Genomic DNA, 72089 nt, shown 5'->3' with positions numbered 1-72089 from the left:
GAACAAAAAATAACCATGGATAGTTACAAATTCAGTGCATTACCCATATGGACATTTAGGCATGAAATAAAAATATGAGAACATTTTAATTTATATAACCATGAAAAAATATATGCTCCCCCTAAGTTATGCGCTCAACTCATTTTATGTCGTTTTTTGATTATTCAAGTTCTTTAGCCAAAATGATTATATCTTGGCTTTAAATGCTTTCAACTTAGAGGACCAAAAAGTCATAATAGAGTATATCTTTGAGAGTTCTAAGCCTATATTTGCCTCTTTTCTTATGATTTACAATACGTGAGAGGCCTAAGTTCAAATGGCTTGTCTATCTTATTGTTCATGCATAGGTTTCTATGAATTTTGTTCTATCGTCTAAATTGAAACCTATAGAATCATTTTAGCCTTTAAACTTAATTTGCGAAGATGAAGCTCTAAATTATTTGATTTAAAGTTTGAGAGCTTATGAAGCGAATTAAAATAAATACTCTTAAAGTTTTAATATCTATTATGTTTGGAAGAGTATTTTGGTAGTAGCAAGACATTGTACAAGATAAGCATTTTAAAGAATATGTCTTTACTTTTTCTGGCAAAGAGCATTGTGGAGGATATGAATAACTAGTAATCGACGCTCTTTGGTGATTGGAATGTATCCTTTAGATATAATTACACAAAGGAGCAAGGATACGAACCAAGGAATGGGTGAAACCTTACCGAATATGATCGTGGTTTGGTAAGGATTTCCTGTGGAGGATACAGTGAACTAAAATTAGAAGATTTTTATATTTTAAGCACAAAATAAATATTTGATTTAACTAGATGATTTGATTTCCTTAGTGGATGCCCCTAATTTGGTTATAACTATGAGAAGCACTCAATATATATTCGTCATTTATGATCAATAGTGCTTTAAGCCTAGAGTAATGATTGCTACTTGTTCAAGGCTTTAAAGTTCAAGGATAGGTTTAGGATTAAATGATATATATGGACCCCCTCAACCACAAGCTTGAGCTATAGACAATGTATAATTAACCTTAAGATTTTCATATTTATGTGTGAGTTAAGCATTTTGAATTATATACCAGGCATAAAAGCCTTGTCCATTTGGAAGTGGATGTCTATACAAAGTTTCTACATTTTAGACCTAAGCCACTTCCCAAGCCTATTGACATTACTAACCCCTAAACTTAGGTACTAAGGATGGATTAGATGATTATAAAATATTAATTTAGATCCATTTTTCCAAAGTCCTACGGGGTTCAGTTTCATGATTACCCACTTCATCTTCCTATCTAAGCCTCGGGCACTTCTAGATGGACAAGTAGATTGAACGTGTCATTTCCTTTTTTCGAAATAAGCAGGCTTTGGATTTTCGTGAAGGGATATGCTTATTTATTCTGTTTTTACCTAATGAGACTTGACTATGGGTTTGACAAACAGAACATGAACCCTTTATGAAAATATTTTTCTTTTTAACTTCCAAGGGTTCATAATTGTTATTCTTTTCACAAGAAGGTTTGATAATCATTTCAGAATTGTCTTCAATTTTTATTTCTAAGCAAATGATTTTCAACACTTTCACAAACTTTTTCTTTTCTAAGATGGCATGATAATTTTTCAAATCTCTTAGTTGTTTTTCCAATCTTTTATTTTCCTTCTTCATCACGATTTCTTGCTTAGATAATCTAACTAGAAACTTATGAAATTTAAATGAAGCCTTTTCTAGTTCTCCATACGAGGGCATGCTTTTAACATTTAGTTAATCATATGATTCATCATAAGATATATCACACAAATTATATGAATCATTGCATGCTTGTTCAACAGGACTGTCACAAAGATTATCAGATGATTCATCATATGATATGCTGCAATACTTTTCATAAGAATCATCACATACATCATTAACAGTATTATCAAAAGAATCAATAAATGACTCATCATACAATATATCACAGGATTTGACACAAGAATCATCACAACATGCATCACATGAATCATTAAACAAGCTAGAGTGAGAATCATATACCTCCTCATTGATTTCTAGCTCATTATTTACCTCCTCCTGATCATTTGAGCTTGGAGCATTCGGACGAGTTACTATCTCCTTCTCCTGGGATTCTCCATATTTATTTTCTAGTTCATCCCAGATTTCCTGTGCACTATGACATGCCACAGACTCAAGTAGAATATTAGAATCTAAAGCACATTATAATAAGTCCATGGCATATGAATTCGCATGCATTAACCTAATATCGTTTTCATTCAAGGGCATGTGAATCCCATTAACAATCACTCGCCAGGCCATCCAATCCATTGATTTTATAAATATGTTCATCCTAATTTTCCAAAGTGGTGTAATCAACACCATAAAACAATGGAGGACTAGAAGGTGATCATCCCTCTCCAAATGGGGATACACCAATGTGAGCCATCCCGATCTTTAGCAGAAACGTTTAAGTCAATGCTACGAGACTTTGATACCAATTGTTAGCTTTGGTGCAATCCCAAGAGTGGGGGTGAATTGGGTATTTAAAAATTATCGCCTAGGTCAATCGATTTAACAGCAGTATTACACAATCTAAGGTCAGTCAATGCAATTAACAAATACACATACACATGCAGTAAAAGTAAAGTGCTGAAAAGTAAACAATACACGCAATATGTTATCGAGGTTTGGCCAAATTGTCTACGTCCCCCCCTTGGCCACACTAGCACAAGGATTCCACTATGGCTCACTTAACGGGTGGAACGGCACCGATTACAATCATGTCAATTCAAGGGGCTGACCTCAACCAACACGCCTTACCAGGATGGCGCACCTAGCTTTCCTAACCGAGTCTAAGTCAGTCTGGGACTATTCAACAGGACTAGACTCCCTCTTCGGGCCCACACCTGGAATACAAAAAATGGTATAAAATTTTTGTACACTGAAATGCACTTCTTCACAAGAAGATATGTATACCAAAATAGCTCAAGCAATAATGCAAGCACGTATGATATGTAAATATGTTCAGTGCTCTAATGTGTGCTAAACACTTAATCAAGTATGATAATCAATCAAGATCTACACTGTGTTTCTAAGCAAGATTTAAAACACTATATTTGAATGTCACAAGATCAGATCAAAGTTTTAAATATGCTAACTAGTTGATTCAAACAAACTCAACAAGATATTCTCAATGAACTAAGCACAAGGAGTGTTTGAATACAAGTTTTTGAAAATGATTTTGCACACAAAAAAATATAGTTTTAGGTGTCTTGCAATGACAATGCAAGAACCATAACCTTCCAAGTCTTCCCACACAAGATTTATCAAGTTAAATCAGTGGAAGAACTTGATGCTTCTACTCTCAATAAAATCAAACAATCAATATAATCTAATGAGAGTATGAGCAGGCTAGATTAGACACAAGCACTTTAGAAAGACTCACAACACTTGAAGGATCAATAAGAATGGAGTGTATCAATGTTTGGGAGTAGTATAGGCTAAAAGGAGATTTTTGAAATTGAGAGAATTTTGCCCTTAATCAAAATGCTAATCCCTTGCTAATTATGACAAATAAACAGGTATTTATAGGTAAGAGAAATTTTTTACCATTGGGGACTCAATAGGGATAATTAAATTTGTTTTAAAAGTCATTAAGAAAATTAACCCAGTTCACCCTATTTAAAAATCACTAAAAAATATTTTAACCCGAGAGGTTTGAGTGCCCGAACGTACTCACTCAAAAAATCGATTTTTAATGGTTCGGGTGCCTGAAGTAAGATACGGTCAGCTGAACAAAAGTCAATAGCATTTGTTCATAGGTTCGGGTGCCCAGTTCCAAGTTCAATTAACCAAACCAGCCAATTCGGTCGCTCGTGGCATATTTGAACATAATGTTCGGGCGCCCAGGTTGGTGAAAAGGTGTCAGGTCAGGGATTTGGTCGCCCGTGGACAATGCGGTCAAATATGTTTGGTCGCCCGAATCGAAGTCAACATGTTGACTTGTCCATGGTTAGGGCGCTCGAGGCGTTTTGAACACCACAGGTTCGGTCACCCGAGCTCTCTCAAGATTTCCAATTAAGTCCAAATTTTGCTTCAATTAATTCCCTTGATTATGTAAGTGATATAGGGACTGTTTGTGCATTTTTTTAGGGACCTAAGGTCTTTCTATCTTACCGAAAAAATCCAACGTCGGTCGACCTTCCCTAAGGTCTCTCTAAGGTCTTGAGCTTATAAGTTCCTTAATGCATGCAATGCAGATTATTACAGACTTTTTTCCTATTTACTATTACATACCAGAATTGAATGATAATATAAATTACAACATCAACTAATCTTCACGGTCTTCAAATTTCAAACTTTCACGTGCCATCAAATATGAACTTGCCAATAAGAACCTGCACACAAACTTGAAAGCCATCAAATATCAAAGCATTTGTCATTATCAAAATTGGGAATGATCCATAGGGTCAACACATCCCAATTGAAGTTTGAAAATGCTTAGGTGATAACAAAATTATATGGTTGACTAATTTATTTAATACAATTATAAAAACTAAGAAAAATGTTAAATGAATGGAGGAAAATCACTTTAATACCTATATACAAAAATAAAGGAGATATTTAAAATTGTAATAACTATCATGGAATTAAACTTATGAGTCATACGATTAAATTATGGAAAAGGGTAGTTGAACACAGACCAAGGTTAGAAATGAAGGTCTCTAAAAATCAATTTGGTTTTATACTTAGGGGATCTACCACAAAAGTTATATATCTTTTAAGAAGATTAATGAAAAAGTTTAGGGAAAAGAAGAGGGACTTTCATATGGTATTTATTAACCTAGAGAAAGCATATGATATGATACCTAGGTAAGTTCTCTGGTGCCTTTAGAAGAAAAAAGTGTATGTAGTAAGTTTACTGATGTCCTTAAGGATATGTACGATTGAGCAATGACTAGTGTAACGACTATAGATGGAGAAACTAAATAATTTCTAATTACCATAGGTGTGCATCAAGGATTTGCTTTGAGCCCTTATCTTTTTGCTTTAATGATGGACCAACTAATTAAGAGTATTCAAAATGAGGTGTTGTGCAAAGTGTTGAATGCCAATGCATAGAGAAAACCATAAATTGAAATGGAACAAACAATGCAGCAACCAACAATGAACAATATGAAAACAAGCAATAACAAAGAGAATAAAGGAAGTGTGTCTAACCACAAGGGAGAAGACTTCATCATAATCAACTTCTTTCCTTAGTGAGTATCCATTTGCTATGAACCAAGCCTTGCACTTCTCTTTTTATTTTTCTGAAACTGCTTCTTTCTTCCTATACACCCATTTGCATCTTATCGCCCTCTTCCCCGCTGGAAGCTCCACCAAATCTCATGTATGGTTCTTATGCAGTGATTTCATCTACTCCACCATAGCGCCCATCTAACTACTTTTCTCCTAGTCGTATGGGCATTACTTCCTCCTGGATCCATCCTGAAAACAATAAACGCAACTTAGAAATTCTATCCTTATAACTTACCTGCTTAACCTAGCCTCTTATCTCAATACTCTCAACTTATTTCTAATTCTCGGTCCTACATTCTAGGAACACAACCCGACAATAGCTTACTACGGTTTTCCTAAAATCATCACCCTAGGAAAAACCATAGAAACTACCACAGAAGTCCTGCCTCTAGACTATAGAACAACCTCAAATCATTTCCTATACTCTGGTATTGTTTCCGCGACATTCTAAAATCTACAGAACCTAGCAATCTAGGCTCTCATACCAAACTGTGACGACCTGCTTAATTTTCACATATTTTTTTTAATATAATAAAATCAATATCACAAAACTCAGTAGATCATAATCCACTTGGACCCGTGGGTACTAGGAATACATTAGAACATATAACGAAAGCATAAGCAGCAGAAAACATACAATCATATACATCTCATTATACCATACATCACAATACCAGAGTTACTACAACCACTGTATTTATATACACATAGTACACAACCCAAAAGATATCTTAGGGCTATCCCACAAAATACATCCGACCCCATCAAAACACTTATCCTTCTGGAATGGCAAATCAATCATACTAGATCAGCGGGGCTTTACCCGCTCTCCTATCAAGGGCTCTTGAAATGTTTATAAAATTTTGGGGTGAGACACCTCTCAATAAGAGAAATAAACTAACACTAGTGTGTGAAAACATGAGCATTTCTGTGATATACATATAATCATAAATATAACCAGTAAAACTGTATATACATCATTTCTAGGAAAACATGTATAATCAACATGGCAGAACATAATGGTTTCCATAGCATAATTCATCTCATATAAATAATAATACGAAAACAATCCTGATAGGTTAGCTGGCTGTTGTCATATATTACCCCCACATGACTGGGTTGTGTAGCCCGAAGGTGGGACCCGACAATGGTTGGCCGACCACTGCCAAGTCAAAAGTACAGTCTGTACGTCTGATGGGTCTGCCAGACCTGGTCCGTACACCAAGGGCACTCACACACTTCTTAAAAACCAGATCAACCATCTAATCTCACACCACTCCGTACAGCGGAGTTAACACAAATATCATGATCATGATGACCGTGGACACATAGCAACGGTACCGTGCAAGTGCTAGCCTAGACCAAGCCAACCAGGTTCTGATATCATATAACATATACTGAAATTGTGATACATGGATATTTCATATCATTAATTATCAAATCAATCATATCATTTTCTTATTTACGTATATCATGAAAATCATCGGCCTGTACGCCGGTATTTCACATTTTATCATAACTCGGCCTGTACGCCGGCAAATCATATCCAAAGCTCAGCTCGTACGCTGGCAAATCACATCCATAGCTCGGCCCATAAGCCGACAAATCATACATATAGCTCAGCCCATACGCCGGTAAATCATATTAAAATCTTGGCCCGTACGCCAGTTTTTCGTTATAAAAATCCTTATCATTAATACATTCCCAGAAAACAGTATTTCATAAAAATTTCTACTCATGCCACACTAAACAGGTTTTTCAAATATTTAACATATCATTAATTTCAACATTATTTTCCAAATATAAAATATATATATAAATATATTTATTTCCTTAAAATCAAATGCTATAATATTATACATACTTTTCATAAAATACTAGCTTAACTTATCCCCTTACCTGATTCATGAAAAGCCCCTAAGAGAAATAGCCCCGCACCCGTAGGGTTCCCCATAACTAAATAACATTCCCCATAACTAAAGTTCAGTATTTCTACGCGTATTACGCTTTTTACAACTGTCAATAAACCAAATACTGAATAGAAAGTCTTACCCTGGATTTGGGATGGTTTCCACCTCAGCCCCACCAATGATCTGCTCCGACAGACTTGCAGAGAACTTTCCCAGGAGCGTTGTGGTGGCTTCAGATCGTCGAACCGGCGAAAATTCAGCCCAAAAACTTAGAGAGAAGGAGGAGAAATCGAAGGATGAGAGAGAGAGGTTTTGCGCAATAAAATGAACTAAAAAATCACATTTAACCCTATTTATACTGCGGGATTCGTTGACGAGCCACGTCACCTCGTTGATAAGTCATGTAGAAAGTTCGTCGACGAACCTCAACCATCGTCGATGAATTTCAGGCTTCCAAAAATCCTCTCTCGGTATCTTCTCGTTGACGAGACGGAACTTTCGTCGATGAGATCCTAAAGAACCCTCATTGACGAAACCCCTGTGTTCGTCGATGAGACTTAGAAATTTCCTTTTCTTTTATTATTTAAATACCATTATTCTTCGGGTCATTACAATAGCTATACTGTGATGCTACTGGTCTCCCGAGCTGGAGTGTCCTGCATTTTGAACATCATTATCTTTGCCCTGAGTCTCCAACTCTACCTGCACCACCTGCTGATCTCTCGAACTATAACTCCCTGCATTTTTGCACTGAGTCTCCAACTCCACCTGCACCATATGCTTGTTGTTGCTGTAGTTTTCTGACACCTGTTTCCCTTTTTTTTCCTGAGTACACCGCAACAGGGCTTTCTCATCGAAAACCACGTCTCTACTGATCACTACTTTGTTTGTCGCCGGATCCCACAACTTGAACCCTTTCACACCTTTTTGATATCCTAGAAAGATGCACCATCTAGACTACGCCTCAAACTTTGATCTCTCCTCGCCAAGAATGTGCACATAGGTTGGACACTCAAATACTCTCAAGTTGAAATATTCTTCCTCATTACTTGTCCACACTTCCTCAGCAAATTTCCCATCTTGTGATGCCCTTGGTGGTCTATTAACCAAGAAACAAACCATAATCACTGCCTCGGCCTATAAATTCTTAGTGAGCCCAAAATTCAACCTGAGACACCCAACCCTTTCAACTAGGGTTCGGTTTATCCTTTTTGCCACACCATTTTTCTGTGGTGTCTTGCATACTGTAAAATGTCTCCTTATGCCATGCTGCTCGCATAACTCTCCAAAGCTTGAATTTTTGTACTCAATGCCATTTTTCTAACCTAAGGCACTTAATCTTTCTCTTGATCTGGTTTTCCACCTTAACTTTCTACAATTTAAGCTTGGCAAACGTCTCTGACTTGTCTCCCTCATGATGCTACTCTCATTGGCCCCCAAACATCTGAATGAATGTAGTCAAGTATTCCCTCCATCTTGTGCATGGTTGCCATGAACTAAACCCTATTCTGCTTCCCAAGCACATAGTACTTACAGAAATTTAGCTTGCATGATTTGACCCCCTTCAAAAGATTTCTCTTGTGAAGCTCCTTCATTCCATGCTCACTCATATGCTCTAACTACATATGCCACAAAATGGTACTGTCCGACTCAAACTCAGCAGCTACAACTCCACCTACAACTATAGCAGTGTATAGATATTCTCCAAGACTTTTAGCCCCTTCATCATGGTCAGAACACCTTTGCTCACCTTCATTACCCCACTTTCAAACTTGTATAACTAAACTCGTTACAGTCTAAAGTGCCTAACGGAATCAAATTCTCCCTTAACTCTAGTATGTGCCTAACATCACATAACGTTCTTACCATACCATCATACATATTGATTCTGATGTTTCCTATTCCAACAATTTTGCAAGCAGCATCGTTTCCCATAAAAACAGAAAACTCCCCAATCTGTAAGTGGTGAACTAGTATTTGTTGGGTGTCATATGATAAAAGCATGTCAAGTCTAAGATCCAAGAATTCGAGAGCCCATCTGAGCCGGATGAAATCGAGAGCATATCACCATCACTACTCCTAGAGTCTCCTTCTTCCATTATATTCACCATGTTTGATGAACCTCCTTTGTTTTCAACATTCCCCTTCCTCTCTAGACAATCCAGTTTTATGTGCCTCTTTTTCCCACACTTAAAACATCATACGTCTTTCTTTTTTTACAATTGGATCGAGCCTTATTGTTACTCGATCCACCCCAGAACTTGCTTCTCCCACCATCCTGATTATGTTTTACCACAAGCTCTTCACCTTGAGTATTCTCATCGCTGACTTTTTTCCTCTGATAGAAACTCAACAGGGCACTAGTGATATCCTCTAACTCTAGAGACTCTTTCCCTTATGTTAGAGTCGTAACCAGATTCTCATACGTATCAGTGCTTTGTCTTCATCCTCAAACTTCATATCAACTCACTTTAGATCACTGATGATCTAATTGAAAATGTTGATGTGCTAATTTAGGTCTAAACCCTCTGCCATCTTAATCCCATATAGTTTTTACTTAAGATATAACTTGTTCATTAATGACTTGGACATGTATCGGCTCTCCAGTTGAGAAAGTTTTATGAAATGAATTTGCTGGAGAAACATAGATGAAAACCATTAAATTAAGCATAAATTCATGAAAATTATTTGATTGTAGCGTATGGATATTTTCTCTTTCGTACTGAATTGTTAAATGAATTCTATGAAAATTATCACTTTGAAATAGTCTAGTATTATAGTCAAATTTATTTAATGCCCTTGAGATATAAAAGAGATGATGCCAAATTTTTATAATTTATACCTAAATAACTTCACTGTTAAGCTTTATATATATATATATATATATATATATATATATATATATATATATATTTAAAGTTCATAATATTTTTTAAAATTATGTAATTAATACCAATTAGGAATTAATAAATTATAAAGTCAATTACTATTAATTAGTGGCTACAAAAATCAAATTATAAACTTATGAGATTTTCAAAAAAAAAAAAAAACTAATTCTTTCATTTACGGGGAATTTCTAAGATATTGATCATTTTATTATTGTCTTATAAATTAATTCATTTATTAACAATATTTTATAAAAATTATTGATTCTATCATTATTAAATATTAAATAATTATTAATAGCATTAAAATATCAACCCAATTAGTAGCAAAGATTATGAAAATTATTTACTTAATTATTATCAATTTAAGAAACAAATTTCAAAATTATAAAGAGTTTTTATGAGACAGTTTTCCAAGAGAAATATAGAGGGTGATTGTGTAGTAAACCTAATCTATACAAATTATTTGACAGTAATGTAGGGATATTTTAACTTTAGTGTTAAACAACTAAATAAACTCCATAAAAAATTTGCTTTTTTGATATCCCTATATCACAATCAAATTCATTGATTTTAATTTAAAATAGTATAAGATAAATAACTTAATCCAGAAAAAATATTTCGATATATTAAAATTTCTGACAATAGGTTTCCAAAATACCTTAAAATCATAAAATCTGGTTTTCAATTTTTTTTGCAAATAATTGAAAATCAACAATAGAAACAGAAAAAAAAAAATAACAGAAACAAATGCGTTTTTATAAATTATTTCTTTGCTATGGAAAAACAAAAACAAAAAAACATAAAACAATAATGATATCAAACAGATCCTACAATTTCTCCACACTTTTTCTTATATTCCAACAAATTTTCTTTTTGAGGCACTTGAACATGGATTACCAAATTAACCAATTATTTATTGGGCTTTTGTTCCAAGAATCATTTCTCAATGTTGAAGGATGTAATATGCTAGTCATTTACTTATTAGTTTTGACACTAAAAATTGATATGTCGATAATTTCACATTTATTGAAAATAAAAGATTCCAACAAAATATAGGAGCTTTATTTTCATCATCCGTCTTATAAAAAATGTATTTTCATATGAAGGTTAACGGGCCGAGTTTGACGAATCATAAACGAGGCGAGGTTTAACAGGTTCGAGTTCAGGTTCGAGTTCAAGTTGACTCGTTTATTAACGGGTGATTATTATGTAAACTCAAACTCGGTCATTTAATAAATGGGTCACCCGTTTAAAAAATATAATTTATTTATTTTAAATTATTTTAAATATTTCATATAAAATTACATATATATATTTTTTTTAAAATATTCCTTCATTTTTTTAAAACGGTTCACCCGTCCGCCGAACCTATTTAACAAACAGGTTAGATTCGAATTAACCGTTTATAAAATGGTTAACTTATATCAAACTCAAACTCAGTTTGAAAGGGAGTAACCAATCCACCTGTTAAATTTGAACCCGTTTGGCCACAATTAGAACTTTTTTTCATAGTAAATATCAAAATTAAGTATGGGCAATTTGGGAAGAGTAAAACAGAGGAGACGTCGGACAAGACAAGACTGAAAAGAGAAGGAGAGGGATTGGCGGGGGTGGCAACGGTCAAACAACCGTACTTGGGAGAATCAAATACTCAAATGAATCCCACTCCCCCACGTGTGCCCCCCATAAACCCGCACGTGCTACTCCCCCTCCTACCCTAATAATAACCGTCTTTTTATGCAATTAACTAATTATGTCCTTAAACTTTTCATCATTTCAATAAAAACATTCATGAATATCAAAAAGCCAGACAACATTTTTTTTGCTTTTGGAAAAACTTCCCTCTAGAAAATAATTTTAAAACCTTTTTAAAAGCAAACAATTATAAAAGTTTTCATCAGTGTATCCTAAGAAACTAATTAAGAATTTTATAAAAATTTTCAACAAAAAGTTATTATACTTCCTAGACTTCTTGAAACATTTTAAAATATTTTTTAAGATTGTGTTTGCAATATGAATTTTAAGTATGGAAATAATTTTTTGTAGATTTGAATGTAGGTAAATATAATTTTGTCTAGTATTTACCAAAATTTAAAATAAAGGTTCCACCACCGGGTTAATTTCCAGATATAAGAATTTTTTTCTAAATAAAAAATTTCAATAGATTTTTCATTCATGTATATGTTGTATTGAGAAGAATGAATTTCAAGATTTAAATTTAAATTTATTTGAATTTGGGTAAAATTTAAGATAATAATATTGTATTATAGGGCTCCCTAGCACTAGGCTAAGCGTGAAAAATAATTTTATTTTTTATTTTTAATTTTTGCAAAAGATTACAACAAAATATCATATTATTTCAGTTTTTCAACATTTGCATATAAAAGAGAGAGAATAAATTTTTTTTTCTTATTTTCCAACCTTCTTGATGTAATAAAACTAAAAAACATGATGATATTTTTATAATATTTTAAAAATAAAAAATATAATTTGAAAATTATTTTTCATAAGTGGATAGGTCCTATGTACTTGTCGAATGAACCTTAAAGTAATGTATGGGAGCATGAGTCGTACATTTTATTCAATCCCACATAGATTCCAATCTATTTTGAAAAGAATAAATTTGTTTTATCTACTAATATGCTTTTGCATTGTATGACTTTAAAATGTCATTATAACATTGGAAAATTGATATATTTGTTAGGATAGGGGGGAGCCCTCATGGATTAACTTGACATATATACAAGTAAATACTAACTTCACCTTAAAGGTTAGACATTTAGGTTTTGGAGTCTAACATAGGTGTAAGCACTAATTACCTATTCATTTTTTTCATGGGAGACAAACTCACAAATTAAATTCTTAACAATCTTCTCATAGGGTTATAAGATATGGATACAAGTAAGCCGATAGAGATCCAAGTCCAAGAATACATGAATATTTTACTATCTTATACCTTAAAATATATATAAAAACTAAAAGGCTTCAATAAAATATAAAGCATGAATGAGCCTTCGAGGGTTGGCTCAAGTAGGCATGTAGTGATTCTAAAATAATAATAATAATATTAATATATATATATATATATATATATATATATATCACAATCTTTCTTGATTCATTGAATTATTATCAGACAGAGACCCCCCTTTTCCATCTCTCTGCGCACGCCCCCTAAACGTCTCTCTCTCCTCCACTCACTTCCTCTCTCCTCAAATTTTCAGTGATACGTGCGCTAATTGAAGAACATAAAATATCCCTGAATTTCATTTTCAGTTACCAATGTTTTAACCAGGGTGATTTCATCGTTAAGGCGTTGTAGGCACCACTCTAAGGATAAGGTAAGTGGAGTAGATTATTACAGTTTATTTTGAAAATATTCCCGATTAATTTGTAGCATTTGGTTTCAAGAATAATATACATGATTTTCTGAGTATTTAGGCTTATGGGAATGGTAATTTTGAATTATTATACGTATGTTTTGCGGAATAATTTTAATTAAATTAAACAGTAAGGTTTTGATCAAATTGAGATTTTTGGGAATATATTCTAATTAAGTTAAACTCTAGGGATTTAATCAAATCAGATTTTTTCGGAATATTTTGGAGTTAAATTAAATTGCGAGGATTTGATCATATTTGGGTTTTAAAAATATATTGGGGATAAAATTTTAAATTGGGGAATTGAACATACCGGCGTTATAATTAAATTTACCAATTATATATTTTAAAAATTCTAAAGGCAATTGGTGAAATTATAATTATTGAATAAATTGTATGACATGAGATTTAATTGTATTTTACTGTATAATTGAATCTGAATATTTTTGTGGTATTATCGTGGAAAAAATGTGATTTATACTCACTGATGAAAATACTGGAAATGTGAGAAATGGTGAAACTTTGAAATGACGGTTGAATGTCAAGATTGATTTGATGGCTAAGTGCCGAATTTTGATATGACGGCTGTATGTCGAGGGTTTGATATGACGACTGAATTTTGGGATTTTATATGACAGATTTTATACTGAATGACAAAATGAGTTTAAATAATAGTTTTAATTACTTAAATTGCATTATACGGTTTAAGAACCCTGATGATCAGATGTAATGAGAGCACGATACCGTAACTAGTAATTGAGATAGTGCAACCACACTGTTCTGGATAGAAGTGTTGGTATTGACAAGTCGATTTGGCCATGGAAGGGTTGTGTACCCCCCCTAGAGTTTAGACCAGGTTGGGTAGGCAAATCGGACTTTTAGACATGAGGTTTGACTTAGCTTGGTGGTAGGCCAGCCAAGGCTAGGTCCAGTCTTAGGACCACACACCTGATAATAGGGGTTTATACATGATGATGTTGTATGTCCAAAAGAGGGTTTCTTCTATGCATATATGTGAATTTATGTAAATGGGGTTATTTAACAAACTGTTTTATATTCTGAAAGAAATGTGTATTTTCAACTATATAGGTGTGAGTTATGTTGTACAAATGTCATATCTGTCAAATAAATTAAATTAAAGAATGTGTTTAAATTCATGAGAACTCATATTAGCCACATACTGATAATAATCTATTCCATCTTACTGAGAAGTGTCTCACCCCATTAAATATACAAATTTTTCAAGACCTACAGGAAACCGAGTCGAGGAGCTCCGAGGCAGGACCTAGATGTTCTAGCCGAGAGTGGGCTTGGTAGGATTCTATTTTGTATGTTAGCTGTTTTGAACATTCTGGGTTGTATAATGTTTTGAGAAATTTTTGTAAGATTGGTTGAGAGTAGTACTCTGGTATGCACGGTTGTAAAAGTATATTTTGCTTCTTTTGGCTGTATGTTTATATTAAATATGATGTTGATATGGTGGTATCAGAGTATTATAGAGTATTTATGGAATATTAGCACTCCGAGCCCCACTGGGTTTGGGGCACTATAGTTGTGGTATTAGAGCCTAGGTTGCTAGGTTTTGTAGACTATAGTAAAGTATGTTACTAAAGTATAGGAATGAGTTAAGGGTATTGGGTTTTGTCTTATAGACTAGAGGATGGAATTTCGTGATAGTTTTCTGTGATTTTCCTAAGAAGACGGTTTCAGGAAAATTGAAACCTGAGATTGGGAGTTTGGAGGTCAAAGGGTTTATTTGTGTGAGAAAAGTACAATAGGGAAGTCTAAGTATTTCAGTATGAGAATGTAGGGAATTCTACAGTTTTACCTAATTTATTGTACTAGTCGGGTCCCAGCAATAGGATTCTAAGAAATTATTCTTTACTTTGTTTATAGGATGGATCCCAGTGATAAGGGCGTGTAGACGTCGGAGGTAATAATAATGTGGATACTTCTAGCGAGGAGGATGTAGATACCTCGGCGGTGCTATAAGGTTTAGTCCGACAAGTTAGGAAGGAAATTCGGCAGGACCCCAGAGGAGAAAATCACCCACAGGTAGATCGAGGTTGCACTATCGAGCAGTTCACCCGTATGAGTCCGCTGACATTTGCAGGAGGAGCGGACCCAATCGCGGTTGAGGATTGGGTTCAGGAGATTGAGGAGCTTCTGGTTGTTCTACATTGCACAGATGAGCAAAGGGTGCATAGGCAGGGACCGTAGTAATGTGTAGGAGGATACTTGAAAATTTTTTGATCAGTATTCAGAGAAAGACGTTGCCTGCTAGTCTTGTAGTTCTCGACATGCACAGATTTGAGGTGATTTTGGGGATGGGCTGACTAGCTTCCGATTATTCCAATATCAACTGCTACAAGAAAGAGGTGGTGTTTAGACCTCCAGGGGAGCAGAATTTTAGATTTGGGGGGTCACGTGTGCGCGCCACGCCATCGATTTTGTTAGCTACGAGGGCTAAAAGGTTACTCTTGAATGGATGTCATGCGTACCTAACTTTAGTAAAGAAAACATCGGAGGGGAAAATTAAGCTTGAGGACATCCCGATAGTAAGGGATTTTCCTGACGTGTTTCTAGAGGATTTGCCGGGGTTACCTCCCGAGCATGAGGTGGAGTTTGCTATTGACCTATCTCTGGGAACGATGTCGATCTCTAAGGCTCCGTATATGATGGCTCTAGTAGAGTTGAAAGAGTTAAAGGAACAGTTGCAAGAGCTGTTAGATAAGGGGTTCGTTAGGCCCAATGTATCTCTATGGGGCGCACTAGTGTTATTTGTTAAAAAAAAAAAAAAAATGGGACAATGAGGATGTGCATCGATTTTTGGGAGATAAATAAAGTGACGATAAAGAATAAGTACCCGTTATTGCGTATTGACTACCTGTTCAACCAGCTTTAGGGAACGCAGGTTTTCTTGATAATCGATCTTTGGTCCGGGTAACATTAAGTGAAAGTTAAATCAGAGGATGAACCGAAGACTGCTTTCTGAACTTGATATGGCCATTATGGATTTTTGGTTATGTCGTTTGAACTGACGAATACGCCCACTGCATTTATGGACCTAATGAACAAGGTGTTCCATCAGTACTTGGATTAGTTCGTGGTAGTGTTCATTGATGACATATTGATGTATTCAAAGAGTCCTGAGGAGCACGAGGATCATTTGAGGACAATATTTCAGGTGTTGAGGGAAATGAGACTATATGCTAAATTTAAGAAATGTGAGTTCTCGCTGGAACAGGTGGCATTCCTGGGGTACATGATATCCAGAGATGGTATTTCTGTGGATCCAAGTAAGATAGAGGCTGTAGTGGACTGGGCAAGACCGAAAAATGTCCACGAGGTTAGGAATTTCTTTGGATTAGCAAGATACTATTGTGCGGTTCGTGGAAAGGTTTTCGCTGGAATAGGTGGCATTCCTGGGGCATGTGATATCCAGAGATGGTATTTTTGTGGATCCAAATAAGATAGAGGCTGCAGTGGACTGGGCAAGACCGAAAAATGTCCAAGAGGTTAGGAGTTTCTTTGGATTAGCAGGATACTATCGCGCAGTTTGTGGAAAGGTTTTCTAAGTTATCGGGTCCTCTAACGAAGTTGACCAGAAAGGGTATAAGGTATGAATGGACCAAAGAATGTGAATAGAGCTTTCAAGAGCTAAAGAAGCGACTGATCACCGTGCCAGTGCTGACAATCCCTTCAGAGGAAGGGAGTTTTGTAATTTATAGTGATGTATCCTAGAAAGGGTTTGGATGTGTCTTGATGTAGTAAGGAAAGGTTATTGCCTATGCTTCTTGGTAGCTTAAGGAGTACGAGAAGAATTATCCTACGCATGACTTGGAGTTGGCAGCAGTGGTCTTTACATTAAATATCTAGAGGCACTACCTATATGGTGAAAGGTGTGAAATTTTCACAGATCATAAAAACCTTAAGTATATTTTCACACAAAAAGAATTGAATATGATACAGAGAAGATGGCTTGAACTCATAAAAAACTATGACTACATCATCCGTTATCACCAAGGAAAAGCTAATGTGGTAGCTGATGCTTTGATTCGGAAGTCAGTGGATGCGTCAGTTTCGGCAATAGTGGCCCAACATCATATCAGGATGGACCTGGAGAGGTTTGGCATGGAAATGTGGAAAGGAATCACTCAATGTTTATTGCAAGTCTGATAATCTAGCTGACCTTTCGGGAAAGGATTAAAGCTACTTAGATGAAAGATGCATAATTGGCGAAAATTGTGGAAAAAGTGTGAAGTGGGCAACAAACAGTTTTCAATATCTCGGATGATGGGATTCTTAGATTTCACACCAGACTATGTGTACCTAACGACGCAGATATAAAAAGGGCGATTCTGGAGGAGGCTCATCGCTCTCTTTATGTCGTACATCCAGGGAGTACAAAGATGTATAGAGATCTGCTAGAATCCTTTTGGTGGAGCAATATGAAGAGAGAGATTGCCCGATTTTTGGAACAATGTCTGATATGCCAGCGAGTGAAAGCGGAAAGCGGAACATCAGAGACTAGCGAGACCACTGCAACCACTTCACATTCCTGAGTGGAAGTGGGAGCACATCCTCATGGACTTTGTCACGGGGTTACCGTCAACATTGTATGGACAGAACGCCATTTGGGTAATTATGGATCGGCTAACAAATACTGTGCATATTGTTCCGATCAGAGTCAATTACTTTATAAATAGGTTGGCAAAACTTTATGTGCAAGAGATAGTTAGATTCCATGGTGTGCCCGTGTCCATTATATCAGATCGAGATTCATGATTCACCTCTCGGTTCTGAAAGAGTTTATAGGAAGTTTTGGGATCTTAACTTACTTTCAGTACTGCATTTCACCCACAGACTGACGAACAATCGGAGCATACGATTTAGATCTTAGAGGATATGCTGAGGGTCTGTGTGCTAGATTTCAAAGGTAGCTGGATCCGGTTTTTGCCACTGGTGGAATTTGCCAATAATACCAACTATCAGGCTAGTATCGAGATGGCACCATATGAAGCATTGTATGGTCGAATGTGCTGATCTCTGCTGTATTGGGACAAGGTTGGTGAACGGTAGGTTTTTGGGCCCGAACTCGTATAGCAAACTTTCGAGAAGATTAAATTAATTAGGGATAGAATCAAGATAGCTCAGAGTCGACAGAAGAGTTACGCTGCTACTCGCCGACGGGAACTAGAATTTGATGTGGGGGCTATGATTTTCCTAAGGGTTGCTCTGATGAAGAGAGTTATGAGGTTTGGGAAGAAGGGTAAGTTGAGCCCTAGGTGCATTGGGCCGTTCGAGATTCTAAAGAGAATTGGTCCAGTTGCCTATCGGGTAGCTTTACCCCCATCACTGTCTAGGATCCACAACGTATTTCATGTGTCTATGCTAAAGAAATACGTCCCAAATCCTTCGCACGTAATAAGTTATGAATTCTTAGAAGTCAAAGATACCTTATCCTATGAGGAAGTGTCGGTTCAGATCCTAGAATAGAAGGAACAGAAACTGCGTACTAAAAGAACACCGTTGGTGAAAGTACTGTGGCGGAATCATGTAGTTGAAGAAGCTTCTTGGGAATTGGAAGAGGAAATACGATGGAAATATCCACAACTATTCAATGGGATTCACCGTTAGATAGGTAAGGGTAACAGGTCAGGTAGGTGGTTAATTTTGAATATAATATGTTTTGTGTAGGTGGTCTAGGTAAGTATTAGTGGAAGTAAGTTTGTACGTTTTGCGTTTTGTGTTTTTGAGTGCATTGGGAAAATTTTGCTTGACTACTTGTACTCTCTCAAGGACTAATATTGTAACCACAGTATTTCTTCGCCATAAGTGAGGGTAATTAATAAATTTGAGACGGAGCCGCTATGTGGGTGGCCGTCAGCTCTTTCTAGAGTTGGGTAAACAATTTGGTGATTTATAGAGGAGATTGCAATAAGTAACAATTAGCAGATTAGCAAATTTCGAGGACGAAATTTTTATAAAGAGGGAAGAATGTAGTGATTTAAAATAATAATAATAATAATAATAATAATAATAATAATAATAATAATTATTATTATTATTATTATTATTATAATTAATAATTAAACAGAGACCCCCCCATTTCCATCTCTCTGCGCACGCTCGCATGAACGCCTCTCTCTCTCTCCCTCTCCTCCACTCACTTCCTCTCTCCTCAATTTCTTGGCGATACGTGCGCCGATTGAAGAATAAAAAATATCTCTGGGTTCCATTTCCAATCACCAACGTTTTAACCGAGTGATTTCATCGTTAGAGTGTCGTAAGCACCATTCTTGGGATAAGGTAAGGGGAGTAAATTATGTCTGTTTATTTTGAAAATATTCATGATTAAATTGTAATATTTGGTTTCAAGAATAATATATATAATTTTCTGAGTATTTAGGCTTATGGGAATTGTAATTTTGAATTATTATATGTATGCTTTGGGGAATAAATTTTAATTAAATTAAACTACCGAGTTTTGATCAAATTGGGATTTTTGGGAATATATTCTAATTAAGTTAAACTCTAGGAATTCGATCAAATCAGATTTTTTGAGAATATTTTGAAGTTAAATTAAATTGCAGAGATTTGATCATATTCGGGTTTTTAAAATATATTGGGGATTAAATTTTAAAATGGGGAATTGATCATACCTGCATTATAATTAAATCTACCAATTATATATTTTGAAAATTTGGCAGGCAATTCGTGAAATTATAATTATTGAATAAATCCTGTGACATGAGATTTAATTGTATTTTACTACATAATTGAATGTGAGTATTTTTGTGGTATTTTCGTGGAAAAAAAAAGTGATTTATACTGATTGATGAAAATACTGGAAATGTGGGAAATGGTGAAACTTTGAAATGACAACTAAATGTCGAAATTGATTTGACGGCTAAGTGCCAGGTTTTGATATGACGGCTGTATGCCGAGGGTTTGATATGAAGGTTGCATGCTGGGTTTTTATATGACATATTTTATACTGAATGACGAAATGAGTTTAAATAACAGTTTTTATTACTTAAATTGCATTATATGGTTTAAAAACCCTGAGAACTAGATGTGATGAGAGCACGGTACTGTAGTTAGTGATTAAGATAGTGCAACCACACTATTTAGGATAGAAGTGTTGGTATTGACAAGTTGATTTGGCCACGGAAGGGTTGTGTACCCTTTGGAGTCTAAACCAGGTTGGGTAGGTAAATTGGACTTTTAGACATGAGGTTTGACTTAGACTAGTGGAAGGCCAGCCAGGGTTAGGTCCAGTTTTTAGACAGCACAACCCAATCATGAGGGTTTATACATGATGATGTTGTATGTCCAAAAGGAGGTTTCTTCTACGCATATATGTGAATTTATGTAAATGTGGTTATTTAATGAATTGTTTTACATTCTGATAGAAATGTATATTTTCAACTGTATATATGTAAGTTATGTTATACAAATGTCATATCTGTCAAATAAATTAAATTAAAGAATGTGTTTAAATTCATGAGAACTCATATTAGCCACACACTGACAATAATCTATTTCGTATTACTGAAAAGTATCTCACTCCTTTAAATATACAAATTTTTTAGGACCTATAGGAAATCGAATCTAGGAGTTTCGAGGCGGGACCTAGACATTCTAGCTGATAGTGGGCTTGACATGATTCTATTTTGTATGTTTATGTTTAGTTGTTTTGAACATTCTGGGTTGTGTAATGTTTTGGAAAATTTTAGTACGACTGGTTGAGAGCAATACTTTGGTAACCATGGTTGTAAAAGTATATTTTGCTTCCGTTAACTGTATGTTTATATTAAATATGGATGTTGATATGGTGGTATCAGAGTATTATAGGGTATTTATGGAATATTAGTACTTTGGGCCCCACTAGGTTCGGGGCGCTACAAGGCATGGGTAGGCTACAAACGAGGCTCTTGACAATAGGAGATCTTGGGTCCAATTTTACACAAATGCCAATTTTTAATTTATTAGGAGTGACTTGTACTCAACCATGTCCTCCCTTGATTGGTGCCATTAAAGAATTTGAAGGGTAGATTGGAATTTCGGGTTATAAAAAATATAAAGTAGGAATGAATAAAATTACATGAATTTAATAGATGTTATTTGTTGGCATTAGTTGCTTTTTTATTTATTATTTTGAAAATGGTATAAATATATATAAATTTAAAATAAATATTAGAGTGAAAGTACAAATACAATTATTTTGAGACATAAAAATCTCATTTTTTGTTCAAAAAAATTTAAGCCCTTTGATATTTAAGGGGTTGTTTGGTATTACTGTAAAAAAAATATCAAAAATGAAAACTAGAAAAGAAAACTAAAAATCGAAAACAAAAACTAAAAACTAGAAATTAACAACTTAATTGGTTAATATTTGTAAAGTTAAAACAAACTAAAGCTTAATTTTAAAATGCTCATTTTAAACTTTAAAACAAATAATATTTAAAAAGAATATGATTAAAACAAATGTAAGTGCAAAACAACACAAATTTTAAAATATTATGATAAAAAATTAAAATTATTATAACTATTTTATTTAATTTTAATATATTCAAAATTAACTTTACAATAAGAATTTTATTATATGTGATAATTGAAAAATAGTAAAAGTAATTTGTAATTGACTTTTATTGTTTTTTAAAATAATTTTTTAAAGATTTATGTATGTTTTTATTTAATTATATTTAAATTTTTATGATAATTTTGGTTAAAAAGTGTGTACAAAATGAATGATTTAATTAAAATTAATTATTTCTGAATATTAAAAAATTTTGACAATAGGTTGTCACAATTGAAAATCATAATTTTTTTTTTTTTTTTTTTTGCAAACATCGGATAAGATAAATAAAAATGTTTCTATAGTATATATATTTTTTACTGTATAACAAAAAAAAAAAAAATTTAATGATATCGAATTGACCCAAAACTTAGACTAACCATTTAATTTTGTTCAAATAAAAGGGTGTAAAACTTGACTAGAAAAACAAATCTTTCCTCATAATGAAGTTTTTTTGTGACTTACATTATGTAGAAAATTATATCGTGGAGTGCTGATGTCAAGTGAGTGTGCTTATAGCCCCACCTATCTTCTTCAATGTACAACAAATTTAATTAATATGATGAAATGCAATTGAAATAATAGATAAATGCAATGGTTTAAAGTGTATTTTAAAAGAAAAAATATTTAAAATCTATGAATTAATGCAATTCTTGTATTAGTACGATAACACATTCAATGTACATTTCCTTTTTCAACACAATATTAATTCTTTAATAATAAAATATACTCATATTTAGTAATTTAAAAATAAAATGTGTTTTTCTTAAGACACGATGCTCTGGCATTCAGAAATCATTTCAATGAGTAAAGTATGAAAATTTATGTTAGAGGTCTTAAATTCAAATCTTGAAAGATATGAGAGGAGGTATAATAGAAGGTGAGCTACTTTTTGCTGTGTAGCTTTTGCTGACTTGAGCCTCCAATTGAACAAAAAATAAAATAAATAAAGGATACCCGGTAAATATTTGAGGTTTTCCAATAAAATGTCACGAGACTAAAATTTGAAATTGCATGGATTCAAATGAAGATGTAATAAAAGTTGTATCAAATTTGGTTCAGTTTTATGCGAGTTCATGTTTAATGCTTGAAAGCCAAATTATGCTTGCAAGAAAGAATCTTTTATGTCACAAGTTGAGAGCTTACTAATTTAGATAAAACTCCATAAAAATGTTAAGTATATGTTTTCAAAATTCATATTCTATAGTTTCAAGTAATATGACAATGTTTTAAAATGCAAAATAATGTTATTTTTTATGTCAGATTAATGCGTATTGGTCATCCTTTGTGGGGTATGGTAATAAATATATCAAAAGGTGGGGAATGTATTTTATATATACATATTTACTATAAATATGTTTTTTATATTATGAAAAAAGTCACCTTTTAATTTTTAAAATTTACATCTAACACATCTAGTAAAGGGAAGAGTCGGCTTCCAAGCTATAATCTCTCTCACCCTTTTTTTTGAGAAGATTACGAGAAGATGGCTTGGATATTTTCTTAAAACACTACACAATATCAAATAATTTTGAATTTAAAATGAATAAGAAGTAGAAAATGAAGAAGAAAAAATTGAATGAAAAAAAAGAACATAAAATATACTAGCCATGGGCCCTACGTCAATTTTTTTTTTAATTTTTTAAAAAATTATAAAGAAAATAATAATAAAGAATCAAATACTATAAGGACATTTTGAGATAATTGTAAATAGTTATAAGGGTCTTTTGAAATAATTATGAGCAGTTATAGGGATAAATCTGACATAATTATAAGAATATTTTGAAAAAGTTATTGGGAGTTAAAGAAGTATTTTAAAATAATTATTAGTAAAGGTAAGAATAAATTTAATATTTTTGAAAGATAACGAAAATGCCCTTTATAATAATAATAGTATTGCAAAAATTTCATTATACCCATTTGTTTTATTTATTTAAAAAAATTTTAAATCATCTTATCATAAAGAAGAGCGTATAAAATAAAAGCATTCCTCAGTGGCCCCTCCCCTCCCATTGCAAAAATACATTAGCCAAAATTGATAGAGAACCGCAGAGCATACGGATACAGAACTACAGCCACTTTCACAGCACTCAACCAGAGGGAGAGAGAGGCCATTAAATGGTAAGAGTGAAAGCGAGAAGCTTTTGCTTTTTAATGCCTCTCTCTCTTCAGAAAAGCTTGATTGTCTCTCTTTCTTTCTCACCCATCTTTTATCTTTTCTGAAAATCGTGCTTTCTTTTTCTCCCCTTCTTTTTTCCTCTCTCTGCTGTCTTCGTCTCTCTCGGTTTTCTCTGTAGTTTTCCTCTTGTGGGAGGGGGTGGAGGAGGCAGTGAGCTATGCAGCATGAGTTGCGAATGGTGAAATGGCCGTGCTGCCGATGGCTATGATGGCTCAGAGTAAGAGCAATGTTAACACCAGCGCCGAAGTGAACCCTGTTTTTCACGATTTTCTAGGCATGAGCTGCGCCTCCGATGCGCCTGTCGCTGCACCCCCCAAGACCGCCGGCTGCGGCGCCGATTTCCGACTCTCTGAGGCTTCTCCCTCTGCTTCGGCCTCTGTTGGGGTTTCCTCCGGCGCCGGCCGCGGCCCCATCTCCACCACTTCTGATCTGGGTTCCGGTAATTTCACTCCATCTGTGTGTGTGTGTGTGCGCGCGCGCGCGCGCGTTCTGCTCTGCTTTTGGTATTGTTTTGAATATCTTCTTCCTTTACCCAGCCGAATGGGTACTTTAGTTCTTTTGTTACATACTCTAGTTATATGTACCTTTTGATTTTTTCTGTGTATTCTGTGCGCGTGGCTGCTGTTGACATATCAATTTGATGATGTAAAGAACTCTCTCGCACTCTCTGGTGTGGTGGGTACTCTTTGTATGGAGCAGTTAAGTGAGGTCGTTGATGGGGTTGGCCCCTTTTGTGTTCTCTCTCTCTCTCTCTCTCTCTCTCTCTCTCTCTCTCTTGTTTTTGGTTGAGTTCTCTTTCGATGGCTCCGATTTGTAATCGTTTATCGTTTTTTTTGTGTCGGACATATTTCTCTGTTGTTATGTTGCTAGTGTGCTTCTCTGGTAGATTTTTGATCTTGTATTTGGATGTACGCTAGTTTTCTTCCCTTGATGGTGGTTCCTCTTGGGGAAATATCTCAGTTAAATCATAAATGTTTCTTTTATGGGTAATTTATTATTTTTCTATTAATTTCCTTGTTACGGCGGGCCAGGAAAATTTCTGTAGCATTAATCCTCTAATTCATCTCATGGCGATTTTATGTATGCCTTTTTTTAAGGGTGTGCAACTCTTGAGGCTTACTTGTTGTACTTGCATTGTTGAAACTGCATTATTTTTAGGAGTGCCTAAGTTTTTCTGGATGGTGCCTTTTAAAGTCAAACTGAAACCTTGATACTTGTTCTTATCAATTTTGGTAGAGAGACAGGTTGGAAATCATTTGGAGGGGGTTCCTTTTTATGGGCTAAGGAGTGATCTTTCTGGGCATGAGGTTAGTAACAGATTTACGGGAAGTAAGCGGAGCAATTCGGATTCTACCTTTATGGGATCATCTAGAGATGGGTTTCCACAAATGGCATCAGACTCACTTGAGAGCTCACATTTGATGAAGGTTCCACTTAACACTTTTCTTTTTCCTGGATATCCCATCTTTTTTATGTGACTGAAAATCAGCTATCTGTATTGTCTGATGTTGTTAGTCTTGTTCAAATTCAGATGCTTAAAAATGGAGCAGGGGGGGAGCGGCCTAGAAGGTCCGCAGATGAGGAGCTCCTGTTTAGTGTGCAGCCACTGAGGCCAACTTCTGCCTCTCTTATATTGCAGCCACCCACTTGTGGTAGATCTGATGCCAATCTTTCCAAATGGGAGCGATCAGCAGCATTGAATGTGGGTCCCACAACACAGTATCCTCCACGAACAAGTCATTTTGCACCTTTTGTGCATCAGGTCCCTTCAAACCGATTCAGGGATGCCAATGCAGGTCCTTCCATAATTTCTCGATCGGCAGCTGATGAAGGATCAAGAACTGGAATTAAAGGGTCTGGAATTTTAAGTTCCATCAAAGCGTGCACTGGAGCCTCTGTGTCTGCCTCTGCCTCTGAGAGAAACCTATCTGTGCTGCCTGCAAGTGGCAGCAGGCCAAAGCCTGGAACTCATGCTTCTGAACCAGAATCTTCCACCCCCCCAATGTTAGTTCATAATACAAATTTAAAATTGGATTTTTTTTGTATCCATTTTTCATTTTATGGAACAAAGGGCTATTTAATGGTGGTAGATATTTGTCTTTTGTGGTGGCAGTCGACATGGATTAACATCTGTCAGTCGGCAGATGACTATATTTTATGGCGGTCAAGCTCATGTTTTTGATGATGTCCACCCAAATAAGGTTTGCTTTCTGGTTTTCTGAGTTCATACTTGGGATAGCTGTTGTAACATCATCAGTTTGCACTCTCTGATTTTCATATGCTTATAGAGCATGTTGAATGAATGAGTGCTCTGCTAACAGAAGAATTATTTTTGCTTAAAATCAACTCGGTTGAATCAATTCCTCAATCACCCGAAGTTTTTGATATCTGTTGAATTGCAGCAGCAATTTGTTTTAATCTATTCTGAAGGGAGATATCTTTACCATTTGCATCACATTGGCTGTAATTAAACCCTTATTCTGACATTTGTATTTGTTTGTATTTAGTCTTTGACTGGGGAGAATATTATGAATATGCCCCATGTATTGTTATAGGAACATATGATTATATCATTGTCTGTTTTGAGCTTTATTTATTGTACCTTTTAAATTTAATTATTGAAATTATTTATGGTTTATTTGTTTCAATGTTCTCATCCCAAATCCCCAGGATCTGGTTGATGAGCCTTCTCACAACCTGGCTATACCTCTCTATCCAGGACCATCATCACAGGTTATCAAGATTTTTTATTGCCTTGATCCATATTCTTGCTGTTTGGCCTTAAAGTTCCCCTTGTTATCCACGAGTAGCGGTCACTCCTCCTAGTGTAGCCATTTACTCATTGCATATGGCTTTGATGCATTGTGGGCTTCGATGATGCAAATTCATCACATTTTGGATTTTAAAGATTTTTGGATGATTTTTTTTTTTTTTTGGGGACTTCACCCTGTTTCAACAGCATTTTATAGCAGTATTTTATTTGGCGGTGATGTAGTAGATTCTAAGGTTATATAAATCAGGAAAGAGGCATCTTAGTAGTATTTAGGTTTTCTTATTTTATTTGCTTGATTTCGAAGAAGATTAGGTGAAAATGCAAAAATGCAAGTTAAGGCTGCGTACTATAGACTCGTTGAGGTCCGCCCCTTCCCTGGACCCTGCATATGTGGTTGCTTTGTGCATGAGTGTGTGCTTTTTTTTTTTGGTGGTTTTTTATTAGGTCGATAAATATGTGATTGTAACATGTTTCCAATGGGAGTGAGATTATGACTTCAATTTGGGTTTTAGGGTTTATCCCTTTGTGTGAAGACTTCAGATCCTGCATCAACTTGGCATCAGAGCCAGAGCCTAGTGCTGTACCACCACCATTGTCTCCCCACCATCGATCCTCCCTCAATGACAGCACCATCTTTGTCTGTTACCCCACCACCAGTGCACATTGCTTCAAGCCAGCAACCTGCCAGAGTTTTCCCTTGCTTGTAGGAGTCAGAGACCCTGAAACCTTTGGAAATAGACGTGGACAGGTGCATGCATATCTGCACAGATGGATACTTTCAAGTGACACCAGTTGGAATGATTGCCTTGCAACCATGACAGCCTCCCTCAACCTCCAGACCATTGTTGGAGCTCCGCAGACCTTTTCTGGTCCCATTCTTCTTCCTCATTGAATAATGAGTGTCTCCATTTCCTTTCCACCTTTGAAGGCAACCAACCATCAATGAACTTGTCATCACCCTGCGAGTATCTTTCCTTCTACCTTTGCCTCTCTGGCATCACCTATCTGCACCATCACCATTGCAGAGGTCTTCTTGAACCCTCCCCGTCTCTTTCATGATCTGCCCTAGAGCCATTGCCTGGATCCCCTTTTCAGCCTCAGGCCCACATAACCTGACCATTCATCTGCTCAAGTCTTTACATGCCTGACCCATTTTCTTCATTTAAGCTTGATTCCTGGCCCACAACTCAGGCTCATATCCAGATAAGTCTAAAGTTCAAATCACCCCCACCTTTGGCTCACTTTTTAACCCGACCCATCTGTGTGTCATGCCTAGATCACCTAGCCTGTTTCACCAAGCTTCCACTCCTTTGCATCACCCTCTCAAGTCAGTTACAGTGAAATAAAGAACAAAACCATGTTGACCAAGGACCAATTCGAGCCCATTAATCAATAGATGCTTTGATTGAAGATTTGGATAGATGTCCATGTCCTTGTACAATGGAATACTTTGGATCTACAATATTGCAAGAATGAGTCTGGGGACGTGAATGTTAAAATGATATATGTAATAGTATGCTTGGATATGTTGATAGAGGAGTAAGGAATTGAGAGTGCGCTCATGGTACCATTGGCCCAACTGTAATTCAGGCTGAGTGAACTACTCCAAATTTCATTGAGCCAAGCAATCAAGTGGATATTGTTGAAGCTCATGATATGGTCGATAGAAAATTTTTTATTGTGGGAAAAAAGGAGAGGTGTGTGAAATTGCTTGGCGAGCTAGTGTTGAAACCATAGCTGTAACCATTTGCATTAGTAACAGGACCTTAGGGCATACAGCCCCTGCCAAAATTGGCATCTAATCCTGAAGAATCCATGAGCTTGAAAAAGTAGAAATCACAAAGATTAAGCCATTTGTGGATGGTAAATTTGTTGAGTTCAAAGTTGAAGCATTAATTGTGTTGTGTTTGTGGAATTTGTCATTCCGAATAAATTTGTCCTCAATAACTCTCCTTAGTTGCATTCCTATTTATTTTGAAGCCTGCAGATTATATCTTCTGGTAACAAGTTTGATTGGTTCTTTGATTCTTCATCATTTAAAGTTGCATTTTTCACCAGCTGGGGGAGAATTGTGCAATGTGAGCTTTGATGAAGCAAATCATCAGGTTTGGGATTTTAAAGATTTTTGTGCAATCTTGTAATTTATTGGTTTTTTTTTTCTAGCATTTTATATTAGTATTTTTTAGTTAATGATCCTCTAGATATTAGAGTTTTATTCATTAGGAAAGAGGTATCCTAGAAGTGTTTAGGTTTCCCTATTTATTTGCTTGATTCCAAGATTATTAGGCCTATAAATATGTGATTGTAATATGTTTTCAATTTGCATGAAATTATGAATTTAATTAGTTTAGGGGTCGTCCCTTTGTGTGAAGGCATTAGGTCTTGCATTGGGCTTATTGTACCTTAAAATAGATCCTATCATTGTTTGTTCTGAACTGTACGTTATTGTGCCTTTCAAATTTAATCATCCAAAGTGTTTATGGCTTACTTACCCTATAATGCTGTCATCCCAAATCCTTAGGATTGTTAGTAAGCCCTTCATCCCCACTTGGCTTTATGCCTTTATCCAATGCCAGCCGTCATCATAGGTTATCATGATTTTTCATTGCCTTGGTCCTTTTTCTTGTTGTTAAGTCGTCATCTTCCATTTGTTTTGCGGCTTATGCCCCAAATTGTACCACACACTCCTTAAATAGTGTAGCCATCCGCTCATTGAGAGCTTTGTGGTTATAATCATTTCTTATTCAATGTTTTGATGTATTTTCAACAACAACAACAATAACAAGCCTCAAATCCCACTACATTGGGTCAACTATATGAATCCTTTTTTGCCAATTCATGCGATTGATGACATTATCTTCGACTAATATAAGTGCTATTGAATCCTTCCTTACTACCTCATTCCAAGTTATTTTAGGTTTTCCCCTTCCTCTTATAGTACCATTTACAATGACTAACTCACTCGTACTCACTAGTGCACTACTTGGCTTACCTTTCAAATGCCCAAACCAACTAAGCCGCCATTCCTGTATCTTATCTTCTACTAGTGCTACGTCTAACTTATTGCAAATATGTTCATTCCGTAATGTATCCTTAATGCTATACCACTCATCCTTTGTATAAGACTATCCGTATCCTCCCAAATTGTTTTTTAAGGTTTTCAATTAATACTAGTTGGGGAGCATACGCCTTAATGACTTTTATTGTATTGTCACTCATCCTTTATAACATTTCCATTTATTGAATTAAACTCCTAGGTTTTTCATAGTATAAAATGTGGCTAGCCTCATGGTCTTCTTATTGATTAATACTCTCTTTTGGGGTACTCAACAAACAACCAACACTCCAAAGCACATCTCCACTTCATGTATGCTAAATTCCATGAGCAACATCCCCTTCAATTTCTTCCTCATTATGCACAATTGATAGAAGATGTCTAAAAATTCACTTTAAACCTTCTATTGGTTGCCAAGTTTTGTTCCTTACTTATTCTTAATATTTATATAATTAAATTATATTTTTAGTGTTTTAGTTTTATCTTTACTTTTACTCCCTTATGTGTCTAATTTTGCCAACTTAAATTTTTGTTGATGCAGACTGACATTGGCAGAGCCATATCTTTCTTTGTCATCTGCTGTGTCAATTTTGTGGGATGGTCGTAGGGATGAACTTCATCATCATTGAACCATTCTGCTTGAAACCCAGATTCTCCTTTCAACATTGCATCTCAGCCTGTAACCTATCGTGAAATTAAATTTCAACCATTGTGGAGCCCATCACCCATGTCACATTCAACCCAGAATCTTACCCTTTTGATCTCTCTCTCTCTCTCTCTCTCTCATAACCAAGAGTGTCAGCCTGAACCCTACCTTCACCCACACCCAGATTCTTGAAGTGCCTCTGATCCTTTTTTCAAACCTTTACCGCTCTGAAGTTTCGTTATTCTGGAATTTTTCAACCAAGCTCATGAATCTCCTGGGTGTCAAGAGGGGGGCAACCAAGTTATTATTGACAAAAAGCTTATATTTGAGGAAAAAAAGGAGAATTTTGTCATTATGGTGAGAATCAACTGTCATCACAGCTTCATCCCTCCTGAACATTGGTTGTTGAGGGAGTTGGACATATTTTTGCTCTCAAAAACATCAAGCCCTTGGGCAAAGACTTTTAGTCCTCCAACCACTTTGTTATGGTACAGTTGAGAGCAAATACCACTGAACAATATTTATCATTGGAGAAGATTCCAGTAAAGGGAGCAGCTCAATGATTTGTGAAGGGAGGTGACTGAGCGGAAGAAGTTTTGGGAAGCTACAATGGAGTGGAGGTAAGAAACCCCAAATACTCTAATCAAAAGCTATATTACCTTGATTGCAGCTCTACAAATGTGGGCAAGGGTCATAGGCTTAAAATTTAGTCGGTCTTTTCAAGGATTGAACCTCCGCCTTGCTGGCAATGGATTGATGTGGTTGATTGGAAAAGGATAAGCTCTGGGAAAGGTTTGTTTGATGAGGATGCTGGTTTCAAGCAGGAAGATTTTTTTTTTTTTTCTGTTTGTGGAAATTATTCAAAGAAGAGATATGGAAGGGGTGGATTATCTTAATACTGAGTGTTTAAAGTCCAAAGTTGGGAGGGCCTACAAGCTAGTTCGATCCAAGGACAACTAAGTTTTCAAGGAAGGACGGGGGAAGCTTCATGGGCAGACAATAGGGGGCTGGTAGGGACTTATAGAGGTTTAAGGTCTTGGCAGGCTGCATCTGCCATCTCATTAGGCTGGCCATTTTCCTATCTAGGTATCCCTCTTGGAGGCAGCCCTAATTTCCTGGCCTTTTGGAACCTTGTCATTGAGAGGATAGGTAGGAGGTTGGAGGAGTGAAAGAGGGCATACTTATCTCTAGAAGGTCAAATTACTCTCATTAATGCCTCCCTTTCCAACATGCCCATTAGTGCCTACAAGTGTTGCTATGGTTCTTGAGAGGTTGATGAGTGCCTTTTTTTGGATTGGTTTTTGAGGAGAATTAGAGAGACCACCTCTTAGTTGGGAGAATGTAAGATCCAAATTTGAAGGGGAACTAGACATTGCAATGTGGTACCTAAAAGCATCTCTATATTTGGAAACTATTTGTTGAGTTTTCTGTTAGAAGTTAATTCCCTATCGCACAAATTGATGAAAAGTAACTTTAGGGTTGCATCAGAATAGGTGGGATAGGAAATGGCATTGTTTCTCATGCTACCTCCGAGTTTGTTTCCTAGTTGCTTGTTTGTTCTTTTGTTTTAGATTGGGTAATGGTAATAGGGTTCGGTTTTGGGAGGATGCTTGGGCTGATGAGAGATTGTTGGAGATGATGCTGCCTCGCCTTTTAAAGATTCCTTCTATTCATAATGCACCCATCAACTCTTCCTTTTCTTTGGAGGGGAGCTCTCTTTTTTGGTTTTGCATTTTCTCATATGGAAGGAGTGTGGAACACATTGTTTAACATTGACACTTTTCCAAAAGTAAACTTCAAATTCAATTTCACCATTGTGAAGTGCTTGAGTGCTATGGGTATTGTCAAGCATGATCATGGCTTTAAATAAAGGCCGCGACCGTTACGTAATGCCGTTACGCGACGGTTTTTTGGGTCACCGATACCTTTACACACCACGAAATCAGTGGGAAGAAAAATCACGGCCTTAGCGGCCATTACGAGCCGCGACCGTTACATAAAGGCCGCTACGGCCGTTATGTAACCGCTGCAAGATTGTTACACCAAAAAAAATATTTTTTTTTTTACCTTTTCTTCTCACTTTTTCTCTCTCTTTCATATATCATTCTCAATATACCAAGTGGCAAGAGGGGGAAAAGATTATGATGAGGATGACAATGATACAAAATTTACTATTTCTTTAAATACTCACAATAGATGCATTAATTAACAATTTCAAAATACTAACTTGTTAGGAAAATATTTTTTTTTGATAATATTAGTAATGTGATATTTATGTTCTTTACTTTTCAACTTCAACCTTCTTTCTTTTCAGGCAATTTTATATTTATATTATTCATATGTCTTATGTGTCTAATAGATTAATGGAGTGTATAATGTATTTTGTTTTATTAATTAATTTAGCACACATAAGAAATTTATCAAAGATAAGAACAATGAGAAGTATAAATACGCGCACACGCGCGCGCGCGCACACACACACACACAATTTTCTATCAATGGTGGTTTAAAACAAATGTAAACTTGTTGGCCTTACCAAATAACTTAATTACTCGAACGAAAGGATCCAAAATACACTAAAACTCTTTCTAAGAATGGCTAAAAGCTTAAAACATGCAAGTACACTAATATGCACAAGGTTGTGCGTGCTTCAAAAAAATTCACAGCCGTTACACCCGCTTCTCATTATGTAACATCCGCTACTCCCGCTTCCCGTTACACCCGTTACCGTTACGTTATGCTACCCGTCACCGCAATTTAAAACCATGAGCATGACTGCTTTAGGACCTTTAAAAGTAGGGTACGCCTTGAACCACTTTTTGTAATAGTAGACATGCCCATAAATGCTGGAGTCTGCCCACCACCTCTCAACACTTTAGACCATGCTAATGTAATCATTGCTAGACTCCTTAAAGGCATTGGTTTGAAGACTAGGTCTGCTTTTTCTAAATTTCCAAATTTGAGCAATATACTCTCTTTTTCCATAATTAAAACAAAATTATTGTTTTGTTTGTTGTCGTTAAAAGGAGGTACATGGTTCTTTTTCTTTTGATTAGGATTGCCCCATTTTTTTGGCGAGGTCTACCATAATTTTTCATGTTCTTCTTTCTAGGCTTCAATTGAGCATTTGTAGACAAATGATCAATGGCAAAGATTTTGAAACCTTCTTGCTGAGGCTATAAGTGACTTTGAGAAGACTAAGGTAAAAAGGTACCTTTTTTTTTTTTGCCATGTCTTGAAGTGGGCTTCGTTGGAATGAAAGGGCTTGCTGAGATTTGGAACATTTTGAGTAGATTTTTTAAGTAAAGGCTCCATCTTTGAATCTCCTTAAAATTGTTGTTGAAATGTACAATAAATGAAAAAAAATGACAAAGAGAATAGACTAAAACATAAATCCAATTAGGCTGAGTGCGAAAATCTGGCTTTCTTTAAGGAGATTTAAGCCCTTTGTAGTTTAGGTTTAGGTCTTGAACTGATGCAGCAATCAACAATTGACTTGACTCCCCTAGGATACAACAATGTGGTTGAATCATATGACACACCAAATCCAATTCTGAAAAAAATGGAAGAGTTTAAAGTGACACCTTTCTTTGAAAACTGAAGTCTCTAGGACTTTGATTATACGGAGAATTTTTTTAAATTTGCGATGCAAATAGGTGGAATAGAAGAAAAATTCATAATAAAGACTACATCTCAGATTAGTGTTTGGAAACCTTCTTTGACTCAAGTAACTACGAATTCTGCAAAAAAATGAAGAGATTACTCCTGTGAATTTCGGTTGAGAAAATAATACAATTTCTAGGCACAATAGCAACAAAATCCTTCAATCAGGACCTGTTCTGGCACTGTTTCAGAATGGTGACAGCATATTTGTGCTAGCCTCTCATGCCTTTAGCAGCGATAGAGGGACTGCTAGGCACCGCAGGGTCAAATCCTCAAAACCAAGCCTCCAAATCCTCACAATCCTACCTGATTTGGAGCTGAGCTCTGGAGAGAAATCTTCTCAAAGAAAAATACGAAAAACTTCCTGGAAAAGTGGCTAAAGCCTAAAGGCTTCTATTTATACTAACACCATGGCTTTTAAGAGAAGCCATCCAAGGCTTCTGGGAGATGCCAACTCCAATTTTGCACATAAGTTCATAACCCCATCAAAAATCTACTTATCTTCTAAAGCCCCAACAGAAATAGATCCCATCACAAAAGTACCCCCTGAAAATTACAAAATGACACTGAAAAACTAATTCCTAATTTACCAAAATAAACCCTAAAATTCAGAAATTATAGAAATACCCTACCACCCATGAATAACAACATTTGATATAAACAGAAAATTAAATAATGACTGCAGAATTTCATCATTCCCCCCTTCTTAGAAAGGATGTGAGTTGTCATCTTGGTAGGGGTGTACAAAAATTACCGAAAAACTAAAAACCGGACCGAAACCATAAACGGTTCGGTTTTTTGGTTTTCGGTTTCAGTTGTGGTTTCCAAAAATAAAAATGTTCAGTTTCAGTTTTATGTTGAAACCGAACCGAAAAAAACCGAAAAACCGATTTATATAATATAGATATATATATATAAATATATATATAATATGGCTAGTAAAAATATAGCATGCAATATAGCCATATAGCCACTATAGAAAATAAAAATGCTCAATAAAATTTTAAGAACTTTATGAAAAATAAAGGTTATTTTTGTTAAAAGTGGCCAACAGATTTTATTTTGTTAAAATTATGAGTCCCTATAAAAAATTAAAATGCTCAATAAATTTTCAACAACTTTATGAAAAATAAAGGTTATTTTTTTTTTTGTAAAAAAAATTGGTTTAAAACCAAAAAACCGCAACTGAACTGCCACATTTTTGGTTTTCAATTAAAGCATAATTTTGGTTCAGTTTCAGTTTCGGTTCGGAAATCCCAAAACCGAAAATTTCGGTTCGATTTTTGGTTCTGGCCAAAACTGAACTGCACCGAACCGTGTACAGTCCTACATCTTGGCTGCCTGACACGTGTTGGAGCCAATCTTCATAAATACCTCCTTGCTAATCCATGAATTCTCATATTAGGTCTGCCAGCTCATTTTACCAAGAATTTGAAATAAATTCCAGCCCTAGTCTTCTCCTCGCACATGTACAACGGCCTCAATTTTTTTCTGCCTCGCCAAAAGTAGCTTTGGTGAACTTCTTGCAATGGGTACAAGTCAGGCACGTCAAAGATTGGTGATTCATCCAAGACATGAGGGAGTTCAACTTCATAGGCATTTTCACCAAATTTGCACAAACTTTGCATGGACCAACCTTTTGGCTTTTCTACTTGTGGTAAGGTTCTACTTGAAACCTCTCTTTCCAAAGGAAAACCATCACCCAGTCCCCAACTTGATACTTATTGAACCGCCTATGTTGATTAGCAGCTTCATTGAGTAGTTGGTTCATACTTTCAAGCCTCCTTCAGACTCTTTCTTGGACCTCTTTTACATTTTCAGGTGAAGCTATAGCATCATCACTGGGCCTTGGCTGGTTTAGAGACATCCACAAGGTTAACAACATGATTTAGGTTTCTACCATACACCACCTGAAAAGGGCTTCGATCCTTATATCTGTTAGTGGTGGTTTATATGCAAATTCAGCTTGTGTTAAGGTCAAATCCCATTGCCAAATGTCGTCCTTTGCAAGGCACCACAATAAATTCACCAAACTTCTGTTCAAACCTATTCAGTTTGCCCATCTGTTTGATGGTGGTGGGCTTGCACTGCAATTTCGTAGCCAATAATTCCATAAGGTCTTCCAAAAATGATTGAGGAACTTTATGTCTCAATCTGATGTGATAGTCTTTGGTACCCTTGTAATCTGACCACTTTTCTTGAAAGAAAAGAGTTACTACATTGGTTGCATCCAATATTTCTTGCATGCGATAAAGTGAGCCATTTTGAAAACAGGCCCTCAACTACAAACATGCAGTCAACACCTCTAGTTGTTTGGAGCAATCTGAGAACAAAATCTATGCTAACATCAACTCATGGGGCTGAAGGTATTTGTGAAGGATTGTAGAGATCTGTATTCTACCACTTCCCCTTTGAAACTTGTCAAGTGCGACACGGATCAACATGCTTATACACATCTTGTCACATAGAAGGCCAAACGTATCTCTCAGCCACTTTATTTTAGTGTCTTATCCCTGCCAAAATGATCACCTAAACGTCCCCCATGCGATTCAGATATCAAGTATTTTCTCATTGAACCTTCGGGAATGCATAGCTTAACACTCTTGAAAAAATACTCATCTTTCACCACGAATTCTGCACACACATCAATCCCTAGGTACAAATATCTCAAGAATTTTTAAAAAATGAGGGTCTTGTTTGCATTGTTCCTTGATCAGCTTCAACCCAGCAACACTACTAGACATAGCTTTTAGCAAATATGCCCTTCTACTCAATGCATCTGCCACCTTATTTGGCAAGTCAGCCTTATGTCTCAATGTGGAAGTGTACTCCTGTAAGAATGTCACCCATTTAGCAAGCCTTTGACTTTGCTTCTTTTGGTAGAGAGATCTCAAGGTCTTGTGGTCCAAATTTAGAATAAATTCCCTTTGAATAAAGAAATGCGTAGAATTTCAATGCCTGAACAATAGCATAAAACTTCAGGTCATAACTAGAGTAGTTTTGTTGTGCCATGTTTAGTTTCTTGCTGAAGTAAGCCACTGGTCTTCCTTCTTGACTTAAAACAGTCCAATTCCAATCTTTGATGCATCATAGTCAATGTCAAAGAGCTTATCAAAGTCTTGTAAGGCCAAAATCAGTGCTTGGGTCATCATCTTCTTTATTTCCTCAAAGTTTCCTTCAGCCTCCAAAGTCCATTTGAACTTCCCTTCTTTGAGACACATAATGATGGGAGTTATATTCTCCTTGGGCGGCCTTGGCAATATGATAGAGGCACAATTCATGATGGTATCAAGAATAATTATTCATTTTTTGTGAAAGATGGCGAGGAAGAAGAAGCTTGTGCTGAAACTAGGAAGGATAATGATGTTAAGAGGTGAGAAAATGGTTGTTCACTTGCTCTCTTAATTGAAGGATTTCGGTCTAAAAAACAGGTCCCACTACCATGATATTGTTTGCTTTGGGGAGTGGCTACCCCTTACGGTTTTAAAAAGCGTCGCAATGGGGAAGAGGCCCCAACCCATATGTGATGCCCTCTCCCTTAGCCTTCCTAGCTGATGTGGGACAATTCCCTTACCCCTTGTTGGAGCTTGGTGGCATAACCATGGGCACACTCACCCCTCCTCACGAGGCTTCTTGTCCTCAACGTGTGGCCTTTGCACCGTTGGGGAAGGTTCCAGGTTCTGATACCAATTTGATGCAAATAGGGTATAGGCATAGAAGAAAAATTCAGAAATAAAGATTGATATTTCAGAATAGGGTTTTAACTACCTTCTTTGACTCTAACTAATAAATCCAGAAAATAATAAAGCGATTGCTGTTGTGAATTTCGGTTCAGAAAATACTAGGGAATTCACTCTGATGCTAGCAATACCTCTTGCAACTCCTCTGCTAGATTTTATATTTATATTTTACATTTTAACTTCCTTTCAAATTTCACTTATTTGAACAAATTATTAATGTTTGAAGCTCAATGTTTGGGAGATTACCTCAGCTTGTATTGTGCTGGATCACATTTCACACTCTTGTACCTTATCTGTATGAAAACATGTATCAACTGTATTACGAAAGGATAACAGGAATTTAAATGCATACCTCATTTTTAAGATTGTGCTTATTGTTGGAGAATGAATTAGATGAACCAAATTATTCACTACCCACGAGCTTGAGCATATGAAATTGATGGTAATTCGTTATCATATCTAAGCAGGTCCTGAGTTCAAACATTTTTCACCTCACCTCCAAAAATACCACCTGTTGGGCCCCATTCATTAAGGGACAGTTTGGGTTGCCGCTTGAAGGACGAGTGTTGAAGAATTGGTTAAATTAATAAGATTACTCGCCACCCACAAGCTTAGAATTTGGGTTTAATTACTCACAACCCACAAGCTCAGAATTTGGGTTTTGTGATAATGTCACATAAATGATGGCATTTCACTTGTAAAACTCAATTTTGAGTTCATAGTTCTTGGCAACACTAAAGTACATACAGTTGTTTTAAAATTGTTTATTGAAGTTGCATGCTAATTATTGGCTTATATAGTTTGTTTTTTGGATTTAAATCTTGGACTAGTGACCAACCTGGTGAAGCCGGTTGGTTGTATTGGTGGTTCAAACCGGTGGCTGAAATGGTGATGTCGGCATGACATTAGCTTATATCATTAGTTTGTGTGTGAGTGTTTAGATATTAAAATGATAATATTATACTCATCAAATGTAATATTGCAAGTATACTGGTCATAATCACCTATTAGCTAATTATAATAAAAATGTAATTACTAACGATAACTTAGATAAAATTTGAACTTCTCTATTCTTAAAATTTATTATATTATGTTATCATATTTATGAGTCAAACAAAATACTAACAGGCAGAAAGTGAAGAGCAACAAATCGTACTTGGTAAAACAAATAATCATAGTTGGCTCAGTGGTAACTCATGTTTGAGGTCTGTTGAGGTCATTGGTTTGTAATCTATCAGTATCCAAAATCCTTTCACAGTATTAAAATTTTTGTGCAGTGTGTGGGTTGACCCACTGGCTACCTCATACCCCAGTCCAGTCTGGTTCTAGCCGGTTCTGACCGGATTGTCCAGGTCAACCATGGTTAGTCATAAATCCGGTTTCAAGTTAATAATGGACTGCCCTGGTGATCGGAACCTGGTCAGATTGATCAGTCTGGTCTGGGTTTTAAAGCCATTGTTTGGCTGCTTTGAAAGGGAGCATTTTATTGCTCGTCGTAACTTGTAACATGCCCATTTTCAGGTATTGTGCTTTAAGGATTTATGCTCTGAGACATGTAGGATATATGTGGACATCTGCTATTGTGTTCACAACTTTGTTGCCCGAGTGGGGCAGCCCGGTGCACAAAGCTCCTGCGTATGTGGGGCCGGGGAAGTGGCAGACCACAATGGGTCTATAGTACGCCGCCTTACCTTGCATTTTTGCAAGAGGCTGTTTCCATGCCTCAAACCCCTGACCTCCAGGTCACACAGTGACAACCTTATCTTTGCGCCTAAGCTCCCCTTCAACTTTGTTGCCTGAGTGCTGCAAAAATATTTTCCTGGTGAGGTTACCTTCTCGGACACCATCATTTAGGAGTAGGGGGTCCAGCGCTTCAGCTTGCCTGACTGTAAATTTTTTAGAAAAACTTTATTAAGATAAAAGGTCAGCATACAGTGATGGTAAACATATAGATAGCCAAAAGTAGAGTCATGCTAGGAAACAAAGAAGTCGAGGTGGACAGTTGGTCTGCCACACATGAAAGTCCTGATGTGATGCATAGTTAGCCCATTTGTGACACCCTTGAATAGGAAGTAGGGAACAAAAATTGTTCATGAACTCTTGAAATGAGATTTCATATGTGCTAGGAATTTCGTAGCCAGATGGCGAAATTCCGTGACTTATCTGTTTGTGGAACCAAAAAGCTTCCTTAATGGGTAATGTATGATGGAAACATGAACAGTAATGTATCTCACCTCTCTCATCTTGGGGAGCATGACTCTACACTGGTGAGCATAGGTATGAATAGTAGTCGTGTGATGAAGTGTATGGATATGTATGTGTGTAGTGTTGCATTGCAAATTTTGTGCAAGAGACGCTGTACCAAACCAGCGCCACATGCCAACTGTGGTGAACAATAGCTGAAATTGTCACTTTTGAGCAAGGCTGTGACTTGACCAAACTGTTATAAATTTAATTTCTACTTTTCATTTTGCATGGTTTTCTGCATTGTCCTTCCAAAATTTATTTACTCTTTTGTAGGTTCAAGAAGGTGGAAATTTGATTTTCCATATGTATCTATGCATGTAACTGCCCTGGTTTATCCAGTGGCCCCTCATAGATGCATAGCATAGTTCTTTTGGAATTGCTTGATTTGGAATCTTTTACATTTTAATTCGTGAACTTTCATTCTTTTAACTGTCTGGCTGAGTAAATGTTTGCTGTCATTTTTGATATTATCTATGGACTGTAATCTGCCTATTCAGCTCTTTAATTAGTACCCAATTAGAAGCCTTAGCATTATGAACTGTAGTTACATCATGGTCTTAAAACCCGATCAGACTGGCCTAATATAATGTAGGATTCTGATCTGCCTATTCAGTTTTTTTTAGTTAGTATGCAATTAGAAGCTCAAAGTTATGAACTGTAGTTACATCATGGTTTTAAAACCCAGTGGACTGGCCCAGAACTTGTCACCTTGCTGGTCTGGTCATGGCCCCAGAACTGGAAATGGAATGAACCTTCACTGACCCAGCTGATCTGGTCAAAACCGTCCTAAACTGGACTAAATCGGTGTCAGCAGGAAGTCAACTTAGCTCTTTAACTGTAGGAAACAATGGGAGCTTGGGGCAGCTATAAGGAGTTCACCTCACAACCCAAAGTATTTTAGGCCTGTGCATTGCCAATGTTCCAATTGGATTTTTTTTGTTTTATTATCAAGCAAAAAATATATGTAATAATAATTAATAATTTAATATACAGACAAACTCATACTTACCAAGTGGAGTAAATTTATTAATTGATTCAAACACTTTTCTCTCTAGCTTCCAGTATTTGTTTGAGTCTTATTAATAATATTTAGTCGTAAATTTAAAAATATATTTTCTTTAAAAAGATACAAATGTTGTCCCGCATATGTTAGTAATTTTTTTTTTTTACATTATCTCAGATTGGTGTAGTTTAATTGTTGCCACACACACACACACACCATATAATATCATGCTGACATCACAAGTTCAACCTTGCTTTTAAATTGCGGTAGCAGGTAGCATAACGTAACAGTAATGGAAGCAGGAGTAGCGGATGTTACAGAACGGGAACGGGTGTAACAGTCGTGATTTTTTCTCAAGCACGCACAACCTTGTGCATATTAGTGTATTTGCATATTTTAAACTTCTAACCTTTTTTAGAAAGAGTTTTAGTGTATTTTGAATCTTTAGTTCAACTAACTAAGTTGTTTGGTAAGGGCAAGAAGTTTACATTTGCTTTAATCCACCATTGACAAAAACATTACCTGTGTGTATGCATTTATACTTCTCATTGTTCTTAAGTGTGATAAATTCTTATATGTGCGAACTTAATTAATAAAACAAAATACATTATACACTCCATTAATCTATTAGACATGTAAGACATATAAATAATGCAAATATACAATAACTAGAAAAGAAAGAAGGTTGAAGTTGAAAAATATAGAACATAAATGTCAAATTGCCAATATTATCAAAATAAAATATTTTCCTAACAAGTTAGTATTTTCAAATTGTTAATTAATGCATCTCTTGTGAGTATTTTTAAAAAATAGTAAATTTTGTATCATTTTTGTCCTTATTATAATCTTTTCCCCCTCTCGCCACAGTATATCGAGAATGATTTAGAAAACAAAAGTGAGAAGAAAAAATAAAAAATGAAATAATTTTTTTGGCGTAATAGTCCTGCAGCGGTTACTTAACGGATATAGCGGCCTTTACGTGACAGTTGCGGTCTGTATGAATTTTCTTCCCTCTGATTTTGCGGTGTATAACGGTATTGGGAACCCAAAAAACCATTATGTAACGGTGTTAGGTAACGGTCACGGCCGTTATTTAAAACCATGGGTTCAACCATCAATTTGATCCACAAGTTCAACCGGTTAGACTGACCAGTGCCTTTTCTGGGATGGACACTGGTCCAGATTTGTAAACTGTGAGTTACAACTGCACTTTCTACATCACATTGGTTAATAGTGTTGCCAAGTTAATGCCTTTCTCTCTCTCCTCTCTCTCACATGACACAATGTGAGGTGATTGGTGGTCATTGAAAGGAAGACATTCAACTTGGTTCTTGACAGTGAGTATGTCGATCTCCTCAAAATCAAAGAATATCAAAGGGTGTGGAAGATTTCTTGCTGCTAGGGAGGATTTTTGGGTTCTTAGAGAGGAAAGTCCCATGTCTTCCTCTTGTTTTCATTGTACGAGGAACAAGGATAAAAACTCGTTGCTTCAGCTCAAAGAGACAAGTTCAATGAATTCTAGCCCCAGTGGAGGTAAATGTTGGTGGATGGAGGAACATAGTCTTTGCATAGGGCTTTGGCTTGATGGGATGGCACAAAATCTCATGCAGTAGATCTGGAATTTGAGTGATTCCCATCTCGAAAGAGAAATCCAAGGTCTCTGCGCCGTGAAGGATGATGTCATTTGACTCACGAGTTGAGAATAGCAAAGGGTTTGCTTCTCTTGGAACAGCCTTGACGTCAATCCCTCTAGGGGTTGAGTGCACTTATCCCCACTGCCCTTGAGGCCCACACTTAAATGTTCCACAAATGCTTGACATGCAAGGGGCTGAGAAGGTGAGTGTTGATACATGCTCTTTTGTGAGTTTCATTAGGCTGGAAAGAAAGGAACAGCTGGTCTCACTTGACCTTTAAAAATTTTCTGGGCCAGGCCCCCTCAGGCCCAAAACCTTTATTGCTTCATTTATACAGGGGTGGGCCTTGTTTTGGGCTTAATGTTCAGTCTCTCATCCTTTCAGGCATCTCCCCTGGGATCCCTTGTCGGCCAATTGCTTCTCTTATTCCCAATCTTATGAAGGCCTAAGTTGTGCTGTAGAGATACTGGTCAGCTTTGGGAACCTCTGCTTGTGCTGGACTGGAGAAGGTCTGCAGGAACTTGTCATCAAGGCTGATAAGCCTCAGTAGAAAGACGATTGCCTGCATTTGGAGTCTAAAAAGTCGCAAGAGGAATAAGATTACCTGGCATTAGTTCCAGTCCCCAATGCACACAGATAAGACGTGCATGGTAGTCCCCTTCTCCTGGAATTGAGTTGTTAAAAGGGCTGGACACTGGCTGTGTTTGTTTCAAGGAGCATGTATTTGATTGGGTTCTCTATAAAATGAAGATGGTTAGTAAAGCTTTAGGAGTGTCCGGTGAAGGCTTCAAAAGTAGGGTCATGAGTCTTTTTGAACAAATGTAAATGAAAAAAAAGAGGAGAGAGGAAGGGGAATTCACTATTAAATAGCCCCTAAGCTGTAGCAGGAAGAAGGATGCTTATAGGTAACTCAAACGTTTGAAGTTTTCAGTGAATAGTGATTCATGACAAGCTTGGTGGGATAGACTTGGTGGAGGTTGGTGGCAGTTGGGGTCTTCCGATGATCCTATGTTGAGGAAACTGATATCATGGAATGTGAGGGGCGTTAATGACATATCAGGAAGGGCTTTAATTAAATCTTTTCCTGAGGAGTGGAGAGGAGATATTGCATGCTTGCAGGAAACTAAAGTTGAATCTGTGGATCGGTTTATGTTCAACAGCTTATGGGGGCATAAGATTTGCAGGCGGATTTTCCTTGAAGCTGCTGGAAATGCAGGGGGTATTCTTATTTTATGGAAGCATGAAGTGGTGGGAATTGTGGATCACTCTATAAATTCATCCTCTGTTTGCTGTTTCTTCAGGAACATGGAGGATGACTTCAAGTGGATTTTCACCAGTGTCCATCATGGTTTTAAATCGCGGTAGCGGGTAGCGTAACGTAACTGTAACAGGAAGCAGGAGTAGCGAATGTTACATAACGGGAAGCAGGTGTAACGGCCGTGAATTTTTTTGAAGCACGCACAACCTTGTGCATATTAGCGTACTTGCATGTTTTAAGCTTTTAGCCCTTCTTGAAAGTGTTTTAGTGTATTTTGGGTTCTTTAGTTCAAGTAACTAAGTTATTTGGTAAGGGCAACAAGCTTACATTTGTTTTAAACCACCATTGATAGAAAAATTACGTGCGCGCGCGTATTTATACTTCTCATTGTTCTTATCTGTGATAAATTCTTATGTGTGCTAAATTAATTAATAAAACAAAATACATTGTACACTCCATTAATCTATTAGATGCATAAGGCATACGAATAATACAAATGTAAAATAGCTAGAAAAGAAAGAAGGTTGAAGTTGAAAAATATAGAAGTTAAATATCACATTACTAATATTATCAAAATAAAATATTTTCCTAACAAGTTAGTATTTTGAAATTGTTAATTAGTGCATCTATTGTGAGTATTTAAAGAAATTGTAAATTTTGTATCATTGTCATCCTCATTATAATCTTTTCCCCCCCTTGGCATTTGGTATATTGAGAATGATATATGAAAGAGAGGGAAAAAATGAGAAGAAAAAGTAGAAAATAAAAGAATTTTCGGGTGTAATAGTCTTGTAGCGGTTACGTAACAGCCGTAGCGGCCTTTACGTAACGGCTGTTACAGCCGTGATTTTTCTTCCCACCGATTTTGCAGTGTGTAACGGTATCAGTAACCCAAAAAACCGTTCGTTACGTAACGGTCGCGGCTGTTATTTAAAACCATGGTGTCTATTGTTCAGGTGGAAGACCAACTAGACAGTTATTGTGGAACGTGTTCTTGGAAGTTAAAGGACAGGTGTGATGCCCCTTGATTTCATCAGTGTGAATGCCATCGTTGATCTTACACTCTTGGTGGCTCCTTCACTTGGTCCAACACTAGGGATTCTCCCTCTATTTTAAGCATTGGTAGGTTCTTTATCTCCACAGATTGGGAAGAACATTCTCCAAGATTACTTAGAATCACCTCCCTATGCCTATCACGCATCACTTCCCTATCCTCCTTGATACGGAAGGAGTTAAGTTGAGGCCAACTCTTTTTTGATTTATAAACTCAAGCATGATGGTTTATCAGATTAAACATTGGTGGTCTACTCTTCATCTTGAGGGAAAAGAAAGCTCTGCATTTGCCTGGGACTGAATTAAAGGGGCTGAAGGTAAAATTGAAATGGTGAAACAGGAATACATTTGGAAATATTCGCTTGAAAAAGAGCATTATCCTTAATGACATAAAGGAGCTCAATGAGAGAAACTTGGTCATTGCCTCACTGCTGAGAGTAAGGCTGGAAGATATTTGCATAGGAAAGAACTTTTGAGGTCATTAACTTGGAAGAGACCATTTGGAGGCAAAAATTCAGGGCTCTATGTCTTAAGGAGGGGAATTGTAACACTAGTTTCTTCACACCAAAATAGCAAATGCTCATTGTAGATTCCACATCTGGACGAGAAACTGAAATTGACTGTGGAGATTCTTGTTGAAGAAAGGATATCGAGAAGGGAATTTGTGATTTCAATGAGGATCTTTGCACTAAACTTGAGACTTGGGTGCAGCAGTGAATGGTATAACTTTCAGGTCCCTGAATCCTTCCCCAGCACAGTGGCTTGAAAATCCCTTTGAAGAAGAGGAAATTTACCAAAATGTCAGGGATAAATGGAGATACAGGTGATGCCTAGCCCTGTTGATTTTTCCTTGGCTCTTTACAAGCAAATTGGGGGTCTTCTTGGGCAGGAAATAATCAGAATTTTTGATGACTTTTTCAGAAGAGGCAGATTTGTGAGTAGCAGTAACTCCACATCCTGATTCCCAAGAAGACCAGGGCTTGCAACATTAAGGACTTAATTACCCTTGTGAGCTGTATCTGCAAGATTCTATCCAAAGTCCTCATTGTGAAGCTATTCCAGAAGTAATTGGCTAGCACCAGCTTGCTTCTGCCTGCAGCCCTTATTGCTATTGAGGTTGTGGATGCCTAGAGTAACATTAGGAAAATGGGGGTGGTTTGTGAGCTTTACATGGATAATGCTTTTGATAATGTAAATTGGAAATTTCTCCTTCACATTCTTAGAAGAATGGGTTTTGTGAAACTTTGGTGTAGATGAATCCAACAATGCATTATTACCCCAATATTTTCAATGCTTATCAATGTCTGTTCATGTACCTTTTTTTGTTTTTTGTTTTTTGTTTTTTTGCTTGTCTAAAGGCTGAGGCAAGGCGATCTCCTCTCCCTATTATTGTTTATCTTGATAATGGAAGTGTTGAGACTTGTTGAATAATACTACTGAAAAGGCCTTAGCTGGCTGAAATATTTGTCAAAAGGTGGGAGACTTGCCCTCATCAGGAGTGCCTTGAAAAATCTCCTGATCTATCCTATGTTCCTTGTCCCTGTATCTTTCTCAATTGCCAGAAGGTTAGAAGGAATTCGAAGAATATTTCTTTGGAGGAGCTTATGGGAGGAATTTAAATGTCATCTTGTCAAATAAGGGGCTGCTAAACAACCAATTTGAAATGGAGGGTTGGGGCTTAAATCTCTATCTACTTTCAACAAAACCCCCTTGGGAAATGGCTTTAGAGATTCATGAATGAAAAGGACCACCTTTGAAGGGGCATTATTGCTTCTAAATATGATCTTCAACATTATGGTTGGAGGACTGCTAGAGTTTCGAGAGGAGTTTATGATTTTGAATTCTGGAAATTCATGAGGAAAGGTTGGGATAATTTTATTGTTACATTAGTTTTGAAGTGGGGAATGGGGACAACATTTCTTTTGGCAGAATATTTGGTATGGTGAAGCTCCTTAAGATTCTACTTACGATTCTACCATTCTGATTCTATGATTCTATCAACTATTTACCGATTCTACCACGATTCTACTTGATTCTGATTTTTGTTACAACTTAGATCGTTAAGGTGAATCTGGATCGTAGAATCATACGATCCTATGATCCGGATCGCGATTTTAATAACCATGATTTAAAGGTGATCAATCTTCTTCATGAAATCTCTGGAGCATTTCCCAAGGAGGGCCATGTTAAAAGTTCAAAGAGATTTAAGCCCCAAGCCTCCTTTTTGAATGGTTTGCTTAACCACCCCCATTTAAAGAGATGATACTTGAATCTTCCCTTGAGATCCCCCATATAAATCTCCTTTGAATTCCCTCTAATTGTTTGACAATTGAGCAAGATATAGGGAAGAGGGACATAAAAATAGACTTGAAGGTTGGAAAGTGCGCTCTTGATGAGGGTAAGTCTTCGGCTTTTGAGTGGTAGTTCCCAACCAGCCATTTTTTTTTTCAAATCTTTCAGTAATGGGTTCCCAAACTCTTTTATCTTTGAATTTGGCTCCAAGGAGGAGATTAAGGTAGATAACAGGAAAAGCCCACAGTTTGCAACCTGATAGCCTCACACGGAGAGGTCCACTCGAACTAATAATCTCCCTTTTCCCAAATTCACCTTTAGACCTGAAACTGCTTCAAAACTGAGTTTCTATATGCCCAAGATTGAGCGTTTTCTGAGGATCTTCTTCATAAAAGATGATGGTATCATCTGCAAAAAGAAGATGGGGGACTTCCAAGATACTCCCGTTCTTTTCAATAGTGAGACCTTTGAGAAGTCTCTGTCAATAGCTTCTTAAATCAAAAGATTCAACACTTTAAAATCATGATAAACAAAAGTGTGGAGAGAGGATCTCCTTGCCTTAGACCTTTGGAAGAGCAAAAAAGGTTTGAAGGACAATTGTTAATGAGCACAGAAAAAGTTGGGGAAGTAATACATTGTTGGATTCGTCTATAGAGCTCCTCAAAACACATCCTTTTAAGAATATGAAGGAGAAAGTACCAATTCAGACAGTCAAATAGTTTCTCCATGTCAAGCATACAGACGACCTCACTATTCCTTCCCTTAGTTTAGGCATTCACCACTTGATTTGCAGTTGGGGCTGAGCTCATAGTTTGCCTTACTGCAACAAAAGATGTTGGTGTTGGCTAATAACTTCCAGAATTTCTTTCCTAAGTCTCGCAATGAGGACTTTGGATAGAATCTTATAAATGATGTCTAGAAGGCTCTTCCATGTTATTTACATCAACAAGCTCTTTCTTGAGCAAGAGCCTTTTAGCATTACTTTTGGCGTTGAAGCCCTTAACCTTAACTCTTCATTGTCCTGCACCTTAATGCCTTGAGGATCACATTCTTTTTTGCGTGGATATTACGAAAAGTACTTTTTCCCCACCATTTTATTTTTTCCTTCAACCCCTTCAATTTCAAGGCAACTACAAAGTTGCATTTTGCTCAAAATGAAGACCACAGACCACCAATGCTTAACCTGATCACCGAACCCAACGTGCTTGAGCTACATGTTCTTGAAATGGAGAGGAGTTCCCACTCATTTTACTCTTCCTGTGTTAAGAAGAGTAGGGAAGGGTATGAGATGGGCCATGGAAGCAGATTTTGAGAAACCTTTGAAAAATTATGTGGATATTAAATGCCTACTAATCCTTGAAAAAGGGGGAGTCTCTCTGGAGTTAGACCATGTGAAGAAGCCACCAATAACGGAAAGTTAATGAGGGAATTCTTGTTAAAATCAAGCAACTCCTTCATGTTGGTTTCAAGGTTCTCCCGCTTCTTTCATGAGGATATACGATCATATTCAGTAATCACATTCAAAATGCTGATCAAAGGATTTTTTGGAACATTTCCTTGCTTAGAAATGTCTTTGATTGGGGAAAAATGACCATCCTATGGTTCTTATGACAATTTGTACAAATTTCAATATCAGAACACTACTGAAGATCCCAAGTGGAATCCTGCATAAAAATGGTCTGATCCTATTACAGGAATCTCACTCCATTGATAGGAAACAGCAACAACTTCCCCTGGAAACCCATCTGGCAAATAGCAGTGCCCACAAAGGTTGCTTTCTTTGTGCGGGAGGCAGGGGGGCTGTCGCTTGTTAGTAGGTGCTTCTTCCCCACAATGGTTGCTTTCTTTGTGTGGGAGGCAACTCTTGGGAAGATTCTTACCCTTGATAACCTGCGGAAAAGTGTATGTTGCTAGTTAGTAGGTACTTCTTCCCCACAAAGGTTGCTTTCTTTGTGCAGGAGGCAACTCTTGGGAAGTTTGTTACCCTTGATAACCTGCAGAAAAGGGGGCTGTCTGTTGTTAGTAGGTGCTTCTTTTGTTTGGATGATGCTGAGTCTGTTGATCACATCCTCTCGCATTGCTCATGGTCCAGGAACTTTTGGGACTTGACGATTTCTCTGACCAGGCAGCAGTGGGTTACTGAAGAGTGGGGGAAGAGTTATAGGCCTGGAAAGGTATCTGTTCTGGAAAGGAAAGGAGGAAAGCTTTTTCCTTCATTCCCCTTGCCATCTTTTGGTTTGCATGGAGGGAAAGAAATGAGAGCTTTCAAAGGTTTGCCTGTGCCCTTACATGTTAGTAAAGGTGATTAGATCGCTGCTAAACGAACTGGTGTAGAGGGTTGTTTTTGATTGACACTTGTAATTCTTGACTTTTTGGTCACCCTGAACTGTAGGTAATTTTTCTTTCTTTGCTTTCACGTAGGTGGCATCCCCTTGATGCCCTTTAAATGAATTTTTCTTTACTGATAAAAAAATTGGTTACTAATTGCCTTACTCTGTAAAGATTGCAGGCATGTCTACACTAAACTTCTTTCATTATATGTAATTAAAGCATCAATAAATATTAGGATTTTGCTTGGTTTGCAGTCTGAGACCTTCTTGAAGCACCAGAAATTCTTTCCTAGGATCAGATCTCACCTTAGTAATTTTGGGCCTTTATGGATTCTAATATTGTTGTTTTGAAAGATGTTCATGTATATATACTAAGGTGAACTGATCTTTTCTTATGTAGAAAACAAAAATGCATGCTGGAAGAATTGTTTAACCTATAGAATATTAAGCATCTGATACAATATTAAGCTCATGCAAACTTGATCCTAATTATAATTTTCCAATTTAAGTCTAAACATGACTTCAATCGATCACCGTTCCTCCCTGTTATTATTTTTAAAGCTTGATATTCAATATTGGCCCACAACCTAATAATTTAAGCTATTAGGTCAAATGACAATCAAACATGGTATGAGAGCCATGGTTGGTCGAAGGTCCTAGGTTCTACTTTTCATGGCTGTGCTTCCTATAATGAGTGGTATTCATCATTTGTTTATGTGTCTGCAATTCCATATGCAATCTGGCTGTACATGTGGAGGGGTGTATCACATGTCATCTGACAATTTTGCATGTGCAATCAAGCTAATTATGAGGAAGCATCCATGGAAAATGGAAACTTTTTGTACTAGACTTTTGAACAACTATATTGTTGCTGCAATCAATTGTCTTTTGTTTTGATTACACAATTCCACAAATTTTCTGTTTCAGTGAAATATAGGTACCATATCATTTGACAATTTTGCATGTGTAATCAAGTTAATTGTGAGGAAGCATCCCAGTTTTTATATTAGACTTTTGAACAACTATACTGTTGCTGCAATCAATTGTCTTTTGTTCCAGTGAAATATAGGTAGCAGGGTAGCACCCATCTCTGCTATGATCAATTGTACTAATTATAGAAAATAGGATCACAAAGTCCAACAATGACTAAATATTTGCCTCTGGTATCCAAGAGACTCAAGAAAAATACTTTTTTCCCATCCCCTACTTCTGACTAAGGTTTGATCTGTTAGTGTGAATTGACAACTTTAAGACTTCCTTTGGTTAGTTGCGGTGGAATACAGTGAAAAGATGCTTTAATTTTATAAATTTTAAGTGCTATAGTGGCACTTTTTTAGAGTGAATTCAATTATTCATATAGAGAGCGATTTTAGGTTGAGCAAACGTGGGTTTATAGAGAGAGAGAGAGAGAGAGAGAGAGAGAGAGAGAATGAAGAAAGGGTGGTGGGGAGGGCAATCAATTTTAAACAATTGAACTGAAGTTAGAAACAAATATTTACCACTCAATCAGTGAAAAATGTTTTATTGACTATACTAGAAGAAAAAAGGACAAGACTTCATTGATAGAGTACTAGGAGAAAATGAATTTTGGAGACAGTTAATTTAGTATGCCCAGGCTTAGATACTGAATTATGTATTATTTGCGTTTCTTTAGAGAACTCTGAATCAGAGTTTGTACAATTAAAGAGGTCTAATTCCATGTGTAGGTATTTTGCATCTTGTTTTCTGGTGATTTTTATCAATTTATGATGTATTTTTTATGCTGGATAATTCAAAGCTGAATCCATTGCACATTCTTAGCATATATGACCAGGGGTTTGCTTTCTTTTCCAGGCAGATGTAATTATGGCCTTAGCTGGGTCAAATGGAGGATCTTGGTCAACAACGTATTCACCAAAGCCTTCTGCAAAGCCAGTCAATGAAAGTTATCTGCCCAATGGAGAAAACGAATTGGCCATGACCAGTAATGCATACTCGCAGGAATTTCGTGGGAGGTTCACTGTCACTGGTAATTCTGGTCCTGGGACTGGTCCTGGTGATCGAATTACAGCACCTGCTGGTATCTCCTCAACTCAGCCTCCGTTATGTACTCTATGATCTCTTTTGCACTCTGTTGTGCTTAGAGGTGCTTGGCATGAAGTGGGAGATGAATTCTTAAACCTGAAACTTTGTTTTACCTGAATGGGCTTGTTTGTAGTTTATTGCATCATATTTGTTTCCTTTGCTTGTGAGAGTGCAACAATTCAAGGATTTTTGCCAAATTCCCAATTTGATTTTACTGATATTGATTGTGGTTATTCATTCTAGGCCATCGCAGTGGTGCTGTAACTAGAGATTCCAGAACCCCAGCGCAGGCAAGAGAACCTGTTACTGAAGAGAAAAGATAGGTATGATGTTAAAAGAGTCTGGCAGAGTGTTATCCTTTTTTGGAAAAGTTAGTTTTTTCTCTGATTTTTTTAGCTTCGATTCTGTTTTTCATTTGTCAGTTCATCTTTTGAGGGTTTTCCCTCTTACCTGACATTGTCTATAGAGAGATGGAATCATGCTGTCTGTTTATCAATCAGATCAAAACTTGCTCAGTTTCTTGTTTCTTTTAATTGCATTTTTACTTTTCTTGAAAGATAACTTTGTCTCTTCCATTCCATGATTTTGTTTCCTGGAATGTAGAGGCATTTGAATGTCAATCATCGAGATATAATTGCTACCTTACAGAATATCATAATTTATAGTTTGAAGCTTTAAAATGCTCTCCTGGATTTTGGCTAACAGTAATTCTCATGAACATCTCATCTTGCTGAACAGTAATTCTTATCATTTCATTTTTGAAAGATAAGAACACTCTTCTTTCCCTAGGTGAAGGGTTGGATGCCTCTTTTTCAAAAAAGTGGGGTGTTGGTTACAAAGATCATCGATCAAAATTTTGGCTAGTCAGATCTGCTTATGTTACCAAACCTACAAGGGTTGGAAGGAGTGAGTTATGTTTGGGAAACGAAATGAATGGATTCAGTTCATGGAATATCAAGAGATCCCGGGCAGGCGCCTCCGTACTAGGATATTGAGCTACTCTCTTGTTTTCAGAAATCCTTGTAGTTCTGAAGCTTGAGGTATTTGATGCTTGTGTGGTACTCTATATCTCTCCTCATTGGATTAAGTGCTTCAAATTCACAGTTCAGCAAAGTCAAGTCTTGGGTCATTGGTTTTCTACAACAAAATGAAATTGCAAAATTATTGCCCCTCTAATAGATCTCTCTCTCTCTCTCTCTCTCTCTCTCTTTGGTATCATACATATTTATAAATATTCACTTTGGTTCCTACATGAGGGGCAAATTTGAAACAACATTTTGCATTGACACAGAAGCTGGCAAGGGCAGGCCTTGTATGCCCCATGGGAATTGCATAGTTCTGTTATTTTTGTTCTATCAATATCTTGAGCAGATTATGACTTCATTTTATTGCTAATGTGGGCTGTCTTTATTCTCCTTTGGATGAGATTGGTCTCCATGGACCATGGGCATGTGTAGTTACCTTATAGCCAGGCAAAAAATTGGGGCACCTGAGTCCAGTTTCAATCATTTTTTTAACATTTCATTTGCTTTGCGAATTTTAAGGTGTCCCATGGACTGACTTTCCAGGGAAATGAGATTTCTATTTCACATTTTTATTTGGTTTACTCTACATGATTCTGATGCAACGTGTTACTGCCACCACGCCACTTTTGGTGCCAAAACAAACACTAAAATGTGATGCTGTCAACATCACATTCTTGGAATCTTGAAATATCTGCTAACCAAAAGCCTTGAGGTGTAAGACAAACCTTCTATGCCACATTCTAGGTAATCTTGAAATATTCACGAAGTTGCTAACCATCTCGTGTTCTAGCTTATGTGGGCTTGGAACACACGACCTATGCTTATTGGGGCACATATCCATGCTTGGATTGTTACTCAGATATAATTTAATGAAGTTGAATAGATGCATTCAAACTTCTGGGGACCAATTCAATGAGTGCTCTCCACTTAAGAGAGCATATTCTTATTGATCCTAATCTGGGTTTTGGACTGGAATGGTGTAGGGAATGGATCAAGAAATCTTTCTTGTCTTCCTTAGCAAATGAATGCTGAGATTGCTTTGATAGCGTGTGGTTGTGTGCAGATTTGGAGACATGGTGTTCCTTAAGTAGGGACTCTGTCAGCATTATTATGTAGGTTGCATATGATTTTGGGATCAAGTTGTGCAAAAATTCAATTCAATTCAGAGTGCAATTTGAAATTTAAGAACATTGTTGAAAATTTTGTTGACCCTTAAAAACAGAGAATCTGATTGAAATTATGAGGATTCTAGGCTGACTTTTGGTTCATCTGTTGGATTGGGTATATTTGGGACCTGCCTTTATGATTTTTTGACATGAAAGAATTTATTAATTAATTAGTTGATCACACAAAACAGAGGGTCCCAAGACAGCATCACACACGCAAACCATCCAAAATGACCCAGATGGATTGGTCCTACCGGGGAGCAGTCCTGATCTTTTGGGATTATCTTGATGAAATTGGGAAAGAAAATTTTGGCATCCTTGTGCATATGTGATGTTGCAGGTTGTGATAGGGAAAGCCAATTAGTTTACTAATGCATACATAATGTTTGTATATTTTAATATCTTCGCGTAGTAGATGCGTCTTGAGAGTAAAGGGATCTTGGTCTTTTATTCTCGAGTTCTTCGGCTAGTTTAGAAAGAGGATGCGATGCACCATCCTTCAATCTTAATTATTAATATTCAGTCCCTCGTACAGTGGCATCAGATTTGCCTTGTTCGTCATGTGTATCGGGAAGGATAACGATTGTGTCGATTTCTCAGTTAAATTAGAAGTCTTAAGTAGGAAGCTTTCTTAATTATATGAAACTCTTCTCTTCCATGATTCCGAACTTTCTTAAACTGATGCTTATGGTGTTAGTTTAGTGAGATCTTCGTTTTTCATTTTTTTTTTTTCTATTATTGTACCATAAAAAATCTTGAAAGAAATAACCAAAATAACTTAATCAAATACAAATTTCAAGAGAAAAGGTCTAATTTGTAAAAATTGAAAAAGAAAACCTTATATAACAAGAGATTTCAAAGAGTGGGTGATTGAGATTTTTGACTCATCACTCAAGAAAGCCATTTATATATTGAACATTGAGGAGGGGAAATAAAATGAAATGTCAATTTTGACAATTGAAGAAATTATTCGTGTTTAGAATTCATTCTTTTTGACATGAAAACAATTGTAACTAGGAAGAAGCCAAGCAACAAACCTGGCGTAGGACTAATTATTAGTCACAGGACTTTCTTCGCATTAAAATTGGGTTCTTCTCCAGAAAGGAAAGGAGACGCCATTAGGAAAAGAAAATCATCTCTTTTAAAGGTTTGAGTTTGGCTTTTTTGTGGCCAGTGAAAAGGAATAAAGATGATCTTGATTTAAGGTTATTGTAAAAATTATTTGAGCCTTGTATGGAAAATGAATTATTAGGGAAAGAAAATTGGTCCTGCTCGGTAAAAGAACTAAGGTTTCTTGCATTTAAAATGATTAAAATGAATATGCGCATACATAAATTGTTAGTATTAAATAAAAAAGAATATGTTTAAATAAAAATTGAAAACATTAATTATCAAAGATGTTAAGCCCAATTTTTAAATTTTAAGCTGAAAAGTTTATGCAAAATATGGTTGTTAGGGGCAAACTCACCTTAAGAATTATCTTTGAACCTGACGACAACAACCGAAGAGAGAATTATAGATGAGACATACTTATATGGAAAAGGAGTTAATAGGGAAAAATGAGAGTTGATCTCTTTCGGTAGAAAGATTGTAAGGTTTCTCAAATGTTTAAAATGACTAAAATGAATATGCCAAGAGCAGGATAAAGAATGCGTAGGTAATTTTATAATGTAAAAGAAAAAAAGAAACAAGGATACCATGGAATATGATAATCAATTGGAAAAAAAAAATGCCTTTAACTTTTAAAAGTGCTAATTCTTCAACTTTTTAAAGTTTTTCAAAGGTTAAAAGCTAATATCTTTTTAAAATTTAAAAATATTTATTTACCAAAGGTGCTATGTCGAACTTTTATTTTTAAAGAGGAGAAGTTCATGAAAAAATGGGGGATTGGATGGGGTGGGGGAGGGGCAAACGAGAGAGAGAGAGAGAGAGAGAGAGAGTCAAGCATGAATAGATCTAGTTAGGGAAAAACCAAATTTGGCGTAATTTCTTTCTAAGAAGCAAAACAAAGTTTATTAAAAAAAAAGATTATTTTGGAAATAGAATGTAGCTCAATGTCAAGTGTGGGGGTAAAATTAATAAAGGATAGATGAAGTGTGAAGGATGTATATATAGAATTGATTTTGTCACACAAGAGAGAGAGAGAGAGGGTGGGGTGCCCGAGTCCATGATTTTTTGTAGAAGGGGTTATCCTTCATTATTTGACTAAAAACTATTAAAAATCACAAGAAACCAAATCATTTTCTCACTTTACAACCTGTGTTCTTGATGGCGCACGATTGCCTTCCTTTGAGAGGAGAATATAGGCAAAATTTGGGCTTTTTAGGGAGCAAATATATCAAAATATGTAAATGACATGTGCTGATGGAATCCAAAAGGGGGTAAATGCTAGTTTGGTTAGAAGAATTTCAACACCGATTTAGAGGTTAAAAAACATGAACTGATTCGCTTAATATTAGATTATTAAGTGCCTAACCTTTATCTATCTGTTCAGAGAAAAGCGATCCTCATTCAAGGTTGCCTTCATTTCCTTATCTTTTTAAGTAGGTAGGGAGTGACAATGTTTCTATGGGGTCCACCCTATACCTATTTCCATTTGCAGTGGAAATTTTGTGGTTCATGAGCCCATATACGGTCAACCAATTAAGCTGCCACCTACACTCACAAAAAGGATGTCTGTCAAACTTGTATATTTCCCAACCCAACCCAACCCAACCCTAGTAGCTCTCTTCCAAGGCCTAGACAGCATCCCTCGAGGGTCAAGGGTAGCTAGTCATATATGTGTCCAGGCAGAAAATTTTTCACTTGCAATTTTTGGGTCAGCTTTGAACCCTTATACGTTTTGTCGGCAGTCTCCATTCTTATTGCTAGCTGGTCTTTATTCTCAACATGATTAATTAATCCAAATGACACAGATTCAGATCATATCACACCCAATAAAATAAAAAAAAGTAATGTATTGTCTATTGCAAAAATCAATTAACTATACATGAGCTTGTTCAACATTAATCTCCTTTACTATGGCCACGTTGTGTATATATATTTAGATATAATATATTACTGAATTGGGTACGGGCAACCCTAACCCTAATTAAGTTTGGTTTGTATTAATTTGGTCCACATATGGGTAATTATTGGAGCTAGCTAGCTAGGAAAGCATATGAAAGTCTTATGCCCCCGAGCAGGTGCCCTCCAAAATTTCCCCCTAGAAGACAAAAGTAAGGTCACTGTCGTCTCCAAAAAGCAAAAGAAAGAAAAAAAAGTCACACCTCCTTATCATGAAACATGAAAGGTGCATTTTGAGTCCTTGTTTGTTTTGTCTTCTTTTGTCCCCTTCCCTTAATTTTTAAAACCCCCCCGCGCCCAAACCAAAACAATAACCATCTCCCAAAAACACACTGCTTGATTTCCAATACGCCCAATTATCCTTGATCAACCCTCTTTGTTAATTTAAATAAACCATCGTTAATTAAAATCTCTAGTCGCACATCTATATATATGTGTGTGTATGTGTTCAGAGATTAACTGGCAAGCATTTTATCATAACCCTAATCTTCACTCTCCTTGATCTTTCCCTCTCTAAGACAGCTTAGCTATGAGTAGCAGCTTCCTTTCAGAAGCCCACACCGACATCCCCCTAGACTTCGACAAACCCATCCTGGCGGTGCCCGACTCCCATGCGTGGCCGAAATCTGATGACGCGCCGACTGGGGACTGGTCTGAGAAACAACGGGGAATACCCACCGTTGATCTCAGCGATCCGAATGTCGCAGAGGTCATCGGCCGTGCGTGCGAGCAGTGGGGCGCGTTCCAAGTCACGAACCACGGCGTTCCCTTGCGCCTGCTGAAGGACGTGGAGGCTGAGGCACGGAGGCTCTTCTGTCTCCCGACTCGGCAGAAAATGAAGGCTTTGCGCTTGCCGGGAGGCTCCACAGGCTACGGCATCCCCAAGATATCGAACTTCTTCTCTAAGTTGATGTGGCATGAAGGTTTCACCATCATGGGTTCGCCGGTTGACCATGCCAGGGAACTCTGGCCAGATGACTATGAGCGGTTTTGGTACTTAATTGCTTCCATGCATGCACTTCCATGCACGTACGCATTCTAGCTATTAGATTTCTCTGCTTCCTGCAGCATGATTTTTTATGGTTTTTAAGGTTTTCGTTGGAAGCAGCTATGGGGCAGCTTGCAGTTCTTTTGTTCCTTTAAAATAATTTTTTCTGGGTGCTTGAAATTAGTCTAAACTTAGGGTTTGCTGGAAGCAACTTTAGGCGGCTTGCAATTCTCATTTAATTTTCTGGGGCTACTTAAGGTAGTCCAACCCTAGGATTTGATTTGCACCCCAATTAAATGATCTTTCTACTGAGTACTGACCCATTTCATAGTTTGATTTCAAATTTAATTAAACATTAATAATTTAGAGTCCTGCACAAGGACATATTTTTCCTAAACCATCAACATAGCTAGCTCTTCCTAGTTGCAGCTAGAAAACATGCATTTGCACATAATTCTAATGCCGAGAAGTCATTTGGTAAAATTTATTATTGTTATTATTTATTTTTATTATTATTAATATTATTATTTTGAAAATTCACTTGGCAAATCTATCATTGAAATTGAGTAAATCAGCATAACATGATTAATTTGAGGTCATAATATTTAGGTTATGCTTGGGAGTAATTAAGGATTTTATGTATTTTATTTGGATTTGTGTGAATTTAGTAAAATTCAATACGATTTTGTAAATGGTATTACATATTATTCAAGTTCATACAAATTCAAATCTAATTAAGGTCCAAATCTCAAACTTGCAAACATGGTACTAATGGAGTTCGGCAATTATACATTCTTCCAAATCTCATGAGAGGCTGATTTTATAGGAAGTATATGTTTATATGTATAACACTGATTAATTTTTTTTGTCATCAAATATGTTTTAAGTGAATGAAATGACTACATATATATTTGGTAATTTTTTTGCTTTGTTTTGAGGAGAAAAATCAAAGAGCAATTGTTATCCAACTTGCCATGTAATTGATCCAGTAAAAAGCGAGATGAAAAATGAATGACATTTAACACCAATTAATTTTACATGGAATTGGTCCTCCTTTATTTTTAGTTCTGTAAAATTTCTTCCACTCTGTCCTATATGACATTGCATTAAATATTAAACAACCAGTTATTTAATTAGTTCTAGTTAGAGGAATGGACACACACACACACATTAATTTGATATGCATATGAAAATTTTCTGCTTCATTTTTTAAAGTCAAAATTTAAATTAACTAATGCTTTATGCTTGTTTGTTAAATCTATTAACATTGAATTATTAAGTCAAACAGTTTTTTTTTCTTCGTTTGGCTATTCTATTCTTACGTCTGACTAGGGTTTTGTGTTTCTTTCCTTCAATTAAATGGGTTCATTGGGTATCTGTGAAGGCAAACGGCAAAGAGAGGGGGAGGGGGTGGCAATGACTCCCCTAGCATAAAAAAATTCAATTTCAATTAGTTTTTTTTTAATAGTTATAACAAAAATTTAATTTGACCCTTCAAAATTTAAGATATTTTAATCTTAATATCCCTCCCTCGCCCCAAGAAAATTGTAGGCACGTTAGTAAATTTCATATATCTATTTAGCCACATGATCTACTCTGTCCTCTATGGAGAAAAATGCATTTTGACTCCACCACTGTTTGTTGGGGTATATTAGGTTTCCTTAATTTTGATCTTTCAGGATTGCTGTATTGTTTGTTGTTTCTATTTTTGCTTTGAAAAATAATATTTGTACGACCCAAGTAGGTAAACATCAATTTCTGACTACTAAAAAATTGAACAATCTACTTTTAATTAGGTTGATACACGTTTACTTAAAACAACACAGGTCTAAATAGTATACCTGTAAGGAGGAGTGACTTAGTTTATATTTGGTATCGAAAAGGGTACTGGTAGGTCACCTAAAATAATATGGAATGAGTTAGTGAGTTAGGATTTAATGGGTCTTAAGTTAGAGGAAGAAAATGTTTTTGATTGAATAAATTGACAGGAAAGGATTCGTGTAATAGACTCCATCTAATGAGACTTAAGACTTATTGTTGTTGTTGTTATTATATTGATGCTGACCCGATGGGTAGTCTAAATATAATTTTCATTTTGCTTTTTGGTTCTTAGACTGTTTCCCTTGGGTGTTGTTTTGTTATTGCCTCATCAACAGTGGTAGCTTTGTTGATATATTGAGGAAAATATATCTTTATGTTTCTAATTAATAAATTAAATAAAGAGAATTGTACCACTATCTAAGTTGCTTTTTTGATGCATATCTTATATTCGGCGAGACCCATGTCATTTGGTGCTTAGATAGGCAGCTCCTTCTAGCTAATCATACCTTTATGTGAGTATATTGCTATTAATATATTTATGGTCTGTGTCTATGAATGATTGAGAGAAACGGTGGATTACTAAATGGGAGTGGGGGGCCAAGCCAAGCACGACCTCATATTTCTCTCACTCTCTCTCTCTCTCTCTCTCTCTCTCTCTCTCTCTCTATATATATATATATATATATATGTATATATTCAAACAATCTAATCAACAAGAGCCAATCAAGGTCAACCAATTGAATTAATATTGGAACTTTGATTAAGGCTAACATGAAGGCTTTATATCTCCTCTGTGATCTATGCTGAGATATTGAGGCTCCTTGATATGCTCTCTCTGTGTGCCTATATATATAGAGAGAGAGAGAGAGAGCACTGCATGTGACAAAATACTTCTCATATTTTATGCAACCCTTCTTACTTGAGTACTATTCTAATTGTGTGTATTGGCAACTTGATGTAGCCATGTTCTCTTTTCTGAAAAATTAATGAGAGAGTTTACTGGATGAGTTTGGATGGAAGCTAAATCTTTCATGTTGAAATTAATTAATTTATTGCTCTGTAGACATCACGTTATAATAAATAAAAATACTTTGTCAAATGTCAATAGATATACCATGAAACCAAACATTTTATGATGTTGATACATAAACAACTTTATTATTATTATTATTTGGTAAAATGCATTGAATGAGCTATATTTTAATATTTCAAATATAGTCTAGTACTATAACACAAATTTTCTAAGGGTGCACTTATTTCCAGATTAAGGTAAGAGAAGGAGAATTTATGGATGAAATTTTCTTTTTTCTTTGGTTTTATACATTGGGTTTTTTTTTTTTTTTTTTATCTTGAGTTTGATGAGAGGGAATTGGTAAGTTCTATCCTATGTGCAAGGGTTGAGAAGCCCCTCTAACTTGTCTTAGATTTTATTTCTCTTGCATGAAACATATATGAGCTAATAGCGACCTAGAACCCTAACTTGATCACTCTTTGCTCATGAAATAAATTGTTATGTAAAATAATAAATCTAACTTACAATGTGTCAATTAGTAAAGGGTAGTGCTAAACTTACCAACCAAACATTACAATTTTAGTTACCCACTATTTTATATAGTTGTACCATAAAAATAGTACAATATGCACAAAATAATGGGTAAGTAAAAGTGTGATACTTTTAGGAGGTAAGTGTAGAACTTTGTTATTAACAAGAACCAAAAAAAGTTATTATCAATCATCTTAGATTTTTTTTTTTTTTTAAATTCCCCCCATTTTTCACTTTAAAGTGATGTGATTTTTGTTCTATGTTTGCAGTCGAGTAATGGAGGATCATCAGAAGAAGATGAAGAAGCTAGCCAAGCAGATCTTGGTTTTAATTCTTGATTGGTTAAAGATATCCAAAGAAGACATTAATTGGTTGTGTGACACTTCCTGCACTCTCGCTCTTCAGCTCAACTCTTACCCTTCTTGTCCAGACCCGAAACATGCCATGGGACTTGCACCCCACACTGACACCTCCCTTTTCACCATAATATACCAGAGCCATGGTAGTGGTCTCCAACTCTATCATGATGGGGTTGGGTGGTTAACGGTGTCGCCTGTTGCTGGTGCACTCATTGTCAATGTTGGCGACATCCTCCATATTCTTTCTAATGGTAGATTCTTGAGTGTTCTTCATCGTGCAGTTGTGAACCGGACACAACATCGGGTATCAATGGCCTACTTCTATAGCCTGCCTTTGACTTCCAATGTCTTTCCCCTCCCCATGCTTACAAATTCAAGGGAGAAACATCCTCGATATCGATCAATAATGGTGAAAGAGTACTTTGACATCAAGGCGAAGCATCTAAATGATGCACTCTCTTTAATTAGAACTTGATGAAAAAGTGGGGTTCTAATTTTGAAGGTTTTATAGTCATCAATATAATAACACCAAGAGTTTAAAATGTCCTTATAACATATTATAAAGTAATAACATAAATGTGTTCTTTGAACTAAGTGAGAGAGAGAGAGAGAGAAAGGATAGTATAATCAATTGTATAAGAAAAAAAATGATGTTTATTTCCATTGTTGCACTATAAGCTAGAAATAATGTTGACTTTGGAAGAAGAAAGAGAATTAATGATGCTTTAAAAAGAGTTTGATATTGTTTAATTAATTTGAGTTCACCTCTTTTAAATTTAAGTTCGTTTTCATTTTTTCATTACATTAATTGCATTTGAGTTTGTTTAGTTTCTAGTTCATATTTATTGTCTTCTTTATTGAGGTAAAATTGGATGCATTTAACATCTCAAATAATGTAATTGCTTTAAAACAAGGTTTTAGATCATTTGACACTCATTAACAATTGAGTTGGTTGATCCATCAGTGCTCAAAGATTGTGGTAGAACATAGAATTTTCTTTCTTTGCTTCCTCTTGGCTAGAAGAAAAGAGGATTTTTATTAGGGCAAAAGAAATTGACTTGTGTAGAGTGTTATTAGTTACAATTGTTAGTATCAAATCATATATAACAATTTAAGCATAAAAACATCTTGTTATAAAAGAATAAGGCTAAACTAGGGCTACGTACACTTGATTATTCATTAATTTACATGACCACAAACATATAGCTACATTATGTAATAAAAAGTTTTAATTGTATTAAATATATATGCTATTCATTAGATACATCTTCATTTATTTTATAAAATTAATTAATTAATTAAATTTAAATTTAAAATTTATTTTTGTGTATGTCTCTAACATTATTCTCTAGCACACACAGAATAATAAATAATCATTAGCCAATGGTAATTATGGTCAAATACTAGAAAATTATTTTTCTATAAGTAAATGTTTAGTGAAAATTGAATATTTTATAAAATAATAAAATATTAAATAAAATAATTTACATAGTGATTTTTCAGAAAATAATTAAAATCAAGAATTTTGCACTATCTTGAACTGAAATTGAAGCTAAAAGAAGTTTTGTAATTGATGACTACCCAAGGTAAGTGCAATGCCTTTGTGGGAGAGTAGAAATGTGTATAAATAGGAGATCATTTAATGCATAAGACTAATCCTATTTAAATAAACTAAAATTGAAATATAAGTTTTGTTTTTCTTAACTTCATGGCTCTCTGAAAAGATTCACTTAGTTTTAACCCAATGAAATACAAAATTTAAGTAATTATAGGAAAGAATATAGTTAGCTATTAATTAGGAGTGGAAAATGGCATCTATGTAATTAGAGTGACTGTGTCTCAATGCTTATAGTTTGCAAGACTAGACTGCATTGCTATAATAGTTATTTGCTTATTTTGTCTCATATTTGTACTATTAATATTGTTTAAAAGAATAAAATACGTCTAATAAAAATAGTAATATAAGTGGAGATCGAGTACTTGGGTATTTAAGTGAAAAATGATAGAAGGATGGGCTCATTATCCTAGTGGATTATTCGAGTGTCCAAAGGACCCCATGCAACATCATTTCAAAGAAAAAAAGAACAAAGTAAAAAAGGACAGTAGTCCTACTTAATTGTTGTTACTGGAGAGGGATCGACTGCCCTTATACCATGTTTATACCTTTGTTACATTAAATACATATATGGCTAAGGATGCTTAGTGTAACTTAAGTGAACCACACTAAAACAAGTCCAATTTAGGGAATACGTAGCATTTTTCTTATATATTGACATTAGCTTTATTAGTGAATTAAAATTTTATATGCATATTCAAATGTTAATAAAAAGTGGATCGAAGAAAGAGTATATGTGTTATTAGTCAAGAATGAGTTTTAGAATATTTATATGCCAATCAAAATAGTTATGGGATATGTGATATTTTACTGTATGGCCTTAGTTTTACGATACAGTTGATACTTTTAGAGATAATTAGGTGAATGAAGAGTAGCAAAGTGAGATGTATGTATGTGTGTGTGTATATATATATATATGAGGAGAGAGAGAGAGAGAGAGAGAGAGAGAGAGAGAGAGAGATAGAGAGAGAGAGAGAGGAGAGAGAGAGATCCAAAAAAATTGCATACAATTACGATATGATGGATATTTGAATAGTTTTTCTATTTGATCAAACAAAATTTTACATTATGGATTGAAAAAAAAAAATGATAAAAGTATCATTTTTACAAAAATTCTCTATTAGAAAATCTTCATTTTATTAAGAAGGTTGAATGTAGAAAATCAAGTGATTTCAACCAAAATCATTGCTGAGATAAGGAGAATTGATCTTGTTGTCACCGATAACGATGCAGTCAATGAATACCGAAATACTTATTGAAATTTAGGGATGAGGAAATATGATTCTGAAGACAAATTCAAATTCAAATTCAAGTTTGAAGTCTTCAGAATCATATCTCCTCATCCCTAAATTTCAGCAAGTATTTCAGTCTTCATTGACTGCATCGTTATAGCGGTTATAGTATGATCAGTTCTCCTAATATTCAGCAGTGCTTTCAATTGAAATTATTAGATCTTCTACATTGAAAAAGGAGAAATGTCTTGTTTTTAGTAGGCTAAAAAAAAGAAAAAGGAAAAGAATCATTTAAAGTAGTCTTCTATTAGGAAAACTCAATATCTATTGTAGCACTAAAATGGTTAAGAATTTGGATCTGGTTGGCATTTCTTGGCTGCGTATTTGAGTCCTTTAAACTTTAAAGGGAGGGCATGAGGAGATGTGATTTGGGCATTAAGTGTCCCAGTGAGGCTCACCCAAAAAAGATAAAAAAGAAAAATGTATAGAAGGGAACCAAACCCATCATTGTTAATCAAGGAAATGTATTCCTTTCCTGCTTTATGTACTAACAAATGTATTCTTCCCTTCTTTATGTAGCTTGTTGGCATCAAATAAGGCATGTAGATTTTGCAAATCTACATTGAGATCCTTATGGTTTTGGGCTCCTCCCTTGTTGATTTTAATTAGTTTGGAGAATAAAATAATATGGTAATAAAATAAGTTTTGGATATATATATATATATATATATATATATATATATATATATGGGTTTATTTTTAAAAAATAATGTGTCATTCTTAAACAAATAACTATGCAAAAGTTGATGGAGGAGAAGAATAGACATTTGCTTATGAGATTTGAGAATAGTCAATCTTTATCAACTTTAAATTACTTGAAATACAAAAAAATTGATACAATTTGTCATGTCAGGATATCTCTCGATGCACGTGATATATAAGAATGGATTGTCAAATGACTTAAGATACTGTTTGTAAGCATCTATTTCGGGGCTTGAATTTGGAAGAAATGTAATACAACTTTGTATTACGTCCAGTCAGATGGCTCAAGTGGTAATGACGACTTGTACCTTTGGTGACCCCAAGATCATGGGTTTGATTCCTCCTTAAGAGTTTACCCCAGTAAATTACCAGGGAGGCGTTAATGGGCGGATGTGTTTCATCCCATTGGATTTGGTGCCACACCATAGTGTTCAAAGTGGTACGATGGTGGCTGGAGTTTCCGAATTATCAAAAATAATAATAATAATAATAATAATACAACTTTATATTATATTTTGAGCAAATTCATATAAATTTAAATTCAAAATCTGAAGTCCATATTTTCAAACGTAAGATAGAAGGCTAAATTATTGAGTTTCGGCCCATCTATGCGCATACAAATTGCTCGTTATTTTTAGTTTTTTTTTTTCATACGGGACAAGTCATAAACAACTATATGGAGAAATGATAATAATTAATATGCATAGTCAACGTGAAGGATTGTTAACAATTTTTAAAACCTTCTAATCATAAGTTTTCATTTAATAATAATTTGTTCTGCATCCATGGATTTCTTAATGAATTTTACCCTGTGTTTGAATTGATCTTAAATTTGAATAAAATATAATATAAAATTATATTAAACTTTATCTAAATTTATTCAAATTCAAATTGCCATGCTCCCAAACACGGTCTTAAAATTTTTAATAAGAAATTAGTTTTCTATTTTTTAAAAAGTCATTACATCATCCTAATCATAATTAAGATTTGGTCTAAGGGGTACACAAAACTTAGTGTCCAGCTGTCAGTCATCAAAACGCACTGCAAAATGATTGGTCCTAACAAAAACTTATTATGATGAATTGAAGGTGCAGCCTGAAAGGGGGAGAGCACTGAGTCAGTCACACCTATGACTCAGCAACAGAGCCACTTGGCCCACACCCATTCATTAGATTGCCTGAATATTTGACCATTCTAAATCTGTAGTAAAGAAGATCCCACAATCCATTATCAATTCCAAAGCTCAAGCATCTAGACAAATCAATACTTAGTAGAATATTCAATAAACATAAATTTGATAATAGAAATAGTTAAAAGTTTGAACATTTTATGTTACAAGTGTTATATAATTGAAATCTGAAGAGGGTGAAAATGAATATATAATGGGAGACGGATTAATTTCTATATAATTTGAACTTAATGTGAATTTTCAATCAATAAGAGAAAAATAAAAAAAGAATCAAGCTTACGATGTATGAGTTCAAGGTTCATTTCTATTTAATTACTCTTAAGTGGGTATGTTTTGTGATTTTGGTGGTCTGTTACATGTTTTACATTAAGTAATGATGGAAAACATCATACATGTGAATCTATATGTTACTGTAACTTGTTCGACAAAATATGATCAAGTAATAATAATTATTTGTTAAAAATTTTAATTTGTATAAGAATATTCAAAATGTTTCAAAATAGCACTAGAAAAGAATTATAAATTACAAGTAATTATAAATTATAAAATTTTTACGTACTAGTTAAAAGTAATCTATAAATTATTTATGGAATACCCAAAAACATATTGTTGCACCAATGATTGATGATACGTGTGATTTGAATGTTTGGTAAAAACTTGTCGTCATTTTTGAGATATGCAAAATGGACTAATGATCTTGGGGAGTCTCAATAGCCTATGAGGATCTGTCCAGTGCCTAAGTTAGTGGGTTGAGAGAGAGAGAGAGAGAGAGAGAGAGAGAGAGAGAGAGAGAGAGAGAGAGAGAGAGAGAGAGAGAGAGTCATAAGTATCCTTATGTGTACTTACTCTGAAGAGGGGAGTTCCTCCTATTCTTATATCTTGATCCTTTCCCACATGGCTCGCTTCCATGGGATAATGTAACTGTCCGTTGCCTGTAGGCATTCCATGCTTGATGTGGGTGGTTCTTGATGAGTTAATAACTTCTCATATGCTGTTATTTTGTGTGTGGGGTTGTACGTGGTCATAATTGCTCCAATCATGGCTAATGGTTGGTTCTTTAACGTATTGTAGAGTTGAGTTGGTATCCACATGACCAGCAAATGGGCAACACACAGAGCATATATATTTTATCATATGGCGTGGATGTGGGTGAGCTACGCTAAGTAGTGCAGTGTAAAGCAACACAAAGCTAAGTCGAGTTACACAAAGTAGTGTAAAGTTGTAGTGTTGTAGAGCTAGAGTTATAGAGTTGTAGAACTATAGAGCAGTGCGTAGCTTTAAAGTAGTGAAGTAGCAGAGTAGTGCAGACTAGTGTGTGCCAAACACCACAAAGCAAATTTGTGCTTTGTAGAGTAGTGCATCACAGAGCAAAGTTGCATCAAGCATAGCTAAGAAGCATAGAGTAGACCTTAGCTATGCTAAGTAGAGCTACACATTACAAGGATGTGTAATGCAAAATTACTCCCCATGAGACATGCACATAGGCTAATTGCACAAAATCAACCTACTATTCTAGGTCTTCCACATGACTTCAATATGGACAAGCTGCCTATAGCCAACCTGCTTTTCCCTGTGACCTTCACATGGGCAAGTTACACAGGGCATACCTACTCTTCTAACTCTTCCATGTGACCTACACATGGACAATTTGCCTAAAGCAACTTGCTCCCTTGAGCCTTTGATTTAATCTTTATTGGATTCCACCTTTAACAAGTGACCTCACGCTCTCAACCTAGGGATGCAAACCAAGTTGGGGGGAGGATCAATGTGGTTTTATCTGCGTGGCTTCACATATCCCAATTTTCACTCTTTGGTTTCCTTAAATGAGCTTTATTTTCCCCAAGATGGGGAGTTGATGAGACATTTCTCGGGTTTTCAAGGTATGTTTTTCAGGCTACCTCTTAAGACAATATATGTCCTCCTCTACTTGGACTTTTTTGGCGTCATTTCTTCCTTAGGGTTGTTGAGGATGTCTATATATTCCTTATTAATTCCTTATTTCTCTATTTAATCCCAAATATTCTCATCTCCTTTTTTTTTTTTTTTTTTCATGAGAGTTTTCTTCTCTTAACTTGGATGATGTGAGCTTTGTTGGCTATGGGGAGAGTAGTGAGGAAGGTGAAGGAGATGGAAGCTAAGATAATAAAGAGTAGTGGATTTTTTTTTTCTATTTTAGGCTATTTTGTAATTTTAAACTAGATCACGAGAGTTTTCTTTTGTAAGTTTTGTTGACATCGGATTCCGATTTGGGAGAGGTGCCGACGGATAGGATGTTATAGCATGGAGATTCCCCTAAATAAGAAAGTTAAACAAGTAGGGTGGAATAGATTATGAGAAGATACAAAGATTGAAAATGTGGAGTCGCCACCTTTATTATTATTTTTTTGTTTAGGAAAAAAAAGGAAGTAAATCTTATGAGGTCTACGATATGGAGAATACGAGTTTTGGAGTACACTTGTACGTAGAGAAGGTGGTAGACTAACCATTCTAAGGAGAATTAGCCAACCAACACCTGTTTTGAGAATGGTTACTGCTATGTGTGTGTGTGTCCTAAGTAAGAATCAAACAAGGAAAATAAAGAAGGAAAGTTCCCCTTTTGAATAATCCAAATATCACTATCCAAGAGTCCAAACAACATGGTTGAAAACCTTGTTATGCTCTTACGGGAAAAGGGGGTTTGGCTTTAGATAATTTTAAATTTTGAAAACATGAAGTAAAAAGGAAGAAATGATGGAAAAAAGGTTGGTATACTCTTATTAGCTTTTCATTCTACTTCTTTCCTTTCATGCAAACATCATTTCTTCCATATTTATATGTTTTTATCATAAGTTCTTGCAGGGCAATCAGTGCTTGTTTTCCTAAGGATTAGAGGAAACGACCTGGTATCAAAGCACTAATGAGTGCTGCTAGAGCCATTTTAAAATCTAGTTTCCTCACCTTCAATGCCACCATGGTGAAACAACTCATGAAATCCTTCATATACTTAGCATCTCTCGAACCAAGTTCATTAAATTGGTTGAAGTTTTCATCATTTTCCTACTACTAACAAAATGAGTTACGAACCGTTTTACTAAACTCTGCAAAAACCATTAATGATATAAGGCCTAAGGATTTAGTACCAAGATTGGGTTGAACCCTTTAGTGTCATCATAGAAGCTCGACACATAATTGGATCTAATATCATTGAAACATAAGTGGTTTGAAGGTGTTAAGGTGGTCGGTGGGGTTTTCAGTTCCATTGTAAAATTTTACTTGTGACATTTTGAACTTTGTAGGAATCAAGACCTCCAAAATTGTTGTGGTGAAAGGCAAATTTTTCTACTCTCTACCCAGCAACTCTAACTTATACTTCCATTCACATATCTCCTTAGCCATATTATTGAAGTGCTCATTCATTCCTTTAAAATTTTCTTTGTCTAGCGAAGAGTGATCGGTAGCCATGCTTGTTTCATCAAAATTTCCATCTATTAGGGTAGTGGCTACTAGAGGAAATGGGTTGGCAAACAACTCTTTTTTTTTTAATAGGACGATTGGAGGTTGTTGGTTGTACAAGTGGTGGTGCTTGTTGGTTTTTAAGGATTTCATCACTTTTCCACTGAAAAAAGGATGTGTGACTACTTTTGATGTTGAAGGTGGTAGGAGACCTCCTACCCCTTGGCTTGGAGGGACTCAGCAAGGAAGCCAGTTTGGCCCTTCAAAAAAACCTTTTTTGATCTTGATGGGGCGCAAATTCAGTGCTCCAGGTATGACAATGTCGTCCCTATTGGAGTCACCAATTATGTTGATGCCAAAAAATGGATTACAACTCCAAACCTTGATGAGATGGGTGATCTGAGTGGTTGGTGAAATCTCGTTGTCATATTCTAGTTCCGCAAAAAAATAAAATAAGGTTCTTGGGAGGTCTCGGTGGCTTCTACTATATCCCTCTGATGCCTAAGTGGATTCGTCCTTTAAGAAAAGGAAGCACTTCTTGGAGAGAGTCATGAATATCTTTGTGTGAACTTACCTCAAGGAGGGGAGTTCCTCTTGTTCTTATAGCTTGGTCATTGCCCATATGGCTCACCCTTATAGGAGGATGTAACTATCACTTGTTGTGGGCGTTCCATCCTTAACATTAGTGGTTATTTTTAAGTTAAAAACTACCCATATGTGGTTATTTTGTGTACGAAATTGTACGTGGTTATTTTGTAAAGTTGAGTTGTTATCCACATAACCAACACATGGGCAAGACACATAGAGCAAATATATTTCATCATATATAACTTGCACAAGGGTGAGTTGTACAGAGGAGTACAACATAGAGCACCACAGAGCATTGTAAAATTGTAAAGCTATAGGGCTACACAAAGTTAATGTAGACTAGTAGAGCTATAAAGTTACAAAATAGCTGATGGGGATCAACATGCCTTACCCATTTCCTCTGCAGATATGGTGACACGTGGATGACCTCCCAATGTCTCCTATTGTTCATAACTGTTTTGTAGGTACACATGGGATTACTTGAAGACCATGTACTATTTAGATGAAAGATTTTTTTTGTTGAAGACTTTATTATTATGTTGATTTTATATTTTAATTGGATATGTTATTTCAAGATTATTAGGTGCTTGAGGACCCAAGGAAGTGTTGAAGAAAGATCCACCTCATGCCCATGTGGGCTCCACATGGCTTGTGGGCCCCACACAGTTATGCTCCATGGGCACCGCACAGTTTTGGACCTCCCTTTTGGCATATGTGTCCATTTAGTTTGTAATAATACATGACAACTAAGATTGCATGTGTTTTTAGTAAGTTGTGAGAGTATTTATTGTGTTAGTAGCTAGTGAAAGTGTTTATTATTTTTTTCTCCCATGCTTGTGTGAGAAGTGTAAGCTTGTTAATGTCTTGTCCCCCCATGCTAGCTTTATATCTTTCATTGTAAGAACTCAAAGAGAAGCTTATGTTTGAATATTGAAAGAATTCATTGTTGAAACTAGAAAGTTTTGTCCAATATCTTGATTGTGTAGTGTGAGGCTATGACATTCTCTTCGAAGATTAAGTGGTGAGAGACCACTCAATTCAGCGATTTCATCATCCCCTCCTCCCTCTAACCCACACGACCTCCCATCTAAATTCGGTACTTGTTTTGAACCCTTGCTTTATATTGTGTAAGCTTTTGCTTAAAGACTAAAATTCCATATTTGATAAGCCATTTGAATCCTTAGATTTCAATATTGATACTTGCTAGCAAAAATCAATTGTGAGAATATTAGTTTGTTAAATTAGAACTTGCAATCTTAGCTTTGAAATTAACATCTTTCCTCATAAAGTTTGATTACTTGATAAGGAACCTTTGGG

The 72089-nt window shown here is 35.9% G+C and overlaps 2 protein-coding genes across 5 annotated transcripts; both read left to right on the top strand.

Annotated features, from left to right (window-relative positions):
* The first annotated feature begins 24060 nt into the window (after positions 1–24060).
* Positions 24061–53369, top strand: LOC131151899 (protein TIFY 8). Of its 4 annotated transcripts, none has more exons than XR_009135796.1 (8): positions 24061–24667; positions 25465–25655; positions 25760–26232; positions 26342–26429; positions 51756–51981; positions 52230–52309; positions 52725–53141; positions 53243–53369. XR_009135796.1 is itself a non-coding variant. In XM_058103371.1 (7 exons), the coding sequence occupies exons 1-6, from the start codon at positions 24412–24414 to the stop codon at positions 52307–52309; spliced, it is 1314 nt and encodes a 437-aa protein (XP_057959354.1). In that variant the 5' UTR covers positions 24061–24411; the 3' UTR covers positions 52776–53369. The 4 variants fall into 4 exon arrangements, 2 of the variants coding, with proteins under 2 accessions (XP_057959354.1, XP_057959355.1); XR_009135795.1 differs by having other exon boundaries at positions 24102–24667; positions 52776–53141; XM_058103371.1 differs by having other exon boundaries at positions 52776–53369.
* Positions 53370–57772: 4403 nt separating this feature from the next.
* LOC131151448 (gibberellin 3-beta-dioxygenase 1-like) lies at positions 57773–62429 on the top strand. Its single transcript, XM_058102694.1, has 2 exons — positions 57773–58236; positions 61865–62429. The coding sequence occupies exons 1-2, from the start codon at positions 57773–57775 to the stop codon at positions 62427–62429; spliced, it is 1029 nt and encodes a 342-aa protein (XP_057958677.1).
* Positions 62430–72089: the final 9660 nt, after the last annotated feature.

The sequence above is a fragment of the Malania oleifera genome, chromosome 3 (genome assembly GCF_029873635.1).
Source record: "Malania oleifera isolate guangnan ecotype guangnan chromosome 3, ASM2987363v1, whole genome shotgun sequence".
NCBI classification, from domain to species: domain Eukaryota; kingdom Viridiplantae; phylum Streptophyta; class Magnoliopsida; order Santalales; family Ximeniaceae; genus Malania; species Malania oleifera.
The sequence above is the reverse complement of the archived record's forward strand: the minus strand, read 5'-3'. Positions and strand labels throughout refer to the sequence as shown.

Bases quoted from the DNA above. Each gene is read 5' to 3' on its own strand.
- LOC131151899 (XM_058103371.1), top strand. From the start codon at position 24,412: ATGGCCGTGCTGCCGATGGCTATGATGGCTCAGAGTAAGAGCAATGTT. The intron at 25,656-25,759 runs GTTCCACTTAAC...GTTCAAATTCAG, and splicing joins AGAGCTCACATTTGATGAAG to ATGCTTAAAAATGGAGCAGG. The intron at 26,430-51,755 runs GTTTGCTTTCTG...TTTCTTTTCCAG, and splicing joins ATGATGTCCACCCAAATAAG to GCAGATGTAATTATGGCCTT.
- LOC131151448 (XM_058102694.1), top strand. From the start codon at position 57,773: ATGAGTAGCAGCTTCCTTTCAGAAGCCCACACCGACATCCCCCTAGAC. The intron at 58,237-61,864 runs GTACTTAATTGC...CTATGTTTGCAG, and splicing joins GATGACTATGAGCGGTTTTG to TCGAGTAATGGAGGATCATC.